General features: G+C 35.7%; 1 protein-coding gene across 2 annotated transcripts; it reads right to left on the bottom strand.

Annotated features, from left to right (window-relative positions):
• Positions 1–17,453: 17,453 nt before the first annotated feature.
• Positions 17,454–20,746, bottom strand: LOC141668243 (squamosa promoter-binding-like protein 13A). Of its 2 annotated transcripts, XM_074475029.1 has the most exons (5): positions 20,399–20,746; positions 19,976–20,026; positions 19,382–19,827; positions 18,746–18,879; positions 17,454–18,267 (listed from the first exon to the last, which is right to left on the bottom strand). In XM_074475029.1, exons 3-5 carry the CDS (start codon positions 19,774–19,776, stop codon positions 17,669–17,671), a joined length of 1,128 nt encoding a protein of 375 aa, XP_074331130.1. In that variant the 5' UTR covers positions 19,777–19,827; positions 19,976–20,026; positions 20,399–20,746; the 3' UTR covers positions 17,454–17,668. The 2 variants fall into 2 exon arrangements, with proteins under 2 accessions (XP_074331130.1, XP_074331129.1); XM_074475028.1 differs by lacking the exon at positions 20,399–20,746 and having other exon boundaries at positions 19,976–20,367.
• Positions 20,747–72,089: the final 51,343 nt, after the last annotated feature.

Below are 72,089 nucleotides of genomic sequence, written 5' to 3'. Positions count from 1 at the left end.
ATTCCATATATAAATTTTTCACTTTCTTATTCTGCTAAAACTCTTTTCAACAAATTCCAATTCAATACTAACCCGCTAGTATAACTTCGAAAAGAAGTATACTAGGCCCAACTATAAAATAACACAATTATAATATAATATAATATAATATAAACAATTTTATACAATAAAACTTACACTAGTGCGCAAACCCTGGACCAACCACCTTCCAAGAGCTTCTTCTTTGCTTCCTCGAATTACGCGGCTACACAGCGCAAGCTAATCCTCACTGGAGGTTAAATTTAAGAACAGGAAAGTATGAGCGGAGAAAATGCTCAGCAAGTTCATTATAGTATATATAGGGTCTTTTTGATATAAAACTGACGTCTGCAATAGAGCAGAACACTTAAAATCATAATTGCTGAATCAGAAAATTTGTTAAAGAATCCCAGAATTGGTTCCTTAATTGTATTGAAAACTCTTTTGATATTTTCGAACGAAATGCTTCAGCAATACTTTGAATCTTGACGAGAATAAAACTTGTAAAACTGTGTTTACGGAAATATCGTAAACAACAATAACAAGAAGCAATGATTATGGATTGAATCATAAACTTTATTCAAAACCGAACTCTTGATATTAATTCCCAAAACACGTATCCAAATTACGAATCGATTCATATAAATTCAATTCAAACACGTAACAAGTATCCCGTTAGTTCATATCGAATCCGAAAATAGATTACTTAGCCGCTAAGTAACTATAAAAGTGATACAATTTAATACCAAATTTGGATAATTATCAAAACCGGGCTTCTTATAAAACACCATATGAGAAAATAATGTAAAAATATCCTGTCTCTCGAGAGTACGGGTTTTATTGGTCTACCGAGATGATTATCATATCGAAATTTGTACGCCGGGACGCGTACGGGTCAAACTGTAACCCGGATTGAAAAAGTTAAAACACGGAAAATGTTCTGAATTACCAGATTAGGTTATGAAGGAGTTTTCGGAAGAGTTTCGGGATGTAAAAACGCAAAAATGGTTGAAGTTGGACGATTCCCGACTTTATAAAATAGTTTTATAATTACTCAGAAAATAATTAATAAATCCATAAATCATTATAAAATCATATCTGTCCAAAAATTACCAGAAAAATATCACAATTATCTATATTTTATTATGGACATATAAAAATTAAAATATTCAAAGCATCAACTCCAATTACCAGATAATTCACCAAATTCACATAAAATCACATAAAAAATTCCACATAATAATAATAATAATATTTAAAAATATGGGATATTACAAAAAAGCTAGGCTCTAATGCCTTACCACGGGGATCCAACCCCGTGATCCGGGCCTTTTTCATTCTTGTTGTCTCCTCAACAACAGACAAATTATCTTCGTTGATTTCCTTGGCAGCTGTAAAAACAAGGGAAAAACAAAAATAAGTGGTGTCAATAATGCATGAAAAAAAGATAAAAATAAGAAGGGAAGAAAGGATACCCTGTGCGGAGACTGAGGAAAGTCCCACACGGATCAAAGAAAACTCCTCTAATAGAGTCTAGCTGGGAGTTTCGCCGTCATCCTTTATAAGCTCATTATATATGATAGCCTTCTCGGGAGTTAGGTGAATGGATTTGGGGTTACCATCACTAACCTTCCCAATGGAGGATCTAAAAAGTGTGCCACAGTCTCCATTCTCCCACTTAAGCCCGACAAAGTTGTCCCTCCAATGTTGGTTATTATCAGGAATTGAGGCACTGTTAAAAATTTATTTATATTTGGGCCTTTGTCTAATATAAACCCAGCCACAAGAGGTTTGGGCACTGTTGTAGCACTGGAAAATTTTCCTAAACACAGCTACTGACACAGGGAAACCACTCCTAAGACACAAAACCATGAAACACAGACTGTTCTTCCAGGCATTGGGAGGAAGTTGACAAGGATTAATTTATAAATCTGCTAACAAAGTTGGAATAAACTCATGGAAAGGAAACCTAAGCCCCGCTGTAAGGGCGTCTACATAAATAAACAAAATATTGGGCTTTCAGTGGCATGTACGGTCGCCACCTTCGGCAGGAACTATTCTAGGGGGGACGAACATTATAGATCTCGTTGAGTTTGTTAATGGCATTTGAATTATACAACTTGTTACAATAATCGAAAGAATCTAAGTGAGCGTTAGACGGGTATTCATCTCCCCTAGTATTAATCATATTTATCAACGATATATAAGAAGAGCGAATTTCGATGTCGTTACGTCGCTTGGAAGATGAAGCGATCTTTGCTACCCTTTCTGAACCTTTGTCAGCCATTAATGGAGGATGAAGAAAAGCTTGAGGCGGAAGAAGGTGGCTGGAAAATGCTGTTTTGATACCGGAAAACTCTTGAAGGTTGAGAGAGAGGATGAGAGATTTGGAAAGTGAGAAGTGAGATTTGAGAAATGAGGAAGTGAAATATGAGGATTCACTTCACTCCCCCCACTCTTATATAGGACTTCCGAGCCGGTCATGGGCCGGTAAAAAAAGGCATATTAACCGGTTATTACCGGTCAAAAAGCCCAGCCCATTAATATAGGCTGTAATAACCCCAATTTTTGGAAATTTCTGAAACCCTTATGAATAGTGTTTTTGCTGAATGAGAAAACTGTTCATGCCACGCTATGTAGGGGTTCTGTTATTGATCTTATGGGATATTATTAGTACTCTATGTGGTATATAAGTGTATGTAAAGATCGTCAGAATCCAATTCCGAACACTTTGATTTTTTCCCGGAAATCCACAAGATACGGAGAGAATTGAGTATAAGGTAACAGGATAAAAAGGATTTAAATTAAAGGATTATAGGAGAGGATCATAAAAGGAATATAATATATTGAGAAAGGTTGAGGGAACCTAAGTAATAAGATACCGGGTATGATCCCTCAAACGATAAACGAAAACAAAAGTTAAGCGAACCGTATAACAGATCGGCGGTCATTAGGCAAACGATTAGGAAGTTAATCAAAGGGATTAGTGGGAATGATGTCATCCAACCAATAGAAAGAGGACAAGGAAGTGAGGATGACATCATGAGGATGACATAAGCATGACATGGGAAGGAAGGAGGTGTGGTGGCTTTATAACCACACAAATCCAAGGGCAAGAAGGTAATTGACTAAAGCAAGCACAAAAACCAATCAACCAAGCCAAGTAAAATCATTTTCATCAAAAAAATCAAAAGCAACCAAGGCTTTGTTCTTCATTGCTCACGGCTTTTCACTATTCAAAAGGCAAGAGAAATTCAAAATCCAAGATCCAAGCTTCCTAAATTGGTAAGATAATTCCCTAATCATCTTCATGCTTAGTTAGGACTATATCATGAGTTTAAGCCATTAATTCCTTCTCAATCTTCTTCATTTAATCAAAGAAGAAGACAATGAATAGTGTTTTCAAGTTTTTAACTTGAAGTTTTTCTTGTTTTTCTTGAAGATCCAAGCTTTCCTAAGGCTTCTCAAAGCTTCTTAAGGCTTCCTAGCTCCACCCACCACTTCAAGGAAGGTATACCATCTCCAAACCCTATGTTCCTATATATTATAAGGTGATTTTGATTAGTAGGATGATATTGTAGCTTGTTGTTATGATTTAGAGTTTGGGATTTGGAATGGTAGTGAAATGGAATGGTAATTGTTGTGGTTTTGATTTAAAAGAACTTAAGTATGATTAAAGTTAAGTTTAGGCATAAGTATGAATGATTAAATTGAATTGGTTGGGATTGTTATGATGAAATAAGGATGGGTGTTGGTTGTATGTTGGATTTGAGGTTGGTTTGTGGTTGGTTTTGAATAGGTTAAAATTTGGAAATCGCGTAAACATAGCCGTCGTAACGTCCGATTTTCTTTGGACTGTTTTTGTGCATAGCATTAGGACCCGAGAACCCCCTGCTAGATTATGACCACTGCCATGTTTAGATAGCTCATGTTACGAGCTTCGTTTTGATATGTAGTTCGTTCGATTCCGATGCACGGTTTAGGAGAAACGACCGTTTCAAGTAACGGCGTTTCGCGAACGAAACTTTTTCCCTCGCCTTACTTTGAAACATAGGTTAAAGAACAAAAAGGGTTAATTAATGTATGAAACATTTATGGTAAGTGTGTTAGGCAGTTGGTAAGACACTTGCGAAGGAATCGCTTTAAAACTCGTAAAGGTTAAATTATTAAAAATGGTGGAGCCGAGGGTACCCGAGTGACTTAAGCAAATCAGTGAGCGCAAAACAAGCGTTAGAGTCTAAGTTAGTTAAAGTATAGATTTACAAGTGATTTTGGTTTAATTCCAACTTACTTGTTGTTTATAGGTTATCAGACTCGTCCCGATCCTTTCTCACCCCCAAGTCGCTCAGGCAAGTATTCTATCCGTTATACTGTTGTTGTGATGAATATATGTATTTGCATTATCTTGCGATAGATGCATGTTGGATAATTAGCAAATGATGAGATATATTGTAGCATGTGATATGGTATATATGCATGCCTGTTTCATATTCTTGGAATATATATCTGTTGGTTCAGTTGATAATACCTATGCTAGAGGATAGCGGTAACTTGCATATACCCTTAGTATAGGGACCCAAAGGTGAAAATATTTTCTAAAACCGGGAGTCGAGGATCCCGAGTAATTTTGTATATATGGATATGGATATATATATATATGGTTATAGTTTCCAAACTATTAATCGAATAAGGTTTATTCGATAACTTTATTTTATTAATGAATATTATCTTGAATATTCATTCGAGGACTTATGACTCCTTTATATTATTTATTGAATATTACTTGGATATTCATTTGAAGATGTATGACTCCTTTATTTTATTTAATGAATATTATTTATAATATTCATTCGAGGTATTATGACTCGGCTTATTATTTAATGAATATTATTTCGAATATTCATTTGAGGGCTTATTACTCAGCTTATTTTATTTATTGAATATTCATTTGAGGATCTATGACTCCGAGTATTTGCTGAGGTATATTCTTTATTTTATTAAAGAATAAGGTGTCAATAATCAAACTTATTTTCGATTATTCAACTAAAGATAATACTTTCATATAAGTATATCTTTGATTATTTAGTACTCGTTTCAAGTATAAGTTTTAATACTTCTACTTCAATTATTTTTATAAAGATTATTCTTTATGGGAATATTATTTAAATATTAATATTCAGTCATTTTCTAAATATTCTGGGGACTGATTTACTTTATTAAATCAGTTTTACTCCAAACACTCTTTAAAGTGTTTTCGAGTCTTTAAAATGATTTTCAAAAGTTAGAGCGGATCCCAAAACTATTTTTATATTTAAGATCTTCCTTTTAAAAAGGGGATTTAAATACTCGCTCAAAACATGGGGGATCCGGCTCGGTGGTGTGTTTTATATTCGCAACAAGGTTGCTGTCTTGGTAAAAGAGTTTTTGATTACTTACCCAATATTCGGGAAGTAAAATTCTTGGAACAAGTTAATCCATTAACAGGCATCGCCTGGGAAATATCGGTGAGTTTTCCTTTCCAACTAGATACGACTTCTTGGTGGAGCCGTATCAACAAGTTTCTACTTGGGGAAAGGGGGAAACGAGCTTTACGTTTCAGAGTCATGGATTTCATCTGAACTAGGAGTGACGTAAGTGGTCGAGTAGCGCCGGCCCAGCCTTATTATATTGGCCCAAATGGCCTGGAAGTTCCGCTAAGGCGGTCCATTCCTTAGGAGTTCAGTGTTCGGTTGACAAGTAAATCCGACAGGTTCTCCTCTACATGTAGAAAATGGTGGGGTTGTACTACTACGACTGATCATCGTAAGTGGTCTTCCTGGCGCGGTAAACTCCCGTAATGAGTTCATCATCCATTTGGATAATTCTGCAACACTACCCGTAGCATTTCGATTGAAAGGCTACTAATGGGTGGTTGCCGAAGCATTGACAGGGTCAAACATTTTTATTGGTGTATCCATTGAATGAAGTATCTCGTAACTTCATCTCTTTTCAAAATATTTCAAAGATCAAATATTTTCAAGTTTTATTTGTGGTCTCATCTATGGGATGACCTCGTGAATTTTATTATACTTTGAACAGTGGTAGTTCAAGTAGCTTTATAAATGATATAAGTATAGTGAAGTATTTGGTAACTTCATCCCTTGTTTTAAAACTTATATCCAGTAAGTAATTACCTTACTCACGATAAAGATTCTAGTAAGTATCCATTTAGATACTTATATTATTGTTATCACTATGTATTATCTTGCGAGCTGTAAGGCTCACTCTTGCTTTATTTCTTCATCACACAACAACAGTTAGGAAGGATGGCCAGACTCCAGCAGACCCAGCGCAAGCGCGTGGGAAGCGTCCCTCGTCTTCCCGATGATGTCGTAGCTGCTATAGCTGCAGAGGTAGATCTATTGTAGATCAGACCATCTACTTTTGAGAATTAATTATGTATAATTATAACTTGTGGCAGATAATGGCAATTAACTGTAAATTTATCAAGTAATCGTTTTGGGTTGTAATAACTTTTAAATTGTGGATTCAAAGACTTGTACTTATTTGAATTTCATCTCTGAGACTATAACGGGTTGTGGTGTGTGTTAGTGTGGGGTCACAGCATAAGGTTGTTTATTATTAATTAAGTGAAGTGTTATTGTGGAAAGAAAGATCGTGACGACCCGGATCCCCGACCCCGGATCTGGGGGTGTTACATAGGCCCACTTCTGGAACTTTCCAAACTCAACTAAAAGGGAATAGAAAAATAAAAATAATAGTAATATATATATATACCAACAAGCTTCCATAATATACTCGATGAAAGTTTGGACCAGGAAAAAGGGCCCAAGAAGCCCAATAGGTAGCCCAGTATAAGGGCCCAATTATGGAACCTTCTGAAGAAAAACCCAGAAAAGGAAAGAAAGGACCAAATAAAAAGCCTGAGAAAAAGAAAGAAAGGCCCAAATGGCCAAATTCCGGAACCTTCCAGAAAACAAGGCCCATGATCAACAACAGGCCCAAGGAGAAAAGGCTCATTTGGGAAAGCCAAAACAAAAGCCGAGATATGGACCAAAAAATAATGGCCCAGAAAAATTATGATTCAAAAGGATAAAAAAATTACAAAAATTTTTGACCTAAATTCGATCAGGATTTCTGATCGAATGATTCTAGTCGAAATTACCTTCGATCAAGAATTATGAACCCTTAATTCGGTCAAAAATCCAATGTCAACAAAAAAATCCTGACCGAATTCGGCCAGGATTTCTGATCGAACGTTCCTGATCGAAAGTTCCACGAGTAGAAAATAAGGGACCTTAATTCGATCAAGATATGATTTTGAAATAAATCCTGACCGAAATTCGGTCAGGATTCTGATCGAATCACCCTGGTCGAAATTATGCACGATCATAAAATACTGAAGCTTAATTCGGTCAGAACAATAAGCTCAAATCAAAATCCTAACTGAATTCGGTCAAGATCCCGATCGAACGATCCTAACCGAAAGGAGTATCGACCAGGAGTTTGGGGAGCATTATTTGACCAGGATCCTGGTCGAAAAGGAGTCCTGGTCGAAATTGATTGAAATTATAAAAAAAAGTGAGAAAAAATAAGGAAATTCATAGAAAATTCTTGAAAATTCTGAATATTTTCTGGAAATTAAGGAAAATTCCTAGAAAATTCCTGAAAATTATGAATATTTTCTATAAATTAAGGAAAAATCTTAGAAACCAAAGGAAAATTCCAGAATTAGGGGAAAAAATCCCAGAAATTAAGGAAAAAATCCCAGAAATTAAGGGAAAATTCCTGTAAATTAAGGAAAAATACCAGAAAATTCCTACAAAGTAGGAATAAGTTAAAGAAAGTAATAGAGAGGTTCCAAAACAACCCTGAAGCCATGAACAAGGAAAATCGTTGTAAATGTATATGTCGCTCCACACTTTACGCAAAAACGATAACCTGTAAGGGAACAAATGAACTTAACTTCTGCGAAATCTTTTACGATTTCCCAGAAGTTGGGGGCCAAATGTTAGGGAGTAAAATAAACCCTGGTTACGTAATTAATATCGCATTAATTATACCCGAATTGGGCTGACAATAAAGCTCATTATAAAGGGCCCGAAACCCTGAATATTAATTAATAAGAGATAAATCAGCTGATAAGTAAAACCCAAATAAGGACACAATTCCTTGGAGATTGGCCTCCAAGAAATCTCATAGGATAAGGAATTAGTTTCCTACTTCCTAGGACTCCAAAGTCCATTCTAATTCTGAGACTTGTCCACCAAGTCTTCTAACCGTAATTCAAAGGCATCCCATGCCTATATAAGGGATCTCACCCCATAAATCAGAACTACATTTTTGACTTGATCCTTGGCACATAGCAATGTACGTAGGCATCTTGTTAAGGCAGATTGAGTCACGAAACACAAGAGCACTCAAATCGAACCTCGAAGCTCATGAACCCTAGTAATAAATACACCCTAAGTTTTTATCCATAACAAGAATTTAGTTGTTAAATCACAAGTGATTAGTGATGGTGAAGAAGGTAGCTTTTATGATGATAGTTCCAATGTACATAGTAAAGAGGATGAGGTGTGTGATTCTAGGGAGAAAATAAAAATGTGAAACAAAGTACAGAAGATGATGCTAACAGAGGATATTAATCTTTCAATGACGAGCTTGTAATAGATATTAGTAACAATGATTATAACAGTGAGAATGAAAGGATTGCTGCAAATAGCACTATGAGAAATGAGTCACTTATCATGTGTTTAATAAAAGGACATATATAAAAAATATCCAAAATTGGAGCTAGGCGTGTTATTTTCCAGTGCACAATCTTTTAGGGTTGAACTGCAAAAATTTGTCATAATGAATAGGAAACCAGTTTTTCAATGCATGAATTTTGGTAAAAGAATAAAGTCTAAATGTAACGGTGAAGGCAAATCGGACTATCAACCCATCGAAAATATTTGCAACCCATTCTACTATAAACGCAGCTCACAAACCTTCTCCCAACATTCCTCTCCGTCCAAGCCATTCGTTCAACCACTAATATTTGACCATTACAATATTCCACATTCGATAATTTAACTTAGTTTGTATCAAATTTGAAGAACAACAACACACCAATTTGTTGGAGCAAGTACAACGATGTGGTATATCTTGTTCTATTCCTATATTATAGAACAAAAACTAAAATTTATCACTCTAATGATATTCTATATCTTGTGCTAAAATGGTACAATATTATAATTTGTGCTAAATATAGAACAAACGATAGGTGGAGTTATAATTCACACGTCATCGTTGTCAAGGAACCAGTTACTCTAAAATCTCAAGATTATAGAGAATGACCTTTTCCAGGATCTTATATTCTAACGATCACATCTCATCCCACCTTATCAAAAAGAAAAAAGTTAGTTAGAAAAATTAATTTTGAATTTAAAATAATGGAGTACTTGGGAAGTTGATAAAATATGAAACAAAATACATAACTAATTATTGAAACCAGGATGAATGTTAACACCAAAATTTATTTATTTTTGCGCTAAATTAAAGTAATAACTGCACTTATTTTTACACCATCACGAACGACTTTTATGTTTAATAGACCAACAAACAATAACAATACATACAGCCATTAGGTTGACAAAAGACAACATCCACGCCGACTATTCCCTCATTTCCGGTTGTGCTTTAATGCTGATGATGTTAAATGATTTCTAACGAAAGTACACGCTCTTCTGGAATCTTACAACTACATATACACACATTACTAGATAACAAAAAAGAGATATATAAAGTGTACAATGTGCAAACTTCAGGTACACAATATGTTAAAAAATTAGGATTTTAGAGCTTAATTTAATTATGTTCTTGATGTTAATCCTAAAATCTAATGATTGAAAATTGTTCAATGATATTTGAACTTAAATTTTCATGTATGGTTTTAAGAATTTTCTTAATGAAATCCATATGAAATGAGAGTTGAAAGTAGCTTGGAAAAATTTGAGAATGTTTGTCCCACATTGAAATAAATAAAGGGGGTTGTGTGCTTTATATGGTATTACCCACATGAGTAGTATACAACTACTAAGGTGTGTGATGGTCCATTGTGTTGTTATGTGCTTCACGCGCACATACACACACGCGCCGCCGCCCCGCCACGCCACGCACCGCACAGCACCGCACCGGACCGGGTCGGGTCGAAGGGCGATTTGGGCGAATATCTCGGCGACTCGCGTACGCGAGGCGACCTGGGCGAGGATTTTATTTATTTGTGAATTAATTTTAATTCGAATTTATTTATCAGTGATTGGATTATTATAAATTGTTGGGCTGGGTTTGATACTGAAAGTCACTTTGTTAGTGGGCTTAGTCTAAATACCTTAAACCTGGACAAATAATATAATCTGATCTGTAACTGATGAATAAAATCAGAACTTAAGTTCTGATATCAGAACTTAACTTAAGTTCTGATATCAGATCAGAACTTAAGTTCTGATATCAGATCAGAACTTAACTTAAGTTTTGATAATAATGTGGGTGTTAATGTGAAAAGCTGTTACAAGTAATTTAAATTCAAAATCTGATCAGTTTTGATTTTTTATTAATGAAGCAGTTTAATTCAGACATTAAGTGTATGGACAGTTTCATTTTTTCCTCTCCTATAAATAGAGGTTAAAGTGAATGTATTATACACACTACATTCTCTTCTCTTCTCTTCAACCTCTCTGCATTTCTCTCCCAAAAGTCCTGAAGTGCTGATATTTTCCGGTGACTGAGGTGCTGGTCGAAGTGGAGCTTTTGTTGCTGCTGTTAACATAAACTCCGAGCTGTTTTATCCTGGTGGAGATATTGTGCGCATCCCAAACGCAGCAGGTAGGAGCAATATTCTCTTCAAGAGCAGCCAGGACTTCGAGCAAGGCCTGGTGACTCAGCTCTGATCATTTTTCTTGGCATTTTTGTATCTGTGAACCTTTATTTCAGTCACTGTTAAAAGCTATGGTTTCGGGTACATCTTTCTTTCTCTCTTCGTTATTTTAGTTACTGATTTTGTTTACCTGCATGTTTTGTTTTGTTAACTGTGGTCTTGGCCTAAACTTGCTAAATTCTTTATACACTTGCTTCTATGTTGCTATATTTGTTAGTGAGTTTTTCAACATTCTTGAAGAGAATATTAGTTATATAGAATTTAGCATAATGGTTAACGAAAGTGAGGTTATCGTTGGTGGTGGTAGCAGTTCGGGTGCAACTGTTGGGGTCATTGATTGGACCACCTATAGTTTCCCACAAGCTGTTGAACTAACCGGTTTACTGGAGAAATTCAACGGTGGCATTGGCTTTTCTCGCTGGCAGAAAAGGATGAAGTTGTGGCTGACTATAAAGGGTCTGTGGCCGGTTGTGGAATATGAGAAACCAGTAGTGGATCAAGAGAAGGCTGACACAGTTAAGGCTTTTGCGAAGTGGGCTGAGAAGGATGGAGTGGCTAGGGCGGCCATTCTGGCGGCACTAACAAACACTTTGTTTGATGTCTATTCTTCTGATGCCTACTCTGCAAAACTCTTATGGGAGAAGCTGGACCAGACACATAATACTGACTCACAAGGTCTAGAAAAGTATTCTGTGGCAAGGTTCCTCAAGTTCAAGCTGGTGGACAATAAGTCCATGACTGAGCAGGTGTATGAGTTCGAGATGATAGTGCATGCTTTGAAGGAGTCTGGAATGAATCTCCCGGAGAAGTTCAAGGTGATGAGTGTGATTGAAAAACTCCCGAAGTCTTGGGAAGAGTTCTCTCTCTCCCTGAAAAGACAGAAAGGAGAGATCACCTGGACCAACCTTATGCTGGACATCTCGGTGCAAGAACAACACAAGTCCAAACAGGGACATGTGATGCCAACTGAACACGGTACCTCAAAGGTAAACATAGCAAATGTAGGACAAAAGAGGAAGGCTTTTGCTAAGAAAGCTAATAGTAATAAACCTAAGAGTGACAAGGACAAGGCCAAGAAACCCAAGGCAAACAAACCATGCTGGTCTTGTTGGCAGGTTGGGCACTGGAGTAAGGACTGCCCTACGAAGAAAGCGAAGAAAACCGAGGTAGCGCAAGCAAATGTTGTGCTTGGAACCGCAAGTGGGCCTGTAGTGAACATGGTTGTTGGTGAGGCTACGGCTTCTGAAACCGACGTTGACCGGTATGTATCCTACAACCCTGTAATATTTTCTACCTATCTGTCAAATGAATGGTTGATAGATACTGGAGCTAATGTACATATTTGTGCTGATATTAGTTTATTTGTATCTTATCAACAGAGTCATAGCCTGACTGTGAAGATGGGGAATGCTAGTGTTGCTCAAGTACATGGAGTTGGAAACGTGGATCTGAAGTTCCCTTCAGGACGTATTCTATCTCTGACGAGAGTGCATCATGTTCCCAACATGCGTAGAAATATAATAAGTGGAAGCTGTTTAGTTTCTAGTGGTTTTGAAATTTCGTTCAAGTGTAATAAAGTAGTTCTTATTCACACTGGTACATTCTTTGGCAAGGGTTACTTGTCAAATGGTTTATTTGTTATTAATGCGGATCCCGTTTTGGGAAATTTGAATAATAATGTTATTCCTACTGTTAACTGTATTGAATCCTCAAATATATGGCATGCTAGACTAGGTCATTTAAACTTTGGTGCTCTTAAGAACATGATGAACTTAGAGTTGATTCCAAAATATACCATAGAAAAGAATTCTAAATGTCAAGTATGTGTGTCTGCTAAACAGATAAGGAAACCTTTTCATAACGTTGTTAGGGATTCAGACTTGTTAGATTTAGTACACACTGATATTTGTGAATTTGGTGGTGTGTTGACCAAGGACCAGTTTAGATACTTCATTACTTTTATAGATGATAGTAGTAGATATTGTTATGTTTATATACTTAGACATAAGGATGAAGCACTTAGTAAATTCATTATATATAAAACTGAAGTAGAAAAACAAACTAGTAAGTTACTTAAAAGGTTGAGATCTGATAGAGGTGGTGAGTATACGAGTAATGCTTTTAATGAATTTTGTGCAAATAATGGTATAGGTCATGAAGTTACTCCACCATACACACCTGAGTCTAATGGGGTTGCTGAGCGAAAGAACAGAACATTTAAAGATATGATTAATAATATGCTTATTAACTCTGGGTTGCCTAAATACATGTGGGGAGAGGCTCTAAATACGGCTTGCCATATTTTGAATAGAGTCCCTCTGAAACACATGAATAAAACACCCTTAGAGTTATGGAAAGGCAGGATGACTAGTCTTAAGTATCTTCGTGTGTGGGGGTGCCTTGCTAAGGTGCTTGTTCCTGAACACAAGAGAAAGAAACTAGGTCCAAAGACTGTTGACTGTATCTTTCTGGGCTATCTTGAAACCACTACAGCTATGAGATTTTTAGTGTTAAAATCTGACATAGATGGTATAGTGGTAAATACGATAGTTAAATTTCGAGATGCGACATTCTTTGAGGATGTTTACCCTATGAAAATATTGGAATACCTGAAATGATTTCTGAAGAAGATCCTACTCACACATCAAGTTCTATTCCTGATCATGTGGAAAAGATGACAAATGTGGGGGCGGAACCTAGTAGTAGCTCTAGTCCTAAGGAACTAGAGGAACCAAGGAGAAGTAAGCGTGCAAAGGTAGTCAAGGATTTTGGAGGTGATTTCATCACTTACAATATCGAGGATGAACCTTTAACTTTCCGGCAAGCTATGGATTCTTCTGAGTCAAGGCACTGGAAGGGCGCTGTCAAGAGTGAAATTGACTCTATTGTTTCTAATGGAACATGGGAGTTGGTTGATCTCCCTCCTGGGTGTTCTACTATTGGGTGCAAATGGGTCTTTAAAAGAAAGTTGAACCCTGACGGCTCAATAGATAAGTACAAAGCTAGATTGGTAGCTAAGGGTTTTAAGCAAAAGGAAGGAATTGATTATTTTGATACATACTCTCCGGTTGCAAGAATGGTAACAATCTGAATGCTTATAGCATTGGCTTCAGTCCATGGTCTTATCATCCATCAGATGGATGTAAAGACGGCTTTTCTTCATGGTGAACTTGAAGAAGAGATTTATATGGATCAGCCTGATGGATTTGTTGCATCAGGCAATGAAAGGAAAGTATGTAAGTTGATCAAGTCCATATATGGCTTGAAACAGGCTCCCAGAGATTGGCATAAAAAGTTTGATGAAACTATATTGCCTTTCAGTTATAAGATTAATGAAATTGATAAGTGTGTCTACACTAAAGTTAAAGGTAATGAGTGTGTTATTTTGTGCCTATATGTGGATGACATTTTATTGTTTGGAACCAATATTGAGATTATTAACGAGACTAAAGAATTCTTGAAAAGGCATTTTGAAATGAAGGATATGGGTGAGGCAAGTGTGATTCTTGGAATCAAACTGATTCAGTCCACTGAAGGAATAACCTTGACTCAATCTCATTATATAGAGAAATCTATACTTGAGAAATATGGTTATTCACAGTGTGGAATCGCTAGTACACCTTATGATTCGAATGTTTCCCTTGTCAAGAATACTTCAGGAGTGCCTGTGTCTCAGTTAAGGTATTCTCAGATTATTGAGAGCTTGCAATATCTTGCTAACTGCACTAGACCAGATATTTCATATTCTGTGTCTAAATTGGCTAGATATACAAGTTGTCCAAACAGAACTCATTGGGATGCTCTTGATAGAGTACTTAGATATCTAAAAGGCACAATGTACCTTAGTTTACACTACAGGAGATTTCCTGGTGTGCTTGAAGGGTACAGTGATGCAAGTTGGATAGCTAAGAAGTCTGGTTCCAATGGAGTGACTGGATACGTGTTCACCTTGGCTGGTGGAACAATATCCTAGAAGTCAAGCAGACAGACTATTGTTACTCGGTCTACTTTTGAGGCTGAGTTGTGTGCACTTGATGCCACAGGGACGGAGGCTGAATGGTTACACGGACTTATGTCTGCAATACCTGTAGTAAGCAGACCGCTTCCTGCTATTGCTATTCACTGTGATAGTCGAACAACTATCGACAAGATTAGCAGTAAAAATCATAATGCTAAAACTAAGAGACACATCCAAGTTAGACTCAAGTCTATAAGGGGTTTAGTGACTGATAGGATCATAGCTATAGAGTTCATAGGAACTCAGAATAATATAGCTGATCCACTTACTAAAGGACTAGAACCTGTAGTGGTCCTTAAGTCAAGGTTGGGGATGGGACTGTCAACCCATCATAATTCATCAACAGTGGGAACCCAATACACATGATAGGAGATCCCTCGAAGTGTATTCAATGGGTAATAACAAGCTGTAAGGATGAGTTGGTAGTACCTTTGCTACATAGATGATACTATAGTATCTGAGTCTATCCCCTGTAAACCTAGAAGGTACTGACACTGCCAAAAAAGCAAGAGTGGTAAAACTCTGAATGGGATCAAGTCATTTGACGAGATAGAGGCAGTATATCTCTGGAGATGCCCATCTAAGCGAATGTAATTGTGTGGTCGCAATTAGAGGATAGGGTTAATCCTTGAAGCATTCGACGAACAGGATCGAGACATGACCATTAATGTCTCAAAGCCGTAGATTGGCACCATAACCTTTGACTTGTCGTCGTCTATGGAATATGGTTATACTAAACGGATTAAGATTCAAGGTGAAACATTCCATCTGAGTCCGATAGCCATTGAAGTAGAGGAATTAGGAGGGTTCAAACCCGGAAGGGTACCGACTCTGAAAAAACAAGTCATGATGGGAAATTGATCGCATTTCTGTATGGATTTGTGGGGGATTGTTAGAAAATTAGGATTTTAGAGCTTAATTTAATTATGTTCTTGATGTTAATCCTAAAATCTAATGATTGAAAATTGTTCAATGATATTTGAACTTAAATTTTCATGTATGATTTTAAGAATTTTCTTAATGAAATCCATATGAAATGAGAGTTGGAAGTAGTTTGGAAAAACTTGAAAAAATTTGAGAATGTTTGTCCCACATTGAAATAAATAAAGGGGGTTGTGTGCTTTATATGGTATTACCCACATGAGTAGTATACAACTACTAAGGTGTGTGATGGTCCATTGTGTTGTTATGTGCTTCACGCGCACACACACACACGCGCCGCCGCCCCGCCACGCCACGCCACGCACCGCACAGCACCGGACCGGGTCGGGTCGAAGGGCGATTTGGGCGAATGTCTCGGCGTCTCGCGTACGCGAGGCGACCTGGGCGAGCAGAACTTAACTTAAGTTCTGATATCAGATCAGAACTTAACTTAAGTTCTGATAATAATGTGGGTGTTAATGTAAAAAGCTGTTACAAGTAATTTAAATTCAAAATCTGATCAGTTTTGATTTTTTATTAATGAAGCAATTTAATTCAGACATTAAGTGTGTGGACAGTTTCATTTTTTCCTCTCCTATAAATAGAGGTTAAAGTGAATGTATTATACACACTACATTCTCTTCTCTTCTCTTCAACCTCTCTGCATTTCTCTCCCAAAAGTCCTGAAGTGCTGATATTTTCCGGCGACTGAGGTGCTGGTCGAAGTGGAGCTTTTGTTGCTGCTGTTAACATAAACTCCGAGCTGTTTTATCCTGGTGGAGATATTGTGCGCATCCCAAACGCAGCAGGTAGGAGCAATATTCTCTTCAAGAGCAGCCAGGACTTCGAGCAAGGCCTGGTGACTCAGCTGTGATCATTTTTCTTGGCATTTTTGTATCTGTGAACCTTTATTTCAGTCACTGTTAAAAGCTATGGTTTCGGGTACATCTTTCTTTCTCTCTTCGTTATTTCAGTTACTGATTTTGTTTACCTGCATGTTTTGTTTTGTTAACTGTGGTCTTGGCCTAAACTTGCTAAATTCTTTATACACTTGCTTCTATGTTGCTATATTTGTTAGTGAGTTTTTCAACACAATATACATTTAACCAATATTCATCTTTCAGTATCAGACATACATAAGACCACACATATTAGTGATACGAAAATCCCGTCTCGATTACAAAATCTTGTAATGAAATATTACCACGACAACCGGATATAACATCAATCTTTTCCTACGAGTCTATGAAGAAATTTCCAAAAAGAAAGCTGTAACGCAAAGGGGGTTTGAAAATAAGTTCATTCCAATCATGATGCTGCAGCCTACAAGGACAAGCCTCTAGCCAAAACCAAAAACAATCAACACTCCACCTACATACACTGCTACAATCTGTAAAAGGGGATTTTTTTTTACATAAAAGTTCATTCTTAATGCTTTGGTTTGTTTACTTTATACCAAAACTCTACACAATGTCACTTTCAGCTCAAAATACCCAATGTATAGTAATATTTTTTGGCACTTTTGACAATAATAATCTGCTTTCAAGAAATTCACATAATTCTGACTTTGTATGCTGGACTTAAATTAAGAATTAGATACAAATGAAAAAGAAATGTCTCTACATTCTGCATACATGCAAGACTGATAAGAAAATTGACCACAGATAGTAATAGAAAGTTATATTATTAGTAGCACATGGATGAAAGGAATTTTAATGACAAAGCTCATTATGTCCTCCCAAGGTTTAAAGTTCCTTTGGAACCTGGGCTCAGAATAGAGACTTTTGTGCCTATTCCCAATAGAAAGGAAGTGTCTGAGGAGTGTTATTACCGCGAGAGGTTTGAGGTGCCTGGAACATTTCCAAACAATTGACATCCGAATCACTAACATTAGGAACGAGCATTTGACCCTGACTGCTATAATGTAGGCCTGAATCTAAAGGGTGTGCTACAGAGATCGAATTCGGCTGTAATGCAAGACCTGAACCCATAGTATTTGTTTGCGTAGATGATGATGACAGAAGAGAGAGAGCACAATCCGAATGGACGACTCGAGTTGAAAACCCATCATAGTACATTCTGCTGCTGGTACCACCACTTGCTGAAGAAGCAATGTTGTTGAGAAGCGGTTGGCATACAGAAGGTTCTGCAGCTGATTGGTTGCTCAGCACAAGGTTGGTGTTATTTATGAAGCTGTTTCGTTTTTCTCTTTTGTCAAAAGTCAAAGAGTATTCTGGATATGAAGTGTGTTTTTCAGGCAGGGGTGAATGTGAATGATGGTTGTAAAGCTTAGTATCTTCCTCAGTTTTGACCATACCTGCCCAGATTGGATTGGCCACAGTAGTGGTTGGATCGGCTTGAGGATTGTAAAATTGAAACATCCTGGTTCCTGAAACAATTAAATATATAATAAATACTGGATATATTTATCAACTTTGTTAGTAGACTCTTAAATGAAGTATTCATACAGTCTACCAGATAGAACATTTCTCATCTAACAATCAGCTACATGATGCGTGTAGTATAGGCTCCAGATAATACTTTCATTATAGCATTAAGCAGCATATCAAGTAAAATTGTTTGCTAACGCTTAAATGTTCCTAGAGTATTTTTAGGTCATTAACTTTCACATGATTCCGTCTTGTGTGATTAGCTATACGTAAAATATCACAAGCTGCTGTCGGAAATTTCAGAACTCCAAAGAGACTACTATATTATCTCGCTAAGGAGAGGTATTTTATATGAACCGTTAAGTCATCAGGCATTTTATTCCCTTAATAATAATTTTCTTTATGTAATTGATGCACATTGGAGTTTAATCATTTCTAAATCGTTCTAATTTATTATAAACACACGAGAACAGAAACCTTGATGACTAGGGAAAAAGCTTCCAGCATGTGAGAGAGGCTCTGGTTGCGGCTTCCTTCTTCGACGATTATGTCCATCCAGTCGTTTCCTGCAGCTTCTCTTTCCCTCGTCAAACTCCTCTAATGAATGAAACCTACAAGACGTGAAGCAATTGAGAGCCTTTAGGCTAATTCAAAACATCACCATGATAGATGGGGCAGACGGTTTATGCACACATGACAGTGAGGTATGATCTGTACCCTGATGCATGATATATGTGGCAATATGGAGCAAAACAAACCTTCTTTAGAGTGAACTGAATAATCCTGGTTTCTTCACTTCACTAGATAAGGTAGTATGTTCTAATAGTGTAGTAAAACAAAATGTTAACCAAGACACGACAGAGCCTTTTCGGAAGTGCTGATCCATAATCTTAAGTCTAACTGAGATGCAATGTGGCCTTTAATGAAAACACATGTGAGAGTTCATGAACTTAAATGTTGTATGTGGGAAAAAAAACTTCAATGTTGTATGTGAAAAGTAAGTTTTAAGCAAAACTAAGCTAATTTATCATATTTTTAGACACAACGATTCCACAATTACAATGAAAAATCCTATTACTAAAGTGCTATACAACAATGTTTAATTAATCAAACCTGCTGCACTGCTGACAGAATCGCTGCTTGTTACCATTGATTCTAACTTCTGGAGTCTTAGAATGAGCTTCGCAGACCTTGTGCCGCCTATGATACTCCCTGCAGTTGCCGAGGTCTGCATTGCACCCATCTACAAGACACATTGCGGTGTGAACTCCATTGTTAAGCTGCCGTGGTCGCGCCCTCTTAGACGATCCTGAAGGCGATAACATCATTCTAGGGACCGTAACACTGTCTCCTTCAACCAAGTGACCCGGTTTCGAATCAACTGAAAAATCTCCTCTACTCCCCTGTCCAGGATAGCTAGTAGACCCTCCCACTTCCACAATGTTTGGAATGGTTTCTTGTTCATAAACATTATAATCCCAAGAAGGTGTCTTCAAATTCCAGTCCATAGTTTTATCTCTATGCTCCACACCTTATATATAATTTGTTAATCAATCTTTCTGACAATACAAGAATCAAACAAGAGAAATAAAATTAGCCCAGATCAAGAACAATAAAGTGTTAAAAAAAAGCTTCTATATGAGAGACCAATTTATAGGAAAATTAAAAAGCAAGAGCCTACTACAGAGGCAAGTTCACAGAAATTACCACTGAGGTTGCATGAAAGCAGTGAAGTACTTTAGTTTCCTACAAAACAAGCTGAAGTAGAGAGGAAAAAAAGAATTAAAAGAAAAAATCAAGTAAAATCAAGTCAAAGTTAACAATAGTATAAGAACATATTTAGGGAATAAAGAGAAGGCAGAAATCCAGTCACAGGCATCTAAAAAAGAACTTTGTAATCAACAAACATAAACTGAAAAAAGAATCCAAGAACCCCAATTTAGAAACATAACTAGTAAAAACAGTCAAGTAGTAGAATATATTAAAATTAAAAAAAAAAAACAAGAAAAGAAATTGGAAGCAAATATGTGATGGTTAGTAAGTACTAGTACTGACAGCAAGTGAACAGAAATAAATAAATACTGTAGCAGAGAGAGAGAGAGAGAGAGAGAGAGAGAGAGGGTAAAGTACTTGGTTACAGTCACAGACAAGTGCAGCAGAAGAAGACTGGGGTTTAAGCTTTTTCAACCATTCATTCACTGACAAGGATTTCAGTTTTGCAAAAACAATTGAGTAAAGTAGGTGGTAGTTAGAGTCAAAGTAAAAATCATAATGCCAACATTGGTTAAATCTTTCACAACTCAAAATGTGTGTGTGTCTGTGTGTGTGAAATTATATATGGATATGAAAGATAAACTAAGCTTAAACAAGAGAAAGAAATCCAAGAAAGTCCATAAAAGAGCTAGATGTGGAGGTGATTAGTTTAAGTGGAAATATACACTTATGGAAAACAGTGATAGTTTATTAGGGTTATGTTTGAAAGGCATAGAGTTTGAAAGAGGAAAGGATAAACAAGGACAGGCTGGTTTGTTGGTATGTATTTTAATAAACTTTACAGGAACAAAATCAAAAGTAAATTTGCAAGTACAAAGCCAAGGGAAGGAAAGGATGGATGCCCCGAGACAAAAGCATGTGCCTTTGTGTTTCATATTTCATGGCATGTTTTTTCTTCACTATCAACAAGTATTCAATCTCTATCCCCAACTCGAACACTTTTTTTCTATATGATCGCGTGTAATTAATTTTGTTGTGTGGAAACAGGATATTTTGGCATTTGAATTTAGTTGGAGCTAGCCCTAGAGGAAGAAGCTAAATGATGCATGTTCTTTACTTCCTTTTTTTCTTCTTAGATTACAATATCTACGGCCGAGTGTCCGTAAGCATGCTTCATAAACAGTTGAGAATTATTGTTTCATGCTTAATTAATCAAGTACTAAATAGTCGTGCTCACTTTTTTAAGATTTTTCTTAAATTAATAGCATGATGATAAACTTGTTGCATTGCAGTCTTCAAAATATTTCAAAAAAATAATTCAGGAAAACAAATTTAATAGATTTTAAGATCAAAAATTTTAGAAAAATGACGGTGATGGATGATAGTAAATGGAAATGTGTCGACAGTTTTGAGATTACTAAAGATAATGCAGGCAAGTGAAATTTTAATTATTAATTTTTGAGCCCATCACTGGTTTAAAAGAAAAATGAGAATAATAGTTGTAACTACCTGTTTCAACTTTAATGATTAGTGTCACTGTTGAATCTACTCGGAGTACTGTATTTGGTCCATGTGACACGTCAGGTACTATTATTTTCCAATTTAATGCAACAGATAATTGCAGAGATTTGCACCTACCACTCCAATTGCTACATGACCTATGCCTGCATAATCACCCATTAAGCCTGCCAATCTCTCATGTTTAATTCCCTTTTAATGTAAATCTTGTTATAAACATATCGCTTAGGTGTTTCATTCACCATGGACATGGAGTGATTAAATTTTCTTTCATTCCAAATTTAATTTATGGATGAATCGAAAATAATGTAACCCCTCAACCCAATTTCCTTTTACACAATTTTTTGAAGAAGAAACCGACTCCTTCGACTTGAACGAGAGAGGACAGCAACATCACTTTCTTTTACAAAACAAAATTGAACATCACTATATCACCCACAACTTACAAACTAACCCATACTTTTATCCCCACCCATTCTTATTATTAAATTTGAATTAAAAAAAAATGTAATTTTTTTATAAATAAAAAAATGAGTAAATTGGTGATATCAAAATTTAAGATATAAAGTGAGTATACTCGAGAAAATAAGTAGTTTTTGTTAATTTGTATATTATAAAAATTTATTATTTAAAAAACTTTTTGGAATACAGAGAGATTAAAGATCAATCCCCAAATATAAAATTGTAAAGAAATGAGGGGAAACTAAGGGAGTATCTAACTAGTTAGCCCATGTTGTTTCACTAATTAATTTCTCAAAAATATTGTTTTAGTAACTTCATTAAGAAAATCTTTTAAATGAATTTATGTGATTTTTTTTATCCTTTTTAGGGGATAATGACCTTTTTGCGAGAGGATAGTTTAATAATTGCGTGTCAGCTTGTTCAGGGTCAAATGGTAAATGGATGCAACGGCGGAATCAAAAATATAAAAGCTCATATTTTTTTATAAAAAAAGAGGGTAATAATAGAGGCATTAAAATATACGCGTCTTATTATAATTAGGGATTTTTGACCGCACTACGCAAACTTGTTATCCAACAATTTATTAAATATAAATTGTTATATAAATGAAAAAAACGCTATATCGTATTCCAATATGATGAATTCTTAATTATATCAACGAACAAATAAAAATACATAAAGATGCACCAAAAAAACATAAATCGACACTTTCAAATAAAAATACAGGAACATATTATTTGATTAAAATCTCACATCAATGTCAGGATTATATTCGCCACAAAAATTTCAGCGTTAAGGAATTGACGATTATAAGAAGTGAACTTAGTAACAATCCGAATGTTTTGTTAATTAATATAACATGCACATTACCTCAATTATGATACATAACATGTATAGTTAGTGGCCAAAAATGTTAATCTGGGAGAGTCATAACTTTGTGCTATACTCTTTATACTAAGCACAATATGATGTTCATTGTCATTTTTTGAAATGTTTGACAATGCTTAAAAAGTCCAATAGTGCATAATGCTAATGCTTAAAATGTCCAATGATGACAAACAGAGTGTTGATGATGAATTTGAGGATTACTAAAGGGCTACTATTATATATGAAGTGGACTAATGAAAAGATACAACATGAAGGATTAACTATCATAAATTAGTGCTTAGCAAAATAAATTTTCAATCTTAAAATTTTAACAAATATACTAAAAATTGGGCTTCATATGGTGCATCAAAATTCAATTGGCAGTATCTTATCGCTAGATTTAAGATTAGTTGTTTCATTGAACTTTTCTTTGGAATATGAGGCCTAATAAGATTACTAACTACATATTAAAGGAATGATTGCTATGAAGTCTATCATGCAAAGATGTATGTGACAATATTAAATTAGAAATCAATAAGATTACTAATTAAAATTTTACACACTATACATTATATTATAATATGTAGTTAGTCTGCATAATATTCTAAAGGTGAAAATGTAAGGAATAGTGAGACACTATACATCCTGAATTCTCGGAGGTTACTTTTGTCAGTTTTGACAACAATTGTGCTACTAAGAAAGATTAAGGTGATTTTAACATTGAAATGCTTGTTTGCTAACTACTTCACTTATCATATATGATTAATAACAAAAAGTAATAACACATATAATTTGAAATGCAATCAGTTGAGCTACATTGTTCCATGTACATACATTGAAAATTCACACAATATATTTAAAATACAGAAATCCATAACATGTCCTTGGTCTGAAATTTTAAAACACATGCAATGTAGGAGAATATTTAACATGCTTAATCAGTGAAACTACTTAGGAGAATCTTGTACAGAATGAGTTGACTAGCACAATGCTCACATTTAGTGTTCCATAAATGAGACATATTCAAGGTTTTGCTGTATACTTCACCCTCAACACGAAAGTCAGGTTCAACAGTCATATCGCAGAGTGATAGCCATAATTCTTCTCCATAAGGATGATCTTCTAACTGTACATTGGGTCTAAATTGTGTGCATTTGGGAAAAATTTGTATACATTTAGAATATAATCTTTGTGTGTAACGTAAGCATACATCTCTTTAAACAACCTAAAAATTTCTATCAACTTCGACCACATATCAGTTCTATTGAGCAATTCAAATATCTCCTGGCAAGTCTGACTTCTTTTAAGGCCTCTAAAAATAGCTTTAAAGAAAACATAGCCGAATAAAGATGGGAAATGATTACCTGATATATGAGCCAACACTGCGAGATAGTGATCAACATTTTGCCTCAGAAACATGTTAGGTCACACAACACTGTAGAAGGGGGTTGAATACAGTATTTTCACAATCAAATCGATTTAACAAAAGTATGTAACAAAGATCAAGTATATTGAATAAACTATGTTACAATAAGAACTGTTGTTCTCTCTCAGTGATGAACAAATATCACTAAGAGCTGCTAGGTTACAATGTATAATCTTCTCGATAATGATAACACATATAGTGTAAACCCTAAGTCTGTGTTTATATAGTACACAGTTACAAGATAACTTCTATTTGATATGGAATATAATTATGTCTCCTAAAATATATCAATAAGATATCTTTTACAAGTCTTCCAGTCTTCTAACTCTTTCCATACATATCTTCTTTTGTTTAAGTCTCGATCTTCTACTGTAAATCAGCTTCCTTCTTTATATGAAAGTCTTCACGCACTTAAGTTCTGATATGACCTTAAGTTCTAATATTAAGTTCTAACTTCCAGTAAGTCCTGATATGTCCTGTTTGTTAAGATCTGAAAACTAAACATGAATCATATTAGACATGACATCTCAAATATATCTAACAATCTTCCTCAACTTGTAAATTATGCAAAATATACAAGTTAATAGATTTGATGATGTCAAAAATATTTAAGTACAAATGCAAATAAGAGTTTAACTAGATAACTAACTACAACTTACAGTCCTTGTAGCTTTTACCAATCTCACTGAGTCAATCTGAATCCATAATGATTCTTGACAAAGGTTGATATTAGCTTTTCTTCTTTAATTCTCAGGACCTGAGAGAGTGTAGTCTTGACTTGCTTCATCTCTTCATTCTGACTTCCAATCTGGTAGATTGAGTCCTTAAAGCAGAGATATGGTTTCTTTCTAAACCATCATTCAGTCTTATTATCCTAGGATGAGAAGAATCATCATTGTAGCATAGACATTTCCCTTTCAGAATCACTTCAAGTTTAGCAGAATTCTTCTTCATTGGAATCTCACTTCCATCATTTTCAATAATACTAGGAATGAATTCTGTAACTCTTGAATCACAAATTCTTGCTTTATCTCTGATGGTCTTCAATATGAAGTTTGACCATTTTCTGGTAATATCAGACTTTACCTCTAAAAGGTAATGAAAGAATTGAAGTTCTTTCAGTGATTTGTTTAGTACATCTGATTCTGACATCTGATATGTCCTTCCATCTTCAAAAAATAGAATCAGATTTTCCTTGACATTGTGCTTGTCATGAGCATCCAGTACCACTTGAACAGAGATAACCTTATCAAGATGTTTCTGTGTAACATCTCCAAGCGGTCTGTCAGTCAATAAAAATGGATCTCTAGTAGCAACTTCAACTCCTGTCTTTATCTTAGCTTCATCAGAACCTAGTCCAGCCCTGTCTCTTGGTTCTCTAGCATTGAACCCAATAGTCATGAAAGTAGACAGCAATTGGCTTTTCTTTGGATCTGATGGTTTGACATTTTTCCGCAGAAGTTTCTTTTTATCAGCTACTTCCATCTTGTCTAAATCAACCTGAGCACTGTCATAGGTTGACTTGATGACTTATCATAACTTGTTGTTTCTGTTGTAACTTGTTGTTCTTCACTCTGAACAACTTGAGTCTTTTCAGAGGTTGTCTTTGATTCTTCAGAAATCTTCTTTCTTTTCAGAGTTTGAACACCTTTATCTTCATTAAGATTATCATCAGTAACTTGAACCATTTTGCACACTGGCTTTATCAGAATTTGAGGAATTTTCATCTCCAGTGGCTTGGTTGGTTCATCAACTTTTCCCTTTCCTTTATCTTTGGGATCAATCTCAGATTGTGATCTAGTCTTGGCTTTAGATGCCTCAGAAATTGACTTCTCCTTGATCACAATGCCTTTTACCTTAGGCCTTGGAGGTTTCTTTGTAACAAAAGCTTTTGGCTTTAGATTTTTATTTCCAGCTTTAAATCTAGCTTCTTCCTCCTTGAGATTTTCTAAGTCCATTCCTGGATTATGCTTCAGAAATAATCTTCTAGTAATTTCCTCATCAAGTGTCTGAATCTTGGGATCCTTGTAGTAGACAGTAGTCTGCTTTCCCTTGAGCTTCAGAGTTTGCATAAACTTTTGAGAATCTTGACTTCCACCTTGTATCAGAACATCAGGCTTTGTCATCAGATTTTGCTCATCAGAACTTGATATCAGATTTTGAGTTTGAGTACTTGCTAACATATTTTGAGTTTGAGTAGCTTCAGAACTTGTCTTCTTTTGAGTAGAAGATTTACTTGCATCAGTAATTAGTTTCCTTGAAGAAAACTTGCTGCTCTGCCCTTTACTTTGAACTTAACTATCTTTTCCCCCTTTTTGGTATCATCTGATAGTAGGAGTGAGAGAAGAAGTTCAACTGAAGATTGAATATCATTCAATTGAGCCTGTTGAGAAGCTTGATTTTCCAGAACCTCAGAGATTTGGGCCTGTTGCTTCTCTTGAGCTTTCTCAATTGCTTCTACCTTTTCAGAAATAGGTCTAAAAAACCTCTTTTTGTCAAGCTTGATCTCCATATCTAGCTTTTCAGCTTTTTCAAGAAACTTATCAACCTTTTCTTGAGTTTGTGAGTATAGACCTTGAAGGTTCTTGGTAGATAGAGCAGTGATCTTGAGCTGTGTCTTGATATCAGAATTTATCACAAGCTCATCAGCTTTAGCAATGTGCTCATTCAGAACTTTAGAGCTTGGAACGAAATCAGTTTCATTCCACTTCTTGGTCCACTTTACTCCTCTATAAGTTTCATCCCAAGGTACAGGAACATCCTGTTCAACAAATTTCTTGACCAATGCTTCCTTTTCAAGTACAGGAGCTGGAGTATGTACTGAGACACTGTCTCCAGAATTTGATGAAGAATCATTATCCTCTGATAACACAACAATGTGTGAGGCTATTTGAGTTTCCGATTCAATTTCATCTAAATTCTGATCTTCAGGTTCTTGATCCAGAATTGGTGTAGATGGTATCTCAGCATCAGCATTTAAGATTGGAGAATGAGTTGGAGATGTCTGAGCTGCTGTAGGAGCTTCCAAAACAGAACAGTTGGAATGTGCAGCCTATTGATGTCAATTTCCGGACTTAAGCTTGAATCTTCAACTGTAATATCTTCATTAAGAGGAGAAACATGAGGTGTAACCACTGTATCATGTACAGTGTCTTTGTCTTTAGCTGGAGGTGGTAGAGATTCAATGATAATTGGCTCTTTTGAGATCAGAGATTCCTGATCTCCTTCCTCAGCTTTAGTTGTATCCTCAGATGTAGGCTTAGCATTATACCTCTTTGCCCTCATTTTCTTCAATCTCCTTGCCAATGAAGGAGTTGTTTTAGCAGCATCAGAACTTACAGTTTTCTTTCTTTTCAAGGAATCAGAATCTTGAGCTGCAGTTTCTTTCTGAGAAGTGACATTCTCAGCTTCAACTGTCACAAGTTCTGATGCATGAACCTGTGCTTCCTCTTCACTATCAGATTCATCCCTGAGAATCATTTTCCTTCTCTTTTGTGGAGGCCGAGGAACAGACTTTGTCCTTTTTGGCCTGGAAGGTGAAGGTCTGATGGTATGTGCTGATGGTTGAGGTTGTGATGATTGTGTTGGTTTGAAGTATGTCCTGATAGTAGGTTATGGTTGTGGTTGAGAAGTGGTTGGTTGTGTAGTGGTTGGAGGTTCTGATGGAGGTTGGGATGGTTGAACATCAGGATATAAAGAAGTGTATGTGGCTGGATCAGAATTTACCAAAAACTGTTTGACTGATATTGGAATTTGGAGGGGTCTCAAAACAGTTTTCTTATTATCAGTAAATAATAAGTCAGTAAATGCTCTCTTAGAAAGTTTAAAAGGTTCAATTAACTCACTTGCTAATTGGGGTGCATCAGAATAACAAAAACTATAAATAAGCTGACAGAATCTAGCAAAGTAAACAGTATTTCTATCCTATGTCATCCTATCCCCAATAAATCCTAAAATAGCACTTGCAAAATCAAAATGAGTTTGATTTATGAGAGCATACCCGATTTGTTGACTGGGAATTGGGATTGCATCAAAATTCGAACATTTGTTGGCAAAGGACTTTGTGATGCAGTCAAAGAAGAAACTCCATTCCCTTCTGATGTAGGGTCTCTTCAACTGTCCCAGCTTCTCCAAAGTTTTCTCATAGCCCAGATTGGTCATTAGCTTTTGAAGAGCTAGCTCCTCAACTGTTGAGAATGTGCAGTTTTCGGGTAGATGAAGTGCGTGTATAACTGTGGCCAAGGTCACCACATGGGCATCCTCCCCTGTAGTAAAGACAATACTTGGGGACCCATTGGCACCACCATCATCATACACGCCTGACCTCCAGAACTCTAGCACTTGAGTTTCTGAGAATGTGTCTGGTTGGGTCAGTGCATAACCTATCTCAGAGTTAGCGAGAAAGTCCTGAACGAAATGAAGATCTGATAGGGCTTCACTCTTGCTGAGAATAGCCAAGCAATTATTGGGGACAAACTTCGCTCCATTAAAAACAATATTTTTTGGTGCCATTTCTGTAAGAAATAAGTGAGAAAATATGTTGTGCACAAGGTGTTTGATAAAAGTCCTGTATGAAAAATGGCTTCAGAGAATATTAGTGGGTGAGAGAAAATAAGAGAGATGAGAGAATAAGAAAAGTAGGTAAAAGATTAGAAAATCTTTTAACTCCCATATTTATACAACCCACGTGATAACAATTATTTTTGAAGCATGGCAGACAATTTACACCTGGAAATATATGAACAGTTAGTAAAAAGTTAAAGCAGGAGTAAGTGGGCACGTGAAATAAGTAATAATTACTGTGCACATGCAGTTATTCAAGACAAACACGTTTACCACTAACCCAAATGATTATGACTATTTTTATCTCACCAAATCATATTCTGATTAAATATGACCGTTACAGTATTAACCACAAATAAGTTAAGTAAAGAATAATGCCACGTAAGCATCAGAGTTTCCATCAGAATTTAATATCAGAACTTGACTATTATCAGATTTTAACAGTCATCAGAATATGGCTTATCAACTCAAAAAGTGAATGTTTATATCTGTGATTCTTCATACAAATACTGACTTGTTTCTTCAGAGTTTAATCATCAGAACTTCCATCAGAACTTGTCCTCAAAATTTATGCAAATGACACTTAACTGTTTATCCGAAACAACTTGATCATCACAATATTTTTTATTATTCATATGGAGTGAGAGTGTGTGCATTTAGAAAAATATCGGATAAAGATTAAAGTCTGATATACTTTAGTACATCTTAGAAATAAGGCATAACTAAGAAAAGTGCTTAAAATCTGTCATTAATAATGAAGTATACTATAGGATAAATTTGTGCATGAGTCCACCTCAACTGTTTGTGCTCATTTTATGCATCTTTTAGAATTTTTTTTCACAGTGGCTCCTCAGTGTAAATAAGTCACAACTACTATCAAAATTTATGCTATTATCAGAGTATTTCTCCTGTAATCAGAGAATGTGAAAAGTCACCAAGAAAAAATTATTTCCTTTTCTAATGCATATTACTTAATATCAGCAATGCACTTGGGTCTTCCCTTCCACATATTTACTCTTGATCTCAAATGAGTACCTGACTTTAATTTTCTTTTCTTTTCTTTTCTTTTGATAAGTGAGGCTTATCAGCATTTAGTTTATCCTTAAGATTTACTGACATCAGAATTTGACAGATAAGAAGCAATAATCTAGTTTGTGACTTAGTAATAAGATACACAAAGTAAATTTGACTAAGCTCAAAATCAGAATTTGCTTGTGTTAATGAATTTCCACATAAACAACTAATTCAAACATGGGATTTCTAGTATGTTAAAGACTACTAGGTCAGCATTTAGCACAATAATCCTCATTGGATTGAATAGTCATAGAACATTTAAATCACTATCAGAGTATATAGATCCACATCAGATAACAATTAGCATTTAATGTATTTCAATTTAAGCACATATTACATGAAGATAAGACAATATGTAAACACTGATCATAAAGTCTGATGCATGAGAACAAAAACTAAGCAGATTTAGAGAAAGAACCTGAAACCTGTTGGATTTTAATCGCAGCGGAGGCATGGTAAAACACTTTTACACATATAAAATCCAAATAAAAAGCATATAAATCGTGGTAAAAACATAGGGATCGATTACTAACCTTTAATATGCGATCCAAGAGCAACGATCGGAGATCCTTAGCAGCTGCTCCTCAAACGTGAAGCACTCCATCGGTATCCAACAAGAAAACGACGTTAAGGAGGAGGAGGAGGAGGTGGAGAGAATAAGGTTTTATATAATTTTGGAGTTAGAATAAAAATAGGGTTTATAATAGTATATTTATAGGCAAAATTTTCAGCTGAAATTTTCCCATAAATATTATTATTATTATCCCATTTATTATTCTCATTAATAATTAAAACACCTTTTAATTATTAATCCTTTTTCTAAACACTTTAGAAATAATTCTCTCCCTTGATTTAATTTCCAAAAAATTAAATCCTTAATTAATAATATTAAGAACTTTTTCTTAATTAATTTATAATCGATAATTAAATCTCATTTAATCAATTATTAAATTTGCCAATTAATTATTTATTTCACAAATAAATAATTATTAGCCATTATTAATTAATTCCTCCACCATTAAATCATTCTCTTTTTATGGTGTGACCCTGTAGGTTCAATATTAAGCCAGTAGTAGAAATAAATAATAATAAAACTATTTTATCATTATTTATATAAATTCTCTAATTTATTAAATATGATTAATTAATTAATCACATTTATTCTACATCGTGAGGGATACTTCTCAGCATATCGCGACTATCCGGATAATATGAATTCACTGCTTAGAATACCAAGAACCTATTCAGTGAATAGTTACCGTACAATAAACTCCTTCTACCCTACAATGTCCTGATTAAATACAAGGCATGGATCTCGTGTCAAGCCTATCTAATTTAATCACTTGCTTACCATTTACTATGCTCAGTTCTATGTAAATTAGAAACTCCTTTCTAATTTCATTCACTCTGACCAGAGATTCCTGAACTAGCATAAGTGGATCAGCCTTGAACATTCGCTTCCTTCACTGGAAGGGGTAGATCCTTTATTGATCATACACTATCTTCGTGTACAAATTCCTATACCCAGTAGAGCCCTAATAATTGTCCCTAGAGACTAAGAACTAAACCAAAGCATAGTTCAGTGTACACAAGATGACTATGCTGACCTCAAGTCTAAGGATACTTGTACAACTATCACTATGTGAACAACTGCTGACACGTGAGTGAACTCCATCAGTTGTTCAGCTGTGCGAGTCATGTTCAGTGAACTTATTCTATAATAAGCACCTACATACTAGCTATAGTGTCGCCACACAAATGTCTATGAGAACAGACATCCTTCATAATGAAGCAAGCATAGTATGTACCGATCTTTGCGGATTATTAATTACCAGTTAGTAATCCTATGATCAGGAACTATTTAAGTTTAGAGTTATCATCTTTTAGGTCTCACTATTATGATCTCATCATAATCCATAAAAAGCTTTACTCTAAACTATGGTATATCTTATTTAAACACTTAAATAGATAAAGCCCGTAATAAAAACAAAACTAGTCATTTATTAATATCAATGAAATCAAAACAGATTACACAGGAAGTTATTCCTAAATCCTAATACATGATTGGACTTAGGACATATTCCTTTCAAAACCATTCCAAGTTCATTTACCAGTCTTGTAAAAGTAGCTTCACACAGTGGTTTTGTGAAGATATCTGCTAGTTGTTGATCTGTTGGAAAAAAATGCAATTCCACTGTACCTTCCATCAGATGTTCCCTTATGAAATGGTACCTTATGCTGATGTGCTTTGTCATTGAGTGTTGAACTAGATTACCTGTCATAGCAATAACACTTTGATTATCACAATAAATAGGTATTTTAGAAAATTCTAACCCATAATCCAGTAACTGATTCTTCATCCAAAGAATCTATGCACAACAACTTCCTACAACAATATATTCTCCTTCTGCAGTTGATGTGGAAATTGATTTCTGTTTCTTGCTAAACCAAGAAACCAATCTGCCTCCAAGAAATTGACAGCTTCCACTAGTGCTTTTCCTGTCAATTTTGCATCCTGCAAAATCTGCATCGGAGTAACCTATTAGCTTAAAATATGATTCTCTAGGATACCACAATCCTAGATCAGCTGTACCCTTGAGGTACATGAAAATTCTTTTCACAGCTATTAGATGAGGTTCTCTTGGATCAGCTTGAAATCTTGCACAAAGACAGGTAGCATACATGATATCAGGTCTACTAGCAGTTAAATACAGTAAAGAGCCAATCATACCTCTGTAGTTAGTAATATCTACTGATGAACCAGTATCTTTATCTAACTTGGTTGCAGTGGCCATGAGAGTGGATGTAGTTGAACTGTCTTGCATTCCAAATTTCTTGAGTAAATTTCCGGTGTACTTGGATTGACAGATAAAAGTACCTTCTTCATTTTGCTTGACTTGAAGTCCCAGAAAATAACTAAGTTCTCTCATCATACTCATTTGATACCTTGACTGCATTAGCTTTGCAAACCTTTCACAGAGTTTGGCATTTGTAGAACCAAATATGATATCATCAACATATATCTATACCAAAAGTAAGTCCTTTCCATGGTTGAGGTAGAACAGTGTTTTATCAATTGTGCCTCTGTGAAATCCACTTTCCAGAATGAATTGAGCTAAAGTCTCATACCATACTCTAGGAGCTTGCTTAAGGCCATAAAGTACTTTGTCAAGCCTGTAGACATGATTTGGAAATTTTGAATCTACAAAGCCTAGACGTTGTTCCACATAAACCTCTTCTTCCAATTCTCCATTGAGAAAAGCACTTTTCACATCCATTTGAAAGTCTTTAAACTTTTTGTGAGCAGTATAAGCCAAAAAGATTCTCATGGCTTCCAATCTAGCAACTGGTGCAAATGTTTCATCACAATCAATACCCCCATATTGAGAGTAGCCTTTAGCAACCGACCTTGCTTTGTTCCTTGTAATTATGCCATCACTGTCAGTTTTGTTTCTGAACACCCATTTTGTGCCAACAACTGATCTGTTCTTTGGTCTTAGCACTAAGGTCCGGACTTTATTTCTTTCAAATTCATTTAACTCTTCCTGCATTGCTTGCACCCAATCAGCATCTTGAAGAGTTTCTTCCACTTTCTTTGGTTCAGTCTGAGATAGAAAAGAATGATAGAGACATTCATTTGATGTTGCAGTTCTAGTTCTGACACCTGCTTCAGGATCTCCAATTATTAAGTCAGGTGTATGTAATTTGGTCCACTTCCTTGCAGATGGGAGTTGTTCTCTAGAACTTGATCCTCCCTCATGATCCATGATGTCTCTATCAGCATTTTCTGATGCTCCTCCTGTAGTTATGCTTTCTGAAACTTTAGAATTTGAGTTGGATCCTTTAGGATTTGAAGTATTAGAGTTTCCAGAATTATCAGAATTTGGCTCATCAGAACTTGATGAATCATAACTTGAAGATCCAATGACAGGTTCTGATGCATCTTGAGAGTCTTTAGTTGTGGTAGGATCTTCAGCTTGCTCCCCCTGGACAGGTGCATTTTCCTTTGGAGTTGTTACCATAGTTTCAATGACATCAGAACTTAACCCATGAGAAATTACAGGATCAGAGTTTAAGTCATCAGAATTTACAGTATCAGAGTTTAAATCTTCATTTTCAAATCTCAGCTGATCATAATCATTGAAATCTTCAAGTCCGGTAATCTTCTTATCATCAAAAGATACATTAATAGATTCCATGACAACCCTTGTTCTTAAATTGTAGACTCTGAAGGCTTTTATGGAAAGTGGATATCCAACAAAAATTCCTTCATCAGCTTTTAGATCAAATTTTGACAGTTGTTCAGGATGAGTCTTAAGAACAAAACACTTACATCCAAATACATGAAAGTATTTCAGATTTGGCTTCTTTTTCTTCACCATATCATATGGTGTTTTTCCATGCTTGTTTATGAGTGTTTCATTCTGACTAAAACAAGCAGTCTGCACGGCTTCAGCCCAAAAGTAGGTTGGTAGCTTTGCTTTATCAAGCATAGTTTGTGCAGCTTCAATGAGAGTCATGTTCTTTCTTTCTACAACTCCATTTTTCCGTGGAGTTCCAGGTGCAGAAAAATCCTGTTTGATTCCATGCTCTTTGCAGAACTCTTCCATAATTGAATTCTTGAACTCAGTGCCATTATTACTTCTTATAATTTTGACAGAATCTTTGACCAACTTATCCAGCTGTTTGACATGATCAGTTAGAGTAGATACAGTTTCATTCTTCTTGTGCAAGAAGTACACCCAAGTGTACCTTGTAAACTCATCCACTATAACCATAACATATTTCTTCTTTGCAATAGACATGACATTGACTGGACCAAATAGATCAATATGCAATAGGTGATAAGGCTCAAGAATTGAAGATTCAGTTTTGCTCTTGAAAGAAGATTTTCTTTGTTTTGCCTTTTGACATGAATCACAAAGGCCATCAGGAGCAAATACTGATTTTGGCAGTCCTCTCACAAGATCTTTCTTTACAAGCTCATTTATGTTGTTAAAATTACTCGTACTTGCATTACTTTGAATCTTCTCAGTATACAAATGATTAATTACATAAAACTAAATTAAAAATACCAAAGTATTGATAGTTTTGAGCACACTTTAAGAATATATTGCTGAATATAACTACATTTTAGCTACTTACCTTGGCTTCTAAAATCCAAATCAACACCCCTGGTTTTTCAGTAAATTGAAATACTTGCCTCGAGTTATCAACTTTCATCAATCCTATAGTTTGATGAACGGATGACAAATATAACTTATTTTGAGATGGTAGGTAATAGAATTTAAGTAAAATAGAATTAAGCCTGTAAAAATTTAATTCAACGGTTTATATTCTCCTATATTTTGCATTATACAAAATATATCCATAAAGATCCGACGGAAACCATGCCATTAAAGTCGCATGTAAAAAATAACAAACTTGTCCTCTACATGTAGCAGTGCTACGAAATTTCATAAATAAAAAAGCGCAAGTTTCAGTCTTTAACCTTCAGTTAGTTTTGTCCCTTTAAGAAGATATTTATTATTAGGTGATTTAAATGAAAATACTGTGTTTCCAAATGTAGTAAGTAGACTACCACCTGCAAAAACAACTTAACTTACATTGTTTAACACCTTTAAAAAAGGTAAGGCAATGTTGTTTAAAAAATAGTCACGAATCAAATGCACCATTCACACAAAGGCTTAGAGGAACATCAAGTTCCATTCACTTAGGAAGATTAACTAAAAGGCAATTAGTAGTTGAAATAAACCTAAAAATGGTCGATTAAATGATAGCGGTATTCTAAATTCACTAAACTAAAAATTGATAATCGGGTATCAACCCAAAACTTCTCAAAAGATTATTTCATACCTTGGAGAGAGTGTTCAAATTCCCAGCAAGCCGACTACTTCCATTGCAAGCACATGAATCTTGTAGTTCTATTCGATCTTGTTATTCCCTAACAATACAACAAAAATTACAGAATGGGGGTTGAATGTAATTTTGGCTATTTTTGAGATTTTAAAAATGTTCGTAACTTAATATATATAACAGTGTTTGGTTTGCTGTAATGCGGAATAAAAAAGTAATAGAAATCAAAATACTAAGTAATAAAACACAAGCTTTAAAACTTTTTGATGGATTTGAAAGTATCCACCAGAGATATGTATATATATATATATATCAGATTAAGAACCCTGTGATACTTTGAATATCACACAGCTGCTTTACAAGTGAACAAACAAACTACAGAGAAATTCTTAATAAGTACAGGTTTATCTATCTCTCTGAAAAATGTGCTTGCTTTATTTGGTTGTTCTACTTGCTACACTTGGTTTATATATCATCAATTTTACATGACAGTAAGACAAGATAATAAAACAAAACTATAACTAGTCTAACTCCATGCTACTTCATTACTCTATTCCAGCATCTTTGAATATCTTCACATTTATATGAAAATGGTAATGCTTCTTTGTTCTCAAAGTCCTGCTTAACAGGATGCCAGATTCCTTTTACAAACACCCAACGCATATGACTGTGTTGTCACTATCAACAACTATTTTGAATATGATCATCCGTCGGGATTATGTTGAACATTCGTCGGGAATATGTTGATCATCCGTCGGGAGCCTTGTAGATCATCCGTCGGGAGTCTATCTGCCACTTGACTCTATTTCACTTATACAGAATTACAAGATATCTCATATTTATAATTAGCCAACCTATTCTGCATATCAATCTAGTAGTCAATATGACTTAGAGAATCCTACACAATCTACTAGACTAAAACATGTTATTTGTAGAAATGTGCTACAGTACTTATTTGTTACATAAGCTACACTCTCGATGGATGTCAAATTATCATCCGTCGGGACTATAAAGTTCATTCATCGGGACTATATTAGAACATCCGTCGAGAGCTACAAAATTCACTAAGTTAAATCTACTAAGGTGTTTCGTTTACTTATCATCAAGTTCACAATATATTCCTAACAATCTCCCCCAATTTATGTCTAATGGAATTATAGCCATAAATTAGGAGAGACTTGATGATAACAAAATACCCTAAATGTACAGATTAAAAATATAGTAGATAAAACTAATCAGTGCTACAATTTTATTGAAAATTGAACAAAGCAAAGTTTTTAAAGAGTTCTCACAGTCATTATCAAGGTGCTCCTCTAGACTGAGCAGATGATTATATTTCCTTGATTGTCTGGATTTCTTCCCAATCTTCCTGTTATTCTCTTCGATTTGATTCTGGAGTTGTCTGTGGAATTCAAGTTCATCAGATTCAGATAGATCCAGCTTTTCTTGCATTTGTAATAGAGTCTCTTTGTTAGAGATACTCAATTGGTCATCCAGTGTGAAGAATCTTCTAACACCCTTATCATCCATGAATTACATCAGCCAATAAGGCCTTAAATGCACTCTGCTTCCTGTGAAGGGAATTGTTAGAGTTCTTGGAAGTGCATTCTTGGCTTTATTACTCATTAGATCTTCTATCTTCTTCATGACCAATTTCCTTGCAGTTACATTGAAACCAAAGTTTTTCTTGAAGGATGAGAAGATCTTTATCAGTACAGAGCAGCTTTCCTGAAGAATCCTGTGAAGAGGCCATGTGATTTCTCTCCCTCACTTGTACTTAAACATCAGTCTTTCAGAAAGATGTCTGTGAGCATCAATCCCTCTTACTTCTTCCAATTCATCCAAGTAGAGGTTTATATCTGAAAACTCCTTGATGTCACATATATATAAAAGATCTCCCTTGTTGTCTGTAGGTTGAGATTTGGTTGGGGTCTTGGTTCTGAGAGTCACAGGCTTGACCTTCTTGGTTGTTTTAATCTTTGTTTTCTTTGGCTTGTTGAATATAGGTAAATTTAGTTCAGGAATTGGCAAACTTTCCCAGTCTATTGGCTCATCCTTGGGAATTATAGGCTCACCATGAAAATTCTTTGTTGGATCCACCTTGAATTCCTCATGTACCACTGAGGGCTTGGATGTTTGAGTTGAAGTTGTAGACTGTTTAGGAATGTAGTCTTCCATTTCCTCATCACTGAAGTCCAATTTTCTTTTGGAATGAAGCTTGTATCTGAATTTCCTTTTCTGTTGAGGTTCATTTTGCATTTGCTGATCTTGAGCTTCAGTAATCACATGTAGTTTTTTAGAGATTTCAGTTGCATCTTTCACAGCTTGAAGCTTGGCTACTATAGCAGCTTGCTCTTTCTTATGTTTGAGCTTCTTAGCATCTAAAGCAGTTTACCTCTTTTCTTGCTTAATTCTTTCTTTTTCTTCCCTTTTTGCTGCTGCAAACTGAGGGTGACCAGTAAATTTTGGCAATTCACTTCTTTTGTACTGAATCAGATGGATCTTTGTAAAATTCTATGGACCTTTCCAACAACTTCTTTTCATCTGGTTTTGGAGTCTCAAACATGAGATCCAAGGGATTCTTGTTTGATGACTTTGGATAGTTCTTTTTAGGCTTCAGAATCAGATTGGCTTTTGGAGATTTGATGCATGAAGTTTGGCCTTTTTCCAAGCTACCTAGACTCATTTCATTCACTGAGATTTGCGTGACTTGTGAGTGGTGATGAAAGATCTTGTCTGGTTTCTGTATCTGACCAAATTTCTTTTGAATGTCTTCATCAATCTTCTTCCATTTATCATCCAGCTCCTTCTCAACTGCTACTACATCAATCTTTTTCAATTTATCATTTGATTTTAGTTTTGCTGCTGCTAGATTGATGAGATCAATGCTATCCATAGCTGGTGGCTTAGTGAAAGCAATTGCTGGCACAATTACTTTACAGACTTGGATGTTGAGCACTTTCTCCCCCTCACTTGTTGAGTCCCCTTGACTAACTCAGATGAATGAGTCTTTCTCCCCCTTTTTGTTAGCATCAAGTTGATGAGAAGTAGGGAGTTGTGCAGCCACCAAGTGTTGAAGCAAACTGGTTTGAACCTCCTGATTTTCAAAAAATTTGGCCACTGACTTCTCCATATTTGTCAGCCTAGAGTCCATGGCTTCAACCTTCCTATTCAAATCAGCTTCTTTTCTCAATTTCTGTGCTATCTCAGTCATAGTGGTTCCAGGAAGTCAAGCATCCAACCTTGCTATACAATCTTGTTTGACTTCTGAAACTTCTTGCTTAATTTCATCCATACTTTGACTGTGTTGGAGAGCCTGAATTTTGTGTAGCTGTAGAGCTTCCAGATGTGCTGTGAGTAACCTTTTTGTGCTGGCACTTGTGGATACTTGAATAGCTGTTTGGGTGTCATGAATAAGCTTGAATAAGGTGGATTGGAGATGTGAATATGAACCTTCTTTTGTTAGCATCCAGGAAGGAATATCTGCATCTCCCCCTATGCTCATGCTATCATCCCCATCATCCTCACCATCATCCCCAAAAGATTCTTCAGTCAATTCAAACTCACTACCAGTTGTGGATGGCATAACAGTGGTGACATCCTTTGCCCTTTGCATTGAGGCAATTGTATGCACTAGGTTCAACATCCTCTCAGCATCCTCATTACCCTGTCCAGCTAGAGTTTGATAAGCTGGAACAAGATGAGTAAATGTCTCAGCATCCAAAGAGATAGAATCTATGACAACTTGATATTCTTGCTGGAATAGTCTCTCTTTTTCTGCCTCACTGACATCCATTGACTCACTAGCAATGGTTTCCACCCTTATATCTCCTATACCTGCATTTCTCTCATTTTCTTTCTTTTGTTGCATCAAGGGCTCCCCTTGGCTCACCACCCTCACACCCTTACCTTCACCAACTAAGGTGGTACTCCTCTCACTCTCTTTTGCCAGGCTAGAAGAAATAGCCTGCATTTCTACACTTATTTCCTCTCCTTTTGCTTGGGAGCAACCCAACCTCTCACTCAAATCACTCCCTTCCCTCAGTCCTAAGAGTGATTGTACAACTACTAACTCATCTACACTTGTAACAATTGTTGATATTTAAGTGTATGTAATGAGTACTGACGGATGCAGAATATCCATCGGAGTAGTAGTTAGGATAGCCGATGAATGACTGCTGTTAGGCACATCCGTCGAGATACAATCACTAATCGACGGATGAACAATATCCACCAGAATAGAAGAAATGAATGAGTTTGGAGTGGAGACTATTGTAGACTCTGTGCAGATTGATGATAATTTGGGCACAGATGTCTCAACAGTTCCTGAAAGAATTGGCAAGTGAGCCAACAAATCATCTAAAAGATGATGCTCACTTGCACTAGATTTTGGCTGCCCCAACAGAGTTAAAAAAGGGGAATCAGGAATTGATGTGTTGATCATGTCCATATCCAGAGAATTTGTGGGAGAGTTTGGTGTTTGTGGTGCTTCTATGATTAAAGATTTTGGTTGTGACTCCACATTTATTGGAGTCACATCAATATGAATTCGAGATGGTGCAGTGACTGAGTTTTTAGCTTTAGTTTACACTGTGTGTGTTCCCTGTGCATCCCCAATGGTTTTGGATTTCTTCTTTCTGGCATAAGTTTGGGGTGAGCTAGAGTCCCTTACCCTCTTGGCATGTGCTCTTGGATGAGAGCTTTGTTCAATAGTCACATCCTTTTGGGAGGATGCAACTAGTACAGAGCTTAAGTCCTTTTTAAGCACTGCAGTTTGTTGAGAAACTGCAGTATGGCTAGGATGGGAAACACTCACCTCACCAACCTTATTCTTAGGGATTCTTTGATATTCACCCTTTCCCTCACCCAGCTCACTCTCCTTCACACTCCTTTATTGGTGTTAGGTAGTTTTTGCAACTGGTTTCTTTTGAGAGAAACCAGAGGGGGTTTTCTTTGTTTTGGATTTGGAAGTTTTTGTTTTGGTAGCTTGGGTAGGCATCTGTTGGGTCATTGACAAAGATGCAATAGCTACACTTAAAGGAAAAGAAATTTGAGAGGTAGGAATTATAGAAACAGTGGTGTTTACCTCACTTACCTGAGGGCCCTCCATGATTGGAAAGTAGAAGAGGGGCACCTCTTTGTGATGATTGGGTTTGTTAGGATCTGCAAGCACTCTTCTTTCTTGAACCCAACAATCCAGTTTGTTGGTTGGGTTCTCAATAGCAATATTCTCAACAAGATGGTTAGCAAGAATCTTAAAGAATCTAGCATAGTAAACATTTTATATCTCTTTTTAATTTCCCCTAACTTATAGCCTAATTCAAACATAATAATGTCACTGAAATTGTGATAATTACCAGTAACCAACATATAAAGCATGTTAAGCATGACAATTTTGAGAGAATTAAAGTTACTTATCTTACCAGAAAATACCTTGGTAACTACATCACACAAATAACTCCATTCTTTTCTAAGACCTAGCCTTCTAATCTCACTTAACTTAGAGGTAGGAAGTGCATAGCCAATAGAATTAAGCATGGTAACTAAATTATCATTTGTTTGTGGTACAGTAGTAGTGTTATCAGGAATCTTAAAGCATGCTTGAATTATGTCACTGTTAATGCAGAATTGCTTACCTTTAAGTGTAAAAGTTATGGTTTTGTCAGTAGACTGGTACACAACAGTTGTCCATATCTCTTCCACAACTTCACAGTAGATTGTGGATGATTCCAACATAGCATAACTGAGTTTGCATCCCTTCACAAAATCCATCATTTTGTGAAAATCTTCAGAAGCCGGAATCTCCTTGTTCACAAGAGCTACGAAATTGTTTTTCTCATAGATGAATCCAGACCGAGACATGATTTTGACTACTGGTGCCATTGTTAAGGTGAGGAAATTTGCAGAGACAGAGAGTATTTGCTTTAGAGAAGAAGAGAGTTAGAGAAATTGCTTTGAGAATGATTAAAGTATAGAATGAAGATGAATTTAGCTTTTATACTATCTCAGAAATAAACTGTCAAAAGTAATAAAGTAAAATAAAGTAACCAATCAAAATAGCCTAAAATAGTCGTTTAAAATAAAATAAACTGTCAAAATTCTGTCAATTATCCGTCGTGATATACTTATAGAATGTAAGTGTATCTGATGGATAATGTTCAGTACTTTTAACGGCTAAGATGTAGACAATTCGACGGATGAGGATAGAGCAGTTATCCGTCAGGTATAAAGTAATCCAGAAAAGTAATTGATTTTTGTTAAGATATTCTATTTCGACGGATGATCAAACTCGATGGATAATGAGCATCCGTCGAGATGTAAATTTTGACTTAGCCAAAATTTCATCTAAAACAGAAAAATCAATTAAGTTTTTGGCTGCATCATAACTTGCAAAATTATTAGAAAGGATTCAAGAATAATTACGCATACCTAACTCACTTACCAACCTAGAAAAGGTGGATTCATCAAGTGGCTTGATAAAGATATCTGCAAGCTGCTTTTCACTTGGAACAAAATGAAGTTCGACAGTACCATTCATCACATGTTCCCTAATGAAGTGGTACTTGATGTCTATGTGCTTTGTTCTTGAATGCTGTAATGGATTTTCAGTGATGGGAATTGCACTTGTGTTATCACAAAAAATAGGAATTCTATCCACTTGTAAACCATAGTCCAACAGTTGGCTTTTCATCCATAAAATCTGTGCACAACAGCTACCAGCAGCAATATATTCAGCTTCAGCTGTAGAAGTAGAAACCAAATTTTGCTTTTTACTGAATCAGGATACAAGCTTGTTTCCTAGAAATTGACAGATTCCTGTTGTACTTTTTCTATCTATTTTACAACCTGCATAATCTGAATCTGAATAACCAGTTAGATCAAAACCAGAATCTCTAGGGTACAAAATGCCAAGTTTTGGTGTTCCCTTGAGATATCTGAAAATTCTCTTAATAGCTACTAAGTGAGATTCTCTAGGATCAGCATGAAATCTAGCACAAAGACAAATAGCAAACATTATATCGGGCCTACTAGTTGTTAAGTACAAAAGTGATCCAACCATGCCTCTATAGCTTGAAATATCCATAAACTTTTCAGTGGCGTTTAATTCAAGCTTAGTTGAAGGGGCCATGGGAGTTTTTGCAGATGTGCAATCCATTAGATCAAACTTCTTTAAAAGATCATAAATATATGTTAGATATATTTGTGATGTCATGTCTAATAATGATTTGTGTTTAGTTTTCAAATTTTGACTAACAGGACAAACCAGGACTTAACTGGAAATCAATACTTATACTGAAATCAGAACTTAAGATATCAGAACTTAAGTTATCAGAACTTAAGATATCAGAAGATATTTATCAGAAGATAATATCAGGACTTAAGATGACATTCAGATAAGGAAGGTGGCGATTGAAAGGAAAGAAGATCAAGACTAAAACAAGAAGAGATATGCATGGAGAAGAATTCTATGAAGAATAGAAGACTTGGAGGGGAAGATAACTAATTGATATATTTTAGGATGCAGACTTATATTCGATATGAATTAGAAGATTATCTTGTAACTGTGTAGTATATAAACACATACATAGGGTTTACACTATATGTGTTATGATAATCGAGAATATTATTCATTGTAACCCTAGCAGCTCTCGTGATATTTGTTCATCACTGAGAGAGGACAGTTCCATTGCAATACTATTTTATTAATAAGATTATTCTGTGTTTCATACTTGTGTTATTAATTCAATTTGATTGTAGTATACACTGTATTCAACCCCCTTCTACAGTGTGTGTGACCTAACAAGTGGTATCAGAGCCAATCTGTTAACACATATACAGTAAAGATCCAAAACAATCATGTCTGAAGAAGAACAAACTCCAACCAAGCCCACCAAAACTGAAGAAACTCCAAATACTCAAATCTATAATCGATATGAGACTATTAGGGTTCACATACTGAAACCTTCTGAGTATCCCATATGGAAAATGAGGATGACTATGTTTCTGGAAGCTACAGATCTAGAATACCTTGACAGAATTAATGAAGGACCACATAAGCCAATCAAGCTCTCTGTTGTAGTTGCAGATCAGCCAACAAAGACTGTACCAAAGGAGAAAAGTGAATATACAGCTGAAGATATCTCATCTATTGCCAATGATGTAAAGGTAAGACATTTACTGCATAGTGCCATTGATAATGTCATGTCAAACAGGATAATTAACTGCAAGACTGCAAAGGAGATATGGGATGCCTTGGAGACAAGATGCCAGGGAACTGATGTAATTAAGAAGAACATGAGGACTATACTCACTCAAGAGTATGATCACTTTGACTCAAAACCTGATGAGTCATTAACTGGTTTATATGACAGATTTGTCAAACTCTTGAATGATATGTCACTGGTGGATAAGGAATATGATCTTGAAGATACTAATCTTAAATTCCTTTTAGCTCTTCCTGAAAGTTGGGATTTGAAGGCAACTACTATAAGAGACAACTATGCTCTTGATGAAACTACTCTTGATGAAATTTATGGTATGCTCAAAACTCATGAACTTGAGATGGATCAAAGAAGCAAGAGGCATGGGAGAAAGTCAAGAACAGTTGCTCTTAAGGCTGAGGAGGAATTCCCCAAAGTGCCTATCTCAAAGAAAGGCAAAGGAAAGGCTCTCATCACAAAGTCTGATACTGAGTCATCAAGTTCTGATAATGATGAGGATTCAGAAACTGAAAGTCTATCTGAGATGGACGCTGATGAAGAGATGATGAGATTGTGTGCTCTTATGGTGAAGGGCATCACAAAGATAGCCTACAGGAAATTCAAAAAGGGAAGGAAGTTTTCCAGGAAAAGTGGAAGTTCTGATAAGAAGGGATTCATAAAATCTGAAGGCAAAGCAGGAAAGTCTGACAGAGGAGATTACTCAAATGTTAAATGCTACAATTGTGGTGAGAAAGGCCACATATCTTCTGATTGCAAGAAAGGAAAAGGTGACAAAGGCAAGGCACTTGTCACAAAGAAGAAAAACTGGGCAGACACTTCAGATTCTGAAGATGAGGTGAACTATAACTTGATGGCAAATGCTGATAGCAATTCTGATGCTGCTGAGTTAAAGGTACCTAAAACAACTTATGCTTTTAATACCGATGATATTACTGAGTTGAGATCTTATCTGAAAACCATATTCATTAGCTATAGAGATCAGACTTTAACATGTGATAGGTTAACTTCTGAAAATCTGGCTTTTAAGAAAAGGAATGACTATTTAGAAAAGGAATTAGTTATGTTCCATCAAACTCAGAAAGAAAGAGATGATGCTTTTTATGTTAGAGATGAAGTGTTAAAATTGAATCAATCTCTGAAAACTGAGTTAGAAAAGGAAAGAGAGATTATCAGGACTTGGACTAACTCTGGAAGAACAACTCAGAATTTACTAAGTAGTGGAAACTGGAAAGAGGGCTTAGGTTATGGAGATGATAAAAGTGAAACAGGAACTGAACAAATTAAGCCGATGATTGTTAAACAGACTAATAAGCCAAAGGTAAATCCTGTTAAGTTTGTAGCTAAAAATGTAAAGTCTGATTTTGAAAAGATGAAAGATATTGAGACAGAAGTTAAGGCAGAGTCACTTCTGATAAGTTAAAACAGGATAAACCAGCTGAAGTTAATATAGGCTTAATGACAAAGAAGCAGCTTAAGTATAAGCTGAAAGAGATTAAGAATGTAAACAAGGTAAAACCACCTAGGAAAAATAGGAATGGAAAGGAAGATATGAATAAAAGCAATAATTATATGCCCATTCCTAATGCTCCTAGAAAGAAATGCTATAACTGTGGGAATTCTAACCATCTAGCTTCTTTTTGCAGGAAGAATAAGAATATAAACTCCTTACCTTCTAAGTCAGGAGTTAAGAGTCAGTCTGTTAGGTTTAAGCCACAAAATCGTTATTTTCATTGTGGTAGTGTATGGCATTCCATTTATACTTGTAAGGAATGTCATAGTTTATACTATGATTATTATCAAATAAGACCTTCTTTAAAGAAAGTTAGCATTATTCCTTCTAGTATAAGTTTTGATGCAAAGTTTGATACTGTAAATTCTGATAAGAAAAATGTTAACATAAACTCTGATGTTAAATCCGCTGTAAATGTTAACAAACTTAATAAGGCCAAATGATCCAAGCAAGTCTGGGTCCTTAAAACTAATCATTAGTGGTCTTTATGATTGTAGGGCAATAGGAAAAACATCCTAGTTCTGGAAAGTGGATGTTCAGGACATATGACTGGAAATAAAGCCCTGCTATCAGACTTTGTGAAGAAAGCTGGCCCAGGAGTTTCTTATGGAGATGGCAACATGGGAAAAACTCTGGGATATGGCAATATTAATCTTGGGAATGTCATCATTAAAAAAGTAGCTCTAGTCTCAGGACTCAAACACAATCTGCTAAGTGTGAGTCAAATCTGTGATAGAGGTTATCATATGGATTTCTTTGAAGAACATTGTGAAGTTGTAAGTAAATCTACATGCAAATTTGTTCTGAAGGGATACGGGCATGGTAACATTTATGAAGCCAAGCTTTCAACAAGTTCTGATGGTTCTACAATCTGTCTGTTAAGCAGAGTATCAATTGAAGAAAGCTGGGATTGGCACAAGAAACTCTCTCATTTAAATTTCAACAATATAAATGAGCTTGTAAAGAAAGATCTTGCGAGAGGACTGCCAAAATAAGTATTTGCTCCTGATGGCCTTTGTGATTCATGTCAAAAGGCAAAACAAAGAAAATCTTCATTCAAGAGCAAGACTGAATCTTCAATTCTTGAGCCTTATCACCTACTACATATTGATCTATTTGGTCCAGTAAATGTCATGTCTATTGCAAAGAGAAATATGCTATGGTCATAGTAGATGAGTTTACCAGATACACATGGGTGTATTTCTTGCACACAAAAAGTGAAACTGCATCTATCTTAATTGATCATATCAAACAACTGGATAAATTGGTCAAAGACTGTGTGAAAATCATAAGAAGTGATAATGGCACTGAGTTCAAGAATATGATTATGGAAGAGTTCTGCAAAGACCATGGAATAAAGCAGGAATTCCCAGCTCCTGGAACTCCACAGCAAAATGGAGTTGTTGAAAGAAAGAATAGAACTCTTATTGAAGCTGCACGAACTATGCTTGATGAAGCAAAGTTACCAACCTACTTTTGGGCTGAAGCTGTGCAGACTGCTTGTTTTACTCAGAATGCATCACTTATCAACAAGCATGGAAAGACACCATATGAGATGGTGAAGAAAAAGAAACCAAATCTGAAGTACTTTCATGTATTTGGATGCAAATGTTTTGTTCTTAAGACTCATCCTGAACAGCTATCCAAATTTGATCTAAAAGCTGATGAAGGAATTTTTGTTGGATATCCACTTTCCACAAAAGTCTTCAGAGTCTACAATTTAAGAACAAGGGTTGTCATGGAATCTATCAATATCTCTTTTAATGATAAGAAGACTACTGGACTTGAAGATTTCAATGATCATGATCAGCTGAGATTTGAGAATGAAGTTTTAAATTCTGATTCTGTAAATTCGATAGTCTAAATCCTAATACTGCAAACTCTGATGGGTTAAACTCTAATGTTATTGAAACTGTGGTGACTACACCAAAGGAAAATGCACCTGTGCAGGGGGAGCATATTGAAGATCCAACCACATCTCAAGAAGCATCAAAACCTAGAACAGGCTCTTCAAGTTCTGATGGGCAAAGTTTTGATAATTCTGGAAACTCAAATTCTGATTCATCAAGTTTTGATGGGCCAAGTTCTGATAATTCTGGAAACTCAAATACTGAAGGATCCAACTCAGAGAGTATAATTTCAGGGGGAGTATCAGAAAATATTGATGGAGACGGCATGGATCATGGGGGAGCATCCAGTTCTAGAGATAACCTTCCATCTGCAAGGAAGTGGACTAAAGCACATACACCTGACTTGATTATTGGAGATCCTGAAGCAGGTATTAGAACTAGAACAACAACATCAAATGAATGTCTCTATCATTCTTTTCTTTCTCAGGCTGAACCAAAGAAAGTGGAAGAAGCTCTTCAAGATGCTGATTGGGTGCAAGCAATGCAGGAAGAGTTAAATGAATTTGAAAGAAATAAAGTCTGGACCCTAGTGCCAAGACCAAAGAATAGATCTGTTGTTGGTACAAAATGGGTGTTCAGAAACAAAACTGATAGTGATGGCATAATTACAAGGAATAAAGCAAGGCTGATTGCAAAAGGATACTCTCAACATGAGGGAATTGATTATGATGAAACATTTGCACCAGTTGCTAGATTGGAAGCCATAAGGATATTTTTGGCTTATGCTGCTCACAAAAAGTTTACAGTTTTTCAAATGGATGTAAAAAGTGCTTTTCTTAATGGAGAATTGGAAGAAGAAGTATATGTTGAACAACCTCCAGGTTTTGTAGATTCAAAATTTCCTCATCATGTCTACAAACTTGATAAAACACTTTATGGCCTTAAGCAAGCTCCAAGAGCATGGTATGAGACATTAGCTCAGTTTCTTCTGGAAAGTAGATTTAATAGAGGGACAATTGACAAAACTTTATTCTATCTCAACCATGGAAATGACTTACTTTTGGTGCAGATATATGTTGATGATATCATATTTGGTTCTACAAATGACAGAATTTGTAAAAGGTTTTCCAAGCTAATGCAGTCAAGATATCAAATGAGTATGATGAGAGAACTTAGCTATTTTCTGGGCCTTCAAGTCAAGCAGAATGAAGAAGGAACTTTTTTTTGTCAATCTAAGTACACCATAAATTTGTTGAAGAAATTTGGAATGCAAGACTGTTCAAGTGCATCCACTCCTCTGACCACTGCAACAAAATTGGATAAGGATACTGATACATCAGTAGATATTACTGATTACAGAGGAATGATTGGCTCACTACTCTATCTGACTGCAAGTAGACCTGATATTATATATGCCACCTGTCTTTGTGCAAGATTTCAAGCAGATCCAAGAGAACCTCACTTAACAGCTGTGAAAAGAATTTTCAAGTACCTTAAGGGTACAGCTGATCTAGGATTGTGGTATCCTAGGGAATTAGAATTTAAGCTAATAGGTTACTCAGATGCAGATTTTGCAGGGTGCAAAATTGACAGGAAAAGCACAAGTGGAAGCTGCCAATTTCTTGGAGGCAGATTAGTTTCTTGGTTTAGAAAGAAACAAAAGTCAATTTCCACATCAACCACAGATGCAGAGTACATTGCTGTAGGAAGCTGTTGTGCACAGATTCTTTGGATGAAGAATCAGTTACTGGATTTTGGGTTAGAATTTTCTAAAATCCCTATTTACTGTGATAATCAAAGTGCTATTGCTATGACATGTAATCCAGTTCAACACTCAATGGCAAAGCACATCAGCATTAGGTACCACTTCATAAGGGAACATGTGATGGAAGGTACAGTGGAATTGCATTTTTTTCCAACAGATCAACAACTAGCAGATATCTTCACAAAACCACTGTGTGAAGCTACTTTTATAAGATTGGTAAATGAACTTGGAATGGTTTCAGGTTCTTTTTCTAAATCTGCTTAGTTTATGTTCTGATACATCAGACCTTATGATCAGTATGTACAAATATTACTATCTTTATGTAATCTGGGCTTAAATTGAAATTTACTTAAGTGATGATTGTTGTCTGATGTGAATTTCTAAACTCTGATAGTGATATGAATGTTTCTGTGACTATTCAATCCAATGAGGATAACCATGCTAGATGCTGACCTAGTAGTCTCTAATATACAAATGATCCCATGTTTGAAGTAATTTTTTATGTGGAAATCTTTTAACACAAGCAAATTCTGATATTGAGCTTGGTTAGGTTTACTTTGTGTATCGTATTACTAAGTCAAAAACTACAATAGTGCTTCTTATTTGTTAAGTTCTGATGTTGGTAAATCTTATGGATGTACTAAGTGGTGATAAGCCTCACTTATCAAAAGAAAAAGTAAAGAAAAGAAATAAATATCAGGTACTCCTTTGAGATCTAGAGAAAAATGTATGTGGAAGGGAAGACCCAAGTGCATTGCTGGTATAAAGTAATATGCATTAGAAAAGCAAAATAAAATTTTCTTGGTAACTTTTCACATTCTCTGATTACTGGAGAAATACTCTGATAACAACATAAATTCTGATAAGCAGTCGTGACTCACTTACACTGAGAAGCCACTGTAAAAACGAATTTCAAAAGATGCATAAAATGAGCACAAAACAGTTGAGGTGGACTCATGCATGAACTTATTCTTTAGTAGACTTCAGACTAATGACAAATTTTGAGCAAAGTTCTTAGTTATGCCTTATTTCTAAGATGTACTGAAGTGAATAAGACATTACTCTTTGTCTGATATTTAGCTTAAAGCACACACTTACACTCTATATGAATGATGAAAATTACTGTGGTGATCAATGTTGTTTTAGATGAACAATTTAAGTGTTAGTTGCATAAATTATGAGGATAAGTTCCGATGGAAGTTCTGATGATTAAGTTCTGCTGCAACCATATCAGTATTTGTGTGAAGAATTACTGAAATAAACATTGACTTTTTGGGTTTAGGAGCCATATTCTGATGACTTTTAAATTCTGATAGTAATCAAGTTCTGATGCTTACGTGGCAGTATTTATTTCCTTGATTTATTTTTCGGTCAATACTTGAACGGTTATATTTTATCAGAATATTGGTTTATGTGAGATAAAGACAGTAATAATCATTTGGTTAGTGGGAACAGTTTTTTTTTGAAAAACTGCATGTGCATAGTAATCATTACTTATTTCCCGTGCCCATTAACTTTTGTCTTAACTACTGCATGGCTGACAGGTGTAAAGTCTGTTCTACTTCTCAATAACTGCTGTCAAGTAGCGTGTATAAGTAAAAGAGAGAAAAGATTTTAAATCTTTTATTTACATTTCTTTCTATGCACTTTCTCTTTTTCTTATTTTCTCATATTCTCTAACGGTTTTCTATCCAGACATTTTATCAAACACCTTTCAGGCACTCTAAATTCTCAATCATTTTCAATGGCACCCAAGGATATAATCTTTAATGGAGTAAAGTTCGTCCCCAACAACTATGCTGCCATTCTCACTAAGAGTGAAGCTCCTTCATAACTTCATTTTATTCAGGATTTCTTATCTCATAGTGAAATAGGGTTCGCTTTGACGCAACCATCCTATTTATCTGGAACTCAAGTTCTGACATTTTGGCGTACAGGACTTTATGATGATGGTGGTAAGAATGGGACTCCAAGTATCGTGTTTATAACAAAGGAGGTTGAGTATGTTGTTACTCCGGCAACAGTTCGAAAAGCTCTACACCTACCTTAAAACTGTCAATACAGTTCTGCTGTTGAGGAGCCATTGCTACAACAAATGATGGCTAATCTTGGGTATGAACAGAGTTTGGCTAAGTTGGGTCAACTCAAACGCCCATATATTCGAAAGGAATGGAGCTTCTTCTTCGATTGCATCACGAAGACGTTTGCCAACAAGTGCTCAAATTTTGATGCCATTCCTATTCTGACACAACAAATTGGGTATGCACTCTTAAACCAGTCTCATTTTGATTATGCAAAGTCTGTGTTATGTTTTATAGGTGATAGAATGAAAGATGACAGGATTGTAGTTTACTTTGCTAGGTTCTGTCAGTTAATCTACAGTCATTGTACTTCAGAAGAACCACAATTAGCAAGTGAACAGATAGAACCGTTTAGATTAGCTAAGAGGGCTTTTACTGATCTTTTAACTGCTGATAACAAGAAGGGAGTTTTGAGACCCCTTAGAATTCCTTTATCAGTAAAGCAAGCCCTTGTAAATGCTGATGCTGCTACCTATTCATTGCTATATCCTGATGTCCAACCCACCAACACACAACAGCCATCAGCACCTACTACTGTCACTCAACAAACACTCACATCAGAGCATGCCACCCAACCATCAGCACATAATCAAGTGAAGCCTTCTTCTTCTAGAGCAAAGAGGACTAAGACAGTTCCTCAGTCACAGCAGAAAAGAAGGAAGATGATTTTAAGAGATGAGTCTGATGATGAGGTACAGGTTCAACCATTAGAACCTGTTGCTGAAGTAGCTGAGAAGGTATCTTCTCAGAAAGCTCAAGAAACTGGGAGTTCTAGGCCCCTAAAAAGGCTTAGAAAGCTAAACTCTGATGATGAAGCTCCCATAGTCTCTCCATCAGCTAAGAGACTTAAAAAGCAAAGAGCAAGGAGGGCTGTAGAATCATCAATCTCTGAAGAAGGAATGGAAGCAGCAGCTGAGGAAGGAGGTCAGGAATCTCTGATCTCAAAAGAACCAGTTGTGATTGAATCTCTTCGCAGTGCTGAACTAGAACTTACTGAAGCTCCACAATCTCCAATTAAAGAGCCAGAGACTGCTACATCACCAATGCCTACACCTCCCGTGTCTCCTATTTACTCTCCAGTACATGCTGATAATCCAGGTACAAGTGCTGAAATAGATATTCATAACTTGAATGTGCCTGAGGTTCTGTACATGGAAGCTCCAACCATTCCTAAGCAAACTCCACAAACAACTCCACTGTTAGATGCTGATGTCCATGCAGATGAATCTTCTATTGCTTCATATACAATTATTCTATCACAAGATGCAGATTGTGAAGATTCTGCAAGTTCTGTTGAAGTAAATGCTGACAATACTGGTGAAGCTGCTACAAATGAAAATACTGATGCAACTGGTCCTTCTAGACATGCACGTCCACAAACAGTTTCTAAAGCTGATTTGATTAAGAAGTTTGTGAGAGAGGATGCACCAGTACCTTGGAGTGAAACCTCCAGAGGAAGAGAATGGATCAAGGAATGGAATAAAGTTGATTTTGTTCCTACTGCAAATATTCTTGTTGAGCACCTGGCTAAAGCTGATGAGATGCTGATGAATGATGACTTGAAAGCACAGCTCAGAGTTGCATTGAGTACCAGGAACCTTCAAGGTCAACACTCAATAACTCAAGCCAAGGTGAACAAAATTCAAGAAACACTGATTCAGCAAGACATGAACTTTAAACTGGATAAGAACAGATTTTTTAAGCCCGCCTTTAACAGAGTTGAGGCTATTGAGAAAGCTCATGAGAAACAGCAAGCTCGGATTGCTGAAGTACTAAAGAATCAAGCTTCTCAACAAGTTCAACTAAATGAAATCCAATCTTCAGTGGAACTACTTCTCTCTCTCTCTCTCTCCTACTACCTGATGATGCCAAAAAGGGGGAGAAAGTGGTTAAGTCCAAATGCTCTACTAATTTAGCACTGAAGAAAAAGTATGATGGAAATGATGACCAGGGAAACTCTGAAAAGGGTAGAGGTCATGGTCAAGGCAAAGGCTCTTCATCTGGCAAAGCAGGAACTTCTACACATAGATCAAGCTCCGATGCTGATAGAAGAATAAGTTCTGATAAACAAGTTTTGACTAAGCCTGATGTTCTGATACAAGGTGAAAGTCAAGAATCACAGAAGTTTATGCAGACACTGAAGCTCAATGGGAAGGAAACAACAGTCTACTATCAAGACCCCGAGATACAGAAGCTGGATGAAGAAATTTCAAAAAGACTATTTCTCAAAGACAATCCAGGAATGGATTTTGAAAGTCTGAAGGAAGAAGAAGCCAGACTCAAAGTAGAAAATGTCAAATCCAAGTCTAAAGCTTCTATTACTTCAAAGAAACCTCCAAAGCCTAAGGGCATTGTGATTAAAGAGAAGACAAACTCTGAGGCAACCAAATCCGAATCAAAAGCCAAATCACAAGTAGAGGTAGATCCAAGGTTCAAGGGGAAAGCTAAAGTTAATGATTTTGTAAAAATATATTTGCCAACCATGGATGAAGAAATAATTGCTGAAGAAGATACTAGTCTTACTATGAAGAAAAAGAAGATTTCTCAATCAACCTCTGACATGGCTCAAGTTGTTTAGAGTCAAGATATAGTAAGTTCTGATATGACAATAAAGCAAGCAACCTCTGACAGAGCTCAAGTTGTCTTGATATCATAAGATAAATGAAAGAAAACCTTTGACATTGCTCATGTTAAACCTTCAAAAATTCTATTACCTGGGTTTACTAAAGCTCAACAATCTGCTCAACCTATGAAGACTTCAACAAATGTCTTAAGGATAGATTGCTTCAAGGGAAGGAAGCTAGAGATAAAACAGGACTGGGTAATGCTGATGAGAGAATAGTAAACAACTCTACCTTAGATCCTACATCTCTTTCTGAACCAGGAATAAGGACAACTCCAGAAAGACTAAATCAATTGGAGTCTGTACAGATGGTTTACAATTCCAAGCTGTAAGAAGACATAATGCTTTATTTTATGACAGATTGAAGAGTATTCCAGATAAAAAAGGATGCAATTCGATTGAAGTATTATGAAGAACTACAACATGTTTTATTTCTACTTCAAGTGAAGAACAGGTCAACAGATGGTGCTGCCAGTTACTTAAAATCTGATATTCAAAGGCAAAAGAAACTTTACTCTATAAAGTCTGACATACCATACTATCCAAAGTACAGAGCTCACAATGGTGAATTAGTTGAGATGAAGCCTAATACTGCCAAGATCACTACTTTTCTGGGTATTAAAGGTGTTGAATTTAATCTGGAGTCTGATAAAGCTTATTTGATCAGACTGGATCAGGAAATAAGGAAAGCAAAGATTAATGATCTCAGGGCTGCTATCTTTCAGACAGGAGAAGATATAAGTGAACTTAAAGATGCTAAAAGGAGGATGATAAATGAACTTGAATATGCTGAGAGAACTCTTTTAAAGAACTATCTCTGAACAACTCCTGACATTCAAGAGATCACACACTGAAGCCAAGTCAAGGACTACAACTGTTAAATTTTGAAGGATATACAGGCTAAAGCTGATATCAGACTTTAAGGATGGTAAAAGCTACAAGGACTGTGAGTTGTAGTTATCTAGTCAAATTCTTATATGCATTTGTACTTAATGTTTTTGAAATCATCAAATATCTATTGAACTTGTATATTATGCTAATTTATAAGTTGGGGGATATTGTTAGATATATTTGTGATGTCATGTCTAATAATGATTTGTGTTTAGTTTTCAGATCTTGACTAACAGGACAAATCATGACTTAACTGGAAATCAGTACTTATACTGAAGCCAGAACTTAAGATATCAGAACTTAAGTTATCAGAATTTAAGATATCTGAAGATATTTATCAAAAGATAATATCAGGACTTAAGAAGACATTCAGACAAGGAAGGCGGCTGATTGAAAGGAAAGAAGATCAAGACTAAAACAAGAAGAGATATGCATTGAGAAGAATTCTATGAAGAATAGAAGACTTGGAGGAAAAGATAACTAATTGATATATTTTAGGATGTAGACTTATATTCGATATCAATTAGAAGATTATCTTGTAACTGTGTAGTATATAAACACAGACATAGGGTTTACACTATATGTGTTATGATAATCGAGAATATTATTCATTGTAACCCTAGCAGCTCTCGTGACATTTGTTCATCACTGAGAGAGGACGGTTCCATTGCAATACTATTTTATTAATAAGATTATTCTGTGTTTTATACTTATGTTCTTAATTCGATTTGATTATAGTATACACTATATTCAACCCCCATCTACAGTGTGTGTGACCTAACAATATATTTGGTTTGACTAATAAATATTACATCACTAACTTGCTTAACTTGTAAGCCAAGAAAGTAAGTTAGTTCTTCCATCATGCTCATTTTATACTTACTTTGCATCAATTTGGCAAACATTTTGCAAAGTTTTTTATCTGTAGAGCCAATTATAATATCATCTACATAAATTTGAACAAGTATACTAGAGCCATTAACATTTCTAAAGAATAAATTTTTGTCAACAGTATCTCTTGTGAAGTGATTTTCTCAGAGGAAATTTGACAAAGTATCATACCAGGCTCTAGGTGCTTGCTTCAATTCATAAAGTGCTTTCAAAAGATAGAAGACATATTCTGGAAAATTTGGATCTTCAAAACCAGGAGGCTGACTAACATAGACTTCCTCCTCCAAATCTCCATTCAGAATGGCACTTTTGACATCCATTTGATAGCTTTGAAATTGGCATGTGCTGCATAGGCTAAGAAAATTTTGATGGGTTCAACTCTTGCAACAGGAGCAAAAGTTTCATCAAAATCTATTCCTTCTTGTTGACAGTAGCCCTTAACAACCAATCTAGCTTTGTTCCTGACAACTCTTCCATTTTCATCCATCTTATTTCTGAATACCCACTTGGTGTCAATTGGATTCTTTACTTTAGGTTTGGGTACCAGCTTCCATACTTTGTTCCTTTTAAATTTGTTTAGCTCTTCCTGCATAGCTAATACCCAATCAGGATCTAACATAGCTTCTTCTACCTTCTTTGGTTCTTCCTTAGAAATAAAGTTGCTATATATACATTTTTCTTGAGTTGCTTTCCTTGTTTGAACTCTAGAGGATGCATCACCAATAATGAGCTCAAAAGGGTGATCTCTAGTTTATTTTCTCCGTTGTGGTAGATTAGCTCTAGATGAAGAGGACTCATTGTTGTCTTGATGTGTGATTGAGTTTTGATCATAAGAAACTCCCCACGAGTTTATGGATCTTTGAATTAAAGATGGGGCTCTTTCAGTATGTGATCTTTTTTAACTCTCAGCTTCTCTTATTGTTCCGACGGATGATGCACTTTGTATCCCGACGGATGAAGCTTATTGTCTACCGACGGATGAAGCATTATGTAACTCGACGGATGTTGAGTTATGTACTTCATTAGGTGTAGAATTTTCTGTATTTTCCTTAGCCACTATTTCTTGATCACTTTCATCATCACTGTCATCACTAACCATCTCAACATTATCGAATTTGAGGCTTTCGTGGAAATCTCCATCTTGCAGTCCTTCAATCTTTTTATCATCAAACACAACATGTATAGATTCCATAACAATGTTGGTTCTTAGATTATAGACTCTATATGCTTTTCTCACAGCATATCCAACAAAAATTCCTTCATCTGCTTTGGCATCAAACTTTCCATGTTGATCAGTTTGATTCCTTAAGATATAGCATCTGAAGCCTGAGACATGTAAGAAATTTAGAGTTGGCTTCCTATTCTTGAACAATTGATAGGGTGTCATGCATTTTGCTTGATTAACCAAAGAAATATTCTGAGTGTAGCAAGCAGTATTCATAGCTTCAGCCCAAAAATATGTTGGTAACATTGATTCTTCTAGCTTTGTTCTTGCAGCTTCAATGAGAGATCTGATCTCATCACAAAATTCTTGAACTCAGTTCCATTGTCACTCCTGATTCTTCTTACTTTGAAGTCAGGATGATTGTTGACTTCCCTTATGTAATTGATGATGATTTTACTAGCTTCATCTTTGGACTTTAGAAAATATGTCCAAGAGAACTTTGAGAAATCATCTACAATTACTAGGAAATATCTGTTCCTTGAGATGGATAACACATTCACTGGTTCAAATAAATCCATGTGTAATAGTTGCAAAGGTTCTTCAATTGTTGAATCAAACTTCTTTCTAAATGATGCTTTAATCTGCTTTCTTTCTGGCAGGCATCACACAATCCATCCTTAGTAAACTCCACTTAAGGAATACCTCTGACTAACTCTTTCTTGACTAGCTCATTCATGGTCTTGAAGTTTAGATGAGACAGCTTCTTGTGCCATAGCCAACTTTCATCTTGACTTGCTTTACTGAGAAGACAAGTTACTGAGTCTGCATTTGATGTGTTGAAATCAGCTAGGTACACATTTCCTTTTCTCAGTCCAGTGAGAACCACTTTGTTGCTCTTTTTATTGGTCACAACACAGGCTTCTGAATTAAAAGTGACTGAGTTGCCCTTATCAAAAAGTTGGTTGATACTCAACTAATTATGCTTGAGTCCATCCACTAGGGCAACCTCTTCAATAATGACATTATCCTTTGATATCAAGCCATATCCCACAGTATAACCCTTGATATCATCTCCAAAAGTGATACTTGGGCCAGCTCTTTCCTTGAACTTAGTGAGCAGGGTAGAATCTTCAGTCATGTGCCTTGAGCAACCACTGTCTAGATACCAAAGATTCTTTATGTTTCCCTGCACACATCAAAACCAAATCAAGTTGATTTTGGTACCCAAGTTTCCTTAGGTTGTCTTGTTAGCCTTTTTCTTTGGTTTCTTAGGTTTGACCTCATTTGATTTGGGGATCTGAGATTCATCCTTAGTCATTTGAGTTGGACCTTTGAAACCAGTCATTGAGACATAATTATCATGCACATTTTGGTTTACATGAAAATGCATGCTGTTTGCAAACATGTTATTCCAGTAAGGTAAGTTAAATGGCATTTGAGGCATACTAAATGCACCATAATAAGGATTAGCTGCAAATGGCATATTAGCAAATTGTGCATTCATATTCCGAGCAGGCATAATATTCATAGGCATTTCAAACATGGCAGTCATGTTGGAAAAAGAAGAAGGTGCAGACATGGGAGTAGGCATAACAATCTTGCAATTAACAGACAAGTGATTAACACTACCACACTTAACATAAATTTTTCTTGGTTTATATTTATCAGGTGTGTAGTTGTTATGTTTTTTAATTCCTACCTTCCCATTTCTATTGTTTTTCCTTTTAGTTTCTATTTTAACTTTAATCTTTTCCAGTCTGTCATTCAATTGCTTGATAGACATATGACCAACATTAACATTCTTTTCTTTTCTAACTTGACTTGATTCTCCTGGAATAAAGTTTTTAGAAACTGATCCATATTTCTCATTCAATTTAACTAACTTAGTTTTGCTAAATGGTTTACTCACAGTCGACAGATGTGGCTCCTTGTCTTCCGACGGATAATCCTTTTGATTATCCGATGGATGATTTTCATCATCCGTCGAGTCCACATCTGTAAGGAGTCCATCAACCAGATTGAAATCAAGCTTCTCTTTGCTCTTTTTCCATGATGCATCACAAAAGGATTCTATACCTTGAACTTTAGTAATTTGAGCATGAACATCTCTAGATGATTTCCATGCTTTAATTACTTCCTGTTCTCGTTCAAGTTGCTTTCTTAAAATCTCCTATTTCTTTAAGGATTCAGTAAGTTCATCCTTAGCAACCTTGCATTCTAATTTCAATTTTTTAAACTCAATAAATTCAGACTCTAGCACATTGCTCCTCTCACTTAAAAACAAATTATTTTCTTTAATTTTAGCATTTTCCTTGGTAGGGACTTAAGTGTAAAACACAGGTGATATAATTCAGTAGACATGTCATTTATTGCATCATTACACTCAGCTTTAGACAAATGAGCTAGATTGGTTGTGATTACCTGATTGCTTGATGAACTTGTTTCTGTTTCATCTGACTTGGCCATTAGGGCTAGATTGACATAGTTGATTTCTTCATCTTCATCCAATCCATCTGCAGCCCAGTCATTCTCCTGAGTTATGAAAGCCCTTTCCTTTTGCTTGAGCAACTCAAAGTATTTCTGCTTATAATCAATAGGCTCAAACTTCTTTTTTCTAGAATCAGACTTTCTACACTCACTAGCAAAATGGTCTGCCAAGCCACATTTGAAACACTTAAATTTTGACTTATCAACCATGTTTCTGTTTGGCTTGGCTGCTCCAAAATTCTTCTTGAATTTGAGTTTGGCAAATCTCCTGGATAAGAATGCTAAAAACTCATCAATATCATCCATGTCATCTTGGATTAACTGTTCTTCATTTTCAGTTACCAGCCCTTTATCCTTGCTTTCACAGACCTTTGATGTAGACTCAACAGCTTACACCTTCATCTCTTTCTCCTTTTCCAACTCAGCAACAAGTGCAATGGATCCTCCCTTCTTCCTTCCTTTCTCCATCCTTTCATCTTGCTCTATTTCAAGCCCATAGGTTTTAAGGATGCCATACATTCTCTCCAAGGTGAACTCCTTGTAATCTTGTGAATTTCTCAATGAGACTGTCTTTGGCTTCCACTCCTTTGGGAGAGATCTAAGGAACTTGAGGTTATAGTCTTTTGTTTGATAGACTCTTCCATGCAGTTTTAGAGCATTCAGTAGTTTATGAAACCTACTAAAAATGTCAGTAAGCGACTCACTTTCTTTACAGTGAAAGTGCTCATATTGCTGAATCAAGAGTTGCATCTTATTCTCCCTTACTTGCTCCGTACCATCACAAATAATCTGTATTGTGTCCCAAACCTCTTTGGCTGTTTTACAGTTAATGATGTTATCAAACATATCATTATCAACACCATTAAATATTATGTCCATGGCCTTCTTATCTTTTCTGACTTGTTCAATATCTGGATTAGACCATTCATGCCTAGGTTTTGGAACTGATGGTTCATTTCCTGTAGCAGCTCTTATAGGGGTATGAGGAACTCTTTCAATGCAATCCACATAAGCTTCATCTTGAGAAAGAAGATGTAGGTGCATTTTCACCTTCCAGTGGTGATAGTTGTCTTTATCCAGAAATGGAATTTTAACTCAAACATCTTTTTTGTTCATCTTGTTGATTGTTGTGATCTTTACACTCTTTGTACTTCAAGAGCTTCCTCTGATACCAATTATTATTCCCTAACAATACAACAAGAATTACAGAAGGGGGGTTGAATGTAAATCTGGCTACTTTTGAGATTTTAAAAATGTTCTAACTTAATGTATATAACAATGTTTGATTTGCTATAATGCGGAATGAAGAAGTAATATAAATCAAAATACTAAGTAATGAAACACAAACTTTAAAACTTTCTGGTGGATTTGAAAGTATCCACCATATATATATATATCAGATTAAGAACTTTGTGATACTTTGAATAGCACACAGCTGCTTTACAAGTGAACAAACAAACTACAGAGAAATTCTTAACAAGTACAGCTTTATCTATCTCTCTGAAAAATGTGATTGCTTAGTTGGTTGTTCTACTTGCTACACTTGGTTTATATATCACCAAGTTTACATGACAGTAAGACAAGATAATAAAACAAAACTATATCTAGTCTAACTCCATGCTACTTCATTACTCTATTCCAGCATCTTTGAATATCTTCACATTTGCATGGAAATGGTAATGCTTCTTTGTTCTCAAAGTCCTTCTTAACAGGCTACCACATTCCTTTTACAAACACCCGACGCATGTGACTGTGTTGTCACTATCAACAGCTATTTTTGAATATGATCATCCGTCGGGATTATGTTGAACATCCGTCGAGAATATGTTGATCATCCGCCGGGAGCCTTGTAGATCATCCGTCGGGAGTCTATCTGTCACTTGACTCTATTTCACTTATACATAATTACAAGACATCTCATATTTATAATTAGCCAACCTATTATGCATATCAATCTAGTAGTCAACATGACTTAGAGAATCCTACACAATCTACTAGACTAAAACATGTTGTTTGTAGAAATGTGCTACAATACTTATTTGTTACATAAGCTACACTCTCGATGGATGTCAAATTATCATCCGTCGGGACTATAAAGTTAATTCGTCGAGAGCTATAAAATTCACTAAGTTAAATCTACTAAGGTATTTTATTTAACTTATCATCAAGTTCACAACATATTCCTAATAGATCTTTGAAAGAAAAAGACAATAAAATATTTTGTGTCAACATGAAGACATAAACTACAATTTCAGAATAATAGTCAGTATGCATACAAAATTAAAACCTAACTTACAATACGCGTGGATACAAAAAAAATTATGACTCAATAAACATTTTAATATAATTATATCAACCAAAAAAAATTAAGTTGCACTACAATCAAAATATTGAAAATAGATTTATTGGGAAATTTTACAAACATAAATCAAAATATAAAAGATTACCTTCAAATTTGTAGGAATGTAATTGATTGTCGTGGATCCATATTTGAATGTACAAAAGATAGTTTAATCAAAAATAAATCCATCATCGCTCTTTTTTTCATTTTCCATAAAGTAATTGATATACAGAGGGGGATGCTCTGGATGATGAGCAAAAGTGTCTCCATACTCGTTTCATATGCTGAGAATCAACACTGAATAAGTATCAAACATTAATCAAAAAAATCTACATAATAGATAAATTAGATACATATAGATAATACAGACATTGATATGGGATCAAGGATCCGCAGAGCGAGTTAAATGACCATTTCTAAACATCACGTACACAATATTATTCCACTGAATAAAATTTGATATATTTTATCAAATAGCTTTACTCGATATCGTCTCCCAGTGATGTCTTAATTTTTTTAACATATATTCAACCCCCATCTACAGTGTTGTGTGACTTAACAAGTGGTATCAGAGCTTTTCTGTTAACACACATACTGTAAAGATCCAAACAATCATGTCTGAAGAAGCACAAACTCTAACCAAGCCCACCAAAACTCAAAAATCTCAAAACACTCAAACCCATAGTCGATATGAGACTATTAGGGTTCCCATACTGAATCCTTTTGAGTATCCCATATGGAAAGTGAAGATGGCTATGTTTCTGGAAGCTACAGATCCAGAATACCTTGACAGAATTAATGAAGGACCACATAAGCCAACCAAGCTCTCTGTTGTAGTTGCTGATCAACGACCAAAGACCATACCAAAGGAAAAAAGTGAGTAAACAGCTGAAGACATCTCATCTATTGCCAAGGATGCAAGGGTAATTCATTTGCTACATAGTGCCGTTGTTAATATCATGTCAAATAGGGTAATTCATTACAAGACTGCAAAGGAGATATGGGATGCTTTGGAGACAAGATGCCAGGGAACTGATGCAATCAAGAAAAACAGAAGGACTATACTCACTCAAGTGTATGAGCACTTTGACTCAAAAGCTGATGCGTCATTAACTGATTTATATGACAGGTTTGTCAAACTGTTGAATGATCTATCACTGGTGGACAAGGAATATGATCTTGAAGATTCAAATCTAAAATTCCTTTTAGCTCTTCCTGAAAATTGGGATTTGAAGTCTACTACCATAAGAGACAACTATGACCTTACTGAAACTACTCTTGATGAAATTTATGGTATGCTTAATACTTATGAACTTGAGATGGATCAAAGGAGCAAGCAGCATGGAAGAAAGTCAAGGACAGTTGCTCTTAAAGCTGAGGAGGAATCTCCTAAAGTTGTTGCCTCAAAGAGGGGCAAAGGAAGGGCTCTGATCATAAAGTCTGATTCAGAGTCATCATATTCTAATGATGATGATTCAAAAACTGAAAATTTACCTGAAATGGCTGCTGATGAAGAGATGATGAAATTGTGTGCTCTTATGGTGAAGGGTATCACAAAGATAGCCTACAAAAAATTCAGAAAAGGCAAGAAGTTTTCCAGAAAAAGTGGAAGTTCTAATAAGAAAGGATTCAGAAAGTCTGAAGGCAAAGGAGGAAAGTATGATAGAGGAGACAACTCAAATGTCAAATGCTACAATTATGGTGAAAGAGGCCACATATCTCCTGACTCCAAGAAAGGAAAAAGTGACAAAGGCAAGGCACTTGTCAGAAAGAAGAAAAGCTGGACATATACTTCAGATTCTGAACATGAGGTGAACTATGCCTTGATAGCAAATGCTGATAGCAGTCCTGAAACTGCTGAATTAAAGGTACCTCAAACAACTTATGCTTTTCATACTGATGATATTACTGAGTTGAGATTATATCTTAAAACCATGTTCAATAGTTATAGAGATCAGACTTTAACATGTGAAAGATTAACATCTGAAAATCTTGCTTTTAAAAAGAGAAATGACTATTTAGAAAAGAAGTTAGTTTTTCTTCATCAAACTGAGAAAGAAAGAGATGATGCTTTGTATGTTAGAGAGGAAGTGCTAAAATTGAATGAATCTCTAAAAACTGATTTAGAAAAGGAAAGAGAGATTATCAGAACTTGGACTAACTCTGGCAGAATACTCAGAATTTACTAAGTAGTGGAAACTGGAAAGAGGGCGTAGGTTATGGAGATGATAAAAGTGAGAAAGGAACTCGCACAAAAGACTCTCTCATTTAAATTTCAACAACATAAATGAGCTTGTAAGGAAAGATCTTATGAGAGGACTGCCAAAATCAGTTTTTGCTCCTGATGGCCTTTGTGATTCATGTTAAAAGGCAAAACAAAGAAAATCTTCATTCAAGAGCAAAACTGAATCTTCAATTCGTGAGCCTTATCACCTACTGCATGTTGATCTATTTGGTCCAGTCAATGTCATGTCTATTGAAAAGAAGAATATGCTGTGGTTATAGTGGATGAGTTCACAAGATACACTTGGGTGTATTTCTTGCACAAAAAGAATGAAACTATATCTACTCTAACTGATCATGTCAGACAGCTGGATAAGTTAGTCAAAGATTTTGTTAAAATTATAAGAAGTGATAATGTCACTGAGTTAAATAATTCAATCATGGTAGAGTTCTGCAAAGAGCATGGAAACAAACAGGAATTTTTTGTACCTGGAACTCCACAGCAAAGTGGAGTTGTAAAAAGAAAGAACAGGACTCTCATTGAAGCTGCACGAACCATGCTTGATGAAGTAAAGCTACCAACCTACTTTTGGGCTGAAGCTGTGCAGACTGCTTGTTTTACACAGAATGCTACACTCATAAACCAGCATGGAAAAACACCATATGAGATGGTGAAAAAAACAAGCCAAATCTGAAATACTTTAATATATTTGGATGTAAGTATTTTGTTCTTAAGAATCATCCTGAACAGCTGTCAAAATTTGATCTAAAAGCTGATGAAGGTATTTTTGTTGGATAGCCACTTTCCATAAAAGCCTTCAGAGTCTACAATTTAAGAACAAGGGTTGTCATGGAATCTATCAATGTATCTTTTGATGATAAGAAGATTACTGGACTTGAAGATTTCAATGATCATGATCAGCTGAGATTTGAAAATGAAGATTTAAACTCTGATATTGTAAATTCTGATGACTTAAACTCTGATCCTGTAAGTACTGACGGGTTAAGTTCTGATGTCATTGAAACTGTGGTAACAACTCCAAAGGAAAATGCACCTGTCCAGGGGGAGCAAGCTAAAGATGCTACCACAACTCAAGACTCTCAAGAAGCATCAAAACCTATCACTGGCTCTTTAAGTTCTGATTCATCAAGTTCTGATGAGCCAAATTCTGATAATTCTGGAAACTATGATTCTTCCAATCCTGAAGAATCTAACTCAAATTCTAAAGTCTCAGAGAGTATAATTACAAGGGGAGCATCAGAAAATTTGTACCAGTTGCTAGATTGAAAGCCATAAAAATCTTTTTGGCTTATGCTGCTCACAAAAAGTTTAAAGTCTTTCAAATGGATGTGAAAAATGCTTTTCTCAATGGAGAATTGGAAGAAGAGGTATATATTGAACAACCTCCAGGCTTTGTAGATTCAAAATTTCCAAATCATGTCTACAGGCTTGACAAAGCACTTTATGGTCTTAAGCAAGTTCTAAGAGCATGGTAGGGGACTTTAGCTCAATTTCTTCTGGAAAGTGGATTTCACTGAGGTACAACTGATAAAACACTGTTCTACCTCTACCATGGAAAGGACTTACTTTTGGTACAAATATATGTTGATGATATCATATTTGGTGTCTTGGTTTAGCAAGAAATAGAAGTCAATTTCCACATCAACTGCAGAAGCATAATATATTACTGCAGGAAGCTGTTGTGAACAGATTCTTTGGATGAAGAATCAGTTACTGGATTATGGGTTAGAATTTTCTTAAATACCTATTTACTTTGATAATCAAAGTGTTATTGCTATGACATGTAATCCAATTCAACACTCATTGACAAAGCACATCAGCATTAGGTACTATTTCATAAGGGAACATGTGATGGAAGGTACAGTGGAATTGCATTTTATTCCAACAGATCAACAACTAGCAGATATCTTCACAAAACCACTATGTGAAGCTACTTTTACAAGACTGGTAAATGAACTTGGAATGGTTTTAGGTTCTTTCTCTAAATCTGCTTAGTTTTTGTTCTCATGCATTAGACTTTATGATCAGTGTTTACAGATTGTCTTATCTTCAAGTAATCTGTGCTTAAATTGTGATACATTAAATGCTGATTGTTATCTGGTGTGGATCTATATACTCTGATAGTGATTTGAATGTTCTGTAACTATTCAATCTAATGAGGATTACTATGCTAGATGTTGACCTATTAGTCTTTAACATACTAGAAATCCCATATTTGAATTAGTTGTTTATGTGGAAATTCATTAACACAAGCAAATTCTGATTTTGAGCTTAGTCAAATTTACTTTATGTATCTTATTACTAAGTCACAAACTAGATTCTTGCTTTTATCTGTCAAATTCTGATGTCAGTAAATCTTAAGGATGAACCACATGCTTGATAAGCCTCACTTATCTGAAGAAAAGAAAAGAAAAGAAAATTGAAGTCAGGTACTCCTTTGAGATCAGGAGTAAATATGTGGAAGGGAAGACCCAAGTGCATTGCTGGTATTAAGTTACATGCATTAGAAAAGCAAATAAATTTTTATTGGTGACTTTTCACATTCTCTGATTACTGGAGAAATACTCTGATAATAGCATAAATTCTGATAGCAGTTGTGATTCACTTACACTGAGAAGCCACTGTAAAAAGGAATTTCAAAAGATGCATAAAATGAGCACAAATAGTTGAGGTGGACTCTTGCATAAATTTATTCTATAGTAGACTTCATTATTAGTGACAGATTTTAAGCACTTTTTTTTAGTTATGCCTTATTTCTAAGATATACTGAAGTTTATCAGACTTTAATCTTTATCTAATATTCTGCTAATGCACACACTCTCACTCCATATGAATAATAAAAATTACTATGGTGATTAAGTTATTTTTGACAAACAGTTAAGTTTCATTTGCATAAATTCTGAGGACAAGTTCTGATGGAAGTTCTGATGATTAAATTCTGAAGAAACAAGTCAGTATTTGTATGAAGAATAAAAAAAAAGACATTCACTTTTTGAGTACAGAAGCCATGTTCTGATGACTGTTAAAATCTGATAATAGTCAAGTTCTGATATTAAATCCTGATGGAAACTCTGATGCTTACGTGGCATTATTTATTTACTTGACTTATTTGTGGTAAATACAGTAACAGTCATATTTAATCAGAATATAATTAGGTGAGATAAAAACAGTCATAATCATTAAGTAAGTGGGAAGCGTGTTTTCCTTGAAACACTGCATGTGCACATTTATTACTGCTTAATACCCGTGCCCACTAATAATATTTTTACTAATGATATGCTGCCAGGTGTCTAAAGTCTGTTTTGCTTCAATTATAACATTTATCAAAAGGAGAGTATAAATATGGGAGTTAAAAGATTTTATAATCTTTTACCTACTTTTCTTTCTCTAATCTCTCTTATTCTCTCTCTCTCTCTCTCTAATATTCTCTGAAGCTTTTTCTTACAGGACTTTTATCAAACACATTGTGCACACCCAATTTCTCCCTTATTTCTTACAGAAATGGCACCAAAAGACATTGTTTTCAATGGAGCTAAGTTTGTTCCCAACAACTACTTGGCTATTCTTAGCAAGGGTGAAACTCCATCAGAACTTCATTCAGGATTTCCTTGCTAACTCTGAGATTGGGTATGCTTTGACCCAACCAGAAGCAATCTTTGGAACTCAAGTGCTGGAGTTTTGGAGGAGTGGCATGTATGATGATGGTGGTGCTCATGGGTCCCCAAGTATTATCTTTTCAACAGGGGAGAATGCCCATGTGGTGACTTTGGCCACAGTTCGACAAGCACTCCATCTGCCAGAAAACTGCACATATTCAACAGTTGAGGAGCCAGCTCTTCAACAACTAATGGCCAATCTGGGCTATGAGAAAACTTTGGCAAAGCTGGGACAGTTGAAGAGACCCAACATAAGGAGGGAATGGAGTTTCTTCTTTGACTGCATCACCAGAACTTTTGCAAACAAATGTTCAAACTTTGATGCAAACCCAATTCTCAGTCAACAAATCAGGTATGCTCTCATTAATCAAACTCATTTTGATTATGCAAGTGCTATTTTAGGATTTATTGGGGATATGATGACAGAAGATAGAAATACAGATTACTTTGCTAGATTCTGTTAGCTTATTTATAATTTTTGTTGCTCTGATGCACCCCAACTAGCAAGTGAGTTAATTGAACCATTTAAGCTTGCTAAGAGAGCCTTTACTGACTTATTATCTATTGATAATAAGAAGACTGTTTTGAGACCCCTCCAAATTCCTACATCTGTCAAACAAGTCTTGGTAAACTCTAATCAAACCACCTATGCTGCCTTATATCCTGATGTCCAACCAATCCAACCTCCATCAGCACCTCCAACAACTACACAACCAACCACTTCTCAACCTCAATCAACTCAACCTACCATCGGAACTTACTTCCAACCATCAGCTCAATCTTCACAACAACAACCATCAGCACCTACCATCAGACCTTCATATTCCAGGCCAAAAAGGGCAAAGTCTGTTCCTCAACCTCAACCAAAAAGAAGAAAGATGATTCTGAGGGATAAATCTGATAGTGAAGAGGAAGCACATGTTCATGCATCAGAATCTGTGACTATTGAAGCTGAAACTGTGGTTTTTCAGAAAGAAGCAAAAGCTGAAGGGTCAACCCATCAGATAAATGTTGAAGCTCAAAGTTTTGATACTTTGAAAAGGAAAAGAACTGTAAGTTCTGATGATAAAAAAACTCCCTCACTAACAAGGAGATTAAAGAAAATGAGAGCAAAAAGGCATTTGGCTAAGCCTCCATCTGAGTATACTACTGAAGCTGAGGAAGGGGATCAGGAATCTCTGATCTCATCAGAACCTATTGTAATTGAAGCTTTGCCATTCCCTACTCAAGCTCAAGACACTGTGCTAAAACCTCATGTCTCTCCTATTAAAGTTACAAATAATGTTGAAGAACAACCTGCAAGTTCTGAAATAGATATTCACAATCTGAATATACCAACTGTTCTTTATCTGGAAGCTCCAACAACATCAACTTAGCCATCTCAAGTCAACTCTCCAATCTTAAATGCTGAGATACCATCTACACCAACAACACCAATTCTGGAGATAAATTCTGATGCTCAGAATTTAGATGAGATTGTTCCAGAATCTCCAGTTGCTTCATACACTCTAGTACTGTCAGAAGATAATGAGTCTTCCTCAAGTTCAGCAAATAGTGATTCTGTTGATACTCCTGCTCCTATTCTAGGAAAGGAGGCACTTATTGAGAAATTTGTTGAGCAAGCTGAACCTATTCCTTGGGAAGATACTCATAGAGGTGTGGAGTGGACCAAGAAGTGGAATGAAACTGATTTCATTCCAAGCTCCAAAGTATTGACAGACCATATTGGTAAAGCTGATGAGTTGCTCACAAATTCCGATTTCAAGACATAACTTAAAGTCACAGCTCTGTCTACCAAAAATCTTCAAGGCCTACACTCTGCTACTCAAGAAAAGGTTGACAAACTTCTAAAAAAGGCTGAAAAGCTGGATATGGAGACCAAGCTTGATAAAAAGAGGTTTATCAGACCTATTTCTGAGAAAGTTGAAGCCATTGAGAAGATTCAAGAGAAGCAATAGGCCCAAATCACAAAGATCCTGCAAAATCAAGCTTCTCAAAAAGCTCAATTGGATGAAATCCAATCTTCAGTTGAACTTCTTCTCTCTCTCCTACTACCTGATGATGCCAAAAAGGGGGAGAAGATAGTTAAGTCCAAATGCTCTAATGATAAAGTACTGAAGAAGAAAGATGATGAAGCTGATGAACAGGGAAACCCTAGCAAGGGTAGAGGTCAAGTTCAAGGTAAAGAGCACAACAACAAGGTTTCTTCTAGGAAACTAATTACTGATGCAAGTAAATCTTGTTGTGCATATGTTGTGTACTTGATGATTTCATAAACAAAACATCTAAGTAGATTTTACTTAGTGAAATTATGTAGCACTCGACGGTTAAGAATTATAGTCCCGACGGATAACTCATTATAGTCCCGACGGATGATTAACTTATTATCCATCGAGTGAGTAGCTTATGTAATAATAAGTTTGTAGCACACTTATGTATGCACCTTTGTATAGAATCTGTAGTAGCATATAAGTCATGTTGATTTTAACTAGATATGCAGAATAGGTTGAATAATTGTACATAAATGATGTCTTGTAATTCTGCATAAGTGATATAGAGTCAAGTGCCAAAATAGCTACCGACGGATGATTAACAAAGCCATTGACGGATGATCAAATGATTATCAACGAATGTTTAATATAGCAGTCGACGAATGATCAATTAAATCATCAACGAATGTTCTGAAAGTCAACGGATGATCATATGAAGAATTTAAACAGCTGTTGAACAGTGAAATCTGACACACAGCCGTCGAGATGTATACAAACACACTGTGGAAGCCCATTAACTGGGTAATAGAGGACGAAAAGCAGCAAAGCTTAAGACTGTTAGATTTTATATTTGTTCAGTATTTTTGACTTTGTAATCTTGGTATTATATAAACCAAGAGAGTAGCAAATAGAAAAATAACTGAGATAGCTGAGAAACACAAAAGCAGAGAAATCTTTGTAAGCAGAATCCTTAGCATTTCCTGTATTCTCAGTAGTTCCATTTGTAAGCACCTGTGAGCATTTCTGCACACACAGGCCTCTCGATATATTATATATATCTCTGGTGGAATTGTTTAAATCCACCAGAAAGTTTTTAAAGACTCTTGTTTTTAATTACTTATGTTTTGATTCAATTAAGTTCATATTCCGCATTGTGCTAATCAAAACAAATATATCTATAATCGAGTTGAACATTTTTATTTCAAGAAAAAGGTTCAAGAATTCCATTCAACCTCCCTTCTGTAATTCTTGCTATATTGTTAAGGGACTAATAATTGGTATCAGAGCAAGCTCTTAATCTACAAAGAGTTTAAAGATCAAAACAATTCAGCAAGATGAACAAGAAAGATGTTGGAGTCAAGATTCCTTTTCTTGATAAAGATAATTACCATCATTGGAAGGTAAAGATGCATCTTCATATGCTTTCTCAAAATGAGGCCTATGTGGACTGCATAGAAAGAGGCCCTCATGTTCCAATGAGAGCTGCAACAGGAAACAAACCATCTGTTCCAAAGCCAAGGCACGAATGGTCTGACCCTGATATTGAACAAGTAAGGAAGGATAAAAAGGCCATAAACATTCTGTTCAATGGAGGTGATGCAGACATGTTTGATAATATTATCAACTGCAAAACTGCCAAGGAAGTTTGGGACATAATACAGATAATTTGTGATGGCACTGAGCAAGTAAGAGAAAATAAAATGCAGCTCCTAATTCAGCAATATGAGCATTTTCACAATGAAGAAAGTGAGTCACTCACTGACATTTTTAGTAGATTCCAAAAACTAATAAATTCTCTTAAGTTGCATGGAAGAGTCTATCAGACTAAAGGCTCCAATCTGAAATTTCTCAGATCTCTTCCAAAGGAATGGAAACCAATGACAGTCTCATTGAGAAACTCACAAGATTATAAGGAGTTTACTTTGGAGAGACTGTATGGCATTCTGAAGACCTATGAGCTTGAGATAGAGCAGGATGAAAGAATGGAGAGAGGAAAGAAGAAACGAGGATCCATTGCACTAGTTGCTGATCTGGAAAAGGAAAAGGAAGTGAAGATGGAAGCTGTAGAATCAACTTCAAAGGTCTGTGAGAATAAGGGTAAGGGGCTAGCTGCAGAAAGTGAAGATTCATTGAGCCAAGATGACATGGAGGACATTGATGAGCACCTAGCATTTCTTTCAAGAAGATTTGCCAAGCTCAAGTTCAAGAAGAACTTTGGAGCAGCCAAGCCAAATAGAAACATGATGGATAAGTCAAAATTCAAATGTTTCAAATGTGGCTTGGCAGGGCATTTTGCAAATGAGTGTGGAAAGTCAGATTCCAGTAAGAAAAGGTTTGAGTTTGTGGATTATAAGCAAAAATACTTTGATCTACTCAAACAAAAGGAAAGGGCTTTTATTACACAAGAGAATGACTGGGCAGCTGATGGTTTGGATGAAGATGAAGATGTCAGCTATGTCAATCTAGCCTAATGGCCAAGTCTGATGAAACAGAGACAAGTTCCTCAAGCAATCAGGTAATCACTACAAACCTTGCACATTTATCTAAAGCTGAGTGTAATGATGCAATAAATGACATGTCTACAGAATTGTATCATTTGCGTGTCACACTCAAGTCTCTCACTA

This window comes from Apium graveolens, chromosome 6, assembly GCF_009905375.1.
Source record: "Apium graveolens cultivar Ventura chromosome 6, ASM990537v1, whole genome shotgun sequence".
Taxonomy (NCBI): Eukaryota; Viridiplantae; Streptophyta; class Magnoliopsida; order Apiales; family Apiaceae; genus Apium; species Apium graveolens.
The sequence above is the reverse complement of the archived record's forward strand: the minus strand, read 5'-3'. Positions and strand labels throughout refer to the sequence as shown.

Bases quoted from the DNA above. Each gene is read 5' to 3' on its own strand.
- LOC141668243 (XM_074475029.1), bottom strand. From the start codon at position 19,776: ATGGACTGGAATTTGAAGACACCTTCTTGGGATTATAATGTTTATGAA. The intron at 18,880-19,381 runs GTTTGATTAATT...CACGTCTTGTAG, and splicing joins TTCTGTCAGCAGTGCAGCAG to GTTTCATTCATTAGAGGAGT. The intron at 18,268-18,745 runs GTTTCTGTTCTC...TAATTGTTTCAG, and splicing joins CTTTTTCCCTAGTCATCAAG to GAACCAGGATGTTTCAATTT.